The sequence below is a fragment of the Melanerpes formicivorus genome, unplaced genomic scaffold (genome assembly GCF_026170545.1).
Source record: "Melanerpes formicivorus ecotype bairdi unplaced genomic scaffold, bMelFor1.0.p_v2 SCAF_52, whole genome shotgun sequence".
NCBI lineage: Eukaryota > Metazoa > Chordata > Aves > Piciformes > Picidae > Melanerpes > Melanerpes formicivorus.
In genome coordinates this window covers 2,669,272-2,740,346 of record NW_027142404.1, presented here as the reverse complement: position 1 = coordinate 2,740,346, position 71,075 = coordinate 2,669,272, and positions in this window count along the sequence as shown.

The following is a 71,075-nucleotide window of genomic DNA, read 5'->3' as shown; positions in this document are numbered from 1 at the left end:
AGAGCAGGGTGGCAGGATCCCCTCTCTGCATCTGCTACCCAAGTTCTTTTTCACAGTCTCACAGTATCACCAAGAGAAGAGACCTCAAAGATCATCAAGTCCAGTCTGTCACCACAGACCTCATGACTAGACCATGGCACCAAGTGCCACATCCAATCCCCTCTTGAACACCTCCAGGGATGGGGACTCCACCACCTCCCTGGGCAGCACATCCCAAAGGTGAATGACTCTCTCAGTGAAGAACTTTCTCCTCACCTCCAGCCTAAACTTCCCCTGGCACAGCTTGAGACTGTGTCCTCTTGTTCTGGTGCTGCTTGCCTGGGAGAAGAGACCAACCCCTTCCCAGCTACAACCTCCCTTCAGGGAGTTGTAGAGAGCAATGAGGTCTCCCCTGAGCCTCCTCTTCTCCAGGCTAAGCAACCCCAGCTCCCTCAGCCTCTCCTCACAGGGCTGTGCTCCAGACCCCTCCCCAGCTTTGTTGCCGTTCTCTGGACACCTTCAAGTCTCTCAATGTCCTTCTTAAACTGAGGGGCCCAGAACTGGACACAGGACTCAAGGTGTGGACTAACCAGTGCAGAGTACAGGGCACAATGACTTCCCTGCTCCTGCTGGCCACACTGTTCCTGATGCAGGCCAGGATGCCATTGGCCTTCTTGGCCCCCTGGGCACACTGCTGGCTCATGTTTAGTCAGCTGTCAATCAGCACCCCCAGGTCCCTCTCTGTTTGGCTGCTCTCAACCACTCTGACCCCAGCCTGTAGCTCTGCATGGGGTTGCTGTGGCCAAAGTGCAGCCCCTGGCACTTGGACTTGTAGAATGCCATCCTGTTGGACTCTGCCCATCTGTCCAGTGGGTCGAGGTCCCTCTGCAGAGCCCTTCTGTCCTCTAACTGACCAACATCTGCTCCCAGTTTGGTGTCATCTGCAAATTTGCTGATGATGGACTCAATGCCCTCATCCAGATCATCAATGAAGATGTTAAAGAGCACAGGGCCCAGCACTGATCCCTGGGGCACACCACTGGTGCCTGGCTGCCAGCTGGCTGTGGCACCATTCACCACCACTCTCTGGGCTCAGCCTCCAGCCAGTTCCTAACCCAGCTCAGAGAGCTGCTGTCCAAGCCAGGGGCTGACAGCTTGACCAGCAGTTTGCTGTGGGGGACAATGTCAAAGGCCTTGCTGGAGTCCAGGCAGACCACATCCACAGCCTGCAGGCATTCACCTGCACCTTTTAATGCAGCCCAAGATGCCACTGGCCTTCTGGCCAGCAAGAGCACAGCTTTGTCTCATATCCAGCTTCTCATTCACCAGTTCTCCCAACTCCTTTTCTACAGGGCTCTTCTCAATCTCCTCAGCCCCCAGCCTGTTTTGATAATGAAGATTGTCCCCTCCAGGTGCAGGACCTTGATTTGGCCTTGCTGGACTGCATAAGGTTCACCTGGGCCCACCATTTCCACCTTATCTGGGTGCCTCTGGAGCACTTTTCGCTGCACAAGCTTCCACCCTGCATCCTCTCCTAATGAAAGAGCCAATAAGGCAGCAAATAATTCAGGCTGGCTTATTTTTAGAGACTTATGATGGAAGCTTGTGCTTCTGCTGGTGATGTAGCCTCTGTAGATAGAGACATCAATTTCTAAGGGCTGTCAACACTTTTCTTGAGTGCCAAATCCATTTTTAGAGTACTGGTGAATTATGAAATAGTCATTTTAAAAGGAAATCTGCTTCCTGTGTTGGGGATAATTATTGTCACTGCCCTCTTTATTTTTTCTCTCTCTTTTTTTTTTCCACCTAGACCAGCAGGAATAAAAGTGGCTCTAAGCTTCTGATAAGGGGTGAGGCTCCAGGAAATTGATGCATTGTCCAGGAGTAATTAGGTAGTTTATCATAGAACTGTCAGGGTTGGAAGGGACCTCAAGGCTCAGCCAGTTCCAACCCCCCTGCCATGCCCAGGGACACCTCACACCACAGCAGGTTGCTCACAGCCACATCCAGCCTGGCTGCAAACACCTCCAGGCAGGAGGCTGCCACCACCTCCCTGGGCAACCTGTGCCAGGCTCTCACCACCCTCCTGGACAACAACTTCTTCCTCACAGCCAATCTCAATCTCCCCACTTCTAGTTTTGCTCCATCCCCCCCAGTCCTATCCCTCCCTGACACCCTCAAAAGTCCCTCCCCAGCTTTCTTGGAGCCTCCTGCAGATCCTGCAAGGCCACAATTAGGTCTCCTGGGAGCCTTCTCCTCTCCAGCCTGCACAACCCCAACTCCCTCAGTCTGTCCTCACAGCAGAGCAGCTCCAGCCCTCTGCTCCTCCTCGTGGCCCTTCTCTGGACACCTTCCAGCACCTCCAGATCCTTCCTGGCACAGAGGCTCCAGAACTGGCCCCAGAGCTGCAGCTGTGGTCTCAGCAGAGTGGAGCAGAGGGGGAGTACCCTGGGAAGGGAGGATGGTGAGGCAATGGATCCACCACCTGGGCCCTGATTTCCTGGGGGACAATACTTGGACACATTGCTAAGGACTGAAATCTGTATAAAAGACTTGAGCAACTACTGGCTCAGGAGAAGAAAAACACAGAAGGAAAATACAGCTGAAGAAAAACACAGGAGCAGAACAATGCTGCTGAGAAGGAAAACAGGAGAGAAGGACAAGCCTGGGGCAATGCTGCTCTGGAGAAAAACTAGGAGAGGAAAAATGACAGAGACATCCCCATGGAGCCTGGAAGAAGCAGAACCCTCTCTCCATGCCCTAAGTCCCACCTGCTGCAGCTCATGGAGCTGAAGAGGCTGCCCAGAGGAGCACAGCTCTGCTACAGCCCAAGCCTCAGCAGCCTTGCTCTCCAGCCCCAACATCTCCTGCAGCACCTCTCCTCCACAGACTCAAACTGGCTTGGGGGGGTGAGGGGTGTGGCAGAATAACTCATTTCCTCTTCTCTCTCTCTCTTCTCTCTCTCTCTCTCTCTTTTCTCTCTCTCCCCTTCTGATCCACTTGATTTGTGTAATCAATAGCCAAGCTGTTGATATTTTGGCCTCCTTTGTGCCTCTCATTTCACAACAGGGGGGAGATTCAAAACAACTGAGGCTCTTTCCCTCTCTGGACTGAGACACCGCCCCCCAGTGTTTCCTCTACAGCAATCAAACCTCACTCCTAAATGCTGACCTTTCCATAGGTCCATTCAATGCCAAATAATTGCTCAATATCACAGCTGCATTTAGGAATTGAATTTACATCACTGAGTTCAATAATAGTTATTCTTCCATTGACTTTACTGCTATTGGCTCAGCATGACTGGATTGGGGCTTTTTATCTTCATTGATGATCTGGATGAGGGGATTGAGTCAGTCATCAGCAAATTTGCAGATGACACCAAGTTAGGAGCAGATGTTGGTCAGTTAGAGGGCAGAAAGGCTCTGCAGAGGGACCTCGACCGACTGGACAGATGGGCAGAGTCCAACAGGATGGCATTCAACAAGTCCAAGTGCCAGGGGCTGCACTTTGGCCACAACAACCCCAGGCAGAGTTACAGGCTGCTCCACTGTGGCAATTCAGGCTGGGTGCCTCCTGTTCCTGCCACATAAGCTACACCTCCAACCTGGTGAAGTGGACACAGGAAGCAGCCTGTTTCGTACCCATAATATCCTGCCCCCTATAAATGCCTCTGCAAAGTCCTTCCCTTCCTCTTCCTTCCCTCTCTGCCCCCGTGGGAGATGCTCCCTACTGGGTAACGCTGGGGGAGTATCTCAAGGCTCTTAGGCCTGGCCAGGTCTAATGCCAGGAGGAGAAGGGGGAGGGACAGGCTCAGAGCTGGCCAGACCAAGAGCAGCCTAGCAGTGTGGAGGGGGCAAGAAAGAGCCCTGTGGGGTTTTGGTAGCCCCTCAGGTGGGGAGAAGGGAAGTGCTTTGAGGTCTGTGGTGGCAGGCTGGACTTGATGATCTTTGAGGTCTCTTCCAACCTTGGTGATTCTGTGAGTGATTCTGCTGAGAGGTCTTTGGGTGTGCTGGAAGGGGCTCTGTAGGCTTTGGGGATTCCTGTGTCACTGTGCTTTGTAGCTTCTGTAAAGCACTCACTGCTTTCCCATTTAAACCTTCCATCACTTCTGCAATCCATTTGTGTGATGGGAGTCATTCTTGTGACCTCTCAGGGGCAGGAGAGGATCTGTCCAGCCTCAAACCAGGACATCCAGTGTTGCACCACCCTCATGGGCAACAACTTCTTCCTCACAGCCAATCTCAATCTCCCCATTTCTAGCTTTGCTCCATCCCCCCCAGTCCTATCACTCCCTGACACCCTCAGAAGTCCCTCCCTTCTCTGGACACCTTCCAGCACCTCCAGAGCCTTCCTGGCACAGAGGCTCCAGCACTGGCCCCAGAGCTGCAGCTGTGGTCTCAGCAGAGTGGAGCAGAGGGGCAGAATCCCCTCCCTGGCCCTGCTGGCCACACTTCTCTTGCTGCAGCCCAGGCTCTGCTTGGCTCTCTGGGCTGCAAGTGCTCCCTGCTGGCTCCTCTTCAGCTTCTCCTCCCCCAGCACCCCCAAGGCCTTTTCTTCAGGGCTGCTCTCCAGCCAGTCCCTGCCCAGCCTCTAGCAGTGCCTGGGATTGCCCTGAGCCAGCTGCAGGACCTTGCTCTTGGTCTTGTTGAACCTCCTGAGGTTGTGCTGGGCCCAGCTCTGCAGCCTGTCCAGGTCCCTCTGGATGGATCCTTCCCTCCAGCTGTCTGCTGCAGCACACAGCTTGGTGTCATCAGCAACCCTGCTGAGGCTGCACTCAATGCCACTCAGTAGTACAAAACAGTATCACAGTCTCACAGTATCACTAAGGTTGGAAGAGACCTCAAGGATCATCGAGTCCAACCTGTCACCACAGACCTCATGACTAGACCATGGCACCAAGTGCCACATCCAATCCCCTCTTGAACACCTCCAGGGATGGGGACTCTACCACCTCCCTGGGCAGCACATCCCAATGGTGAACGACTCTCTCTGGGAAGAACTTTCTCCTCACCTCCAGCCTAAAAAAGCAAATCATAAAATCATGAAGGCTGGAGAAATGCTCCAAGATCATCAAGTCCAACTTTCTACCCAGCACCACTAGACCATGCCCAAGTACCACATCTTCTTTGAACACCTCCAGGGGTGGTGCCTCCCTCGGTTGCCTGGGCAGCCCATGCCAAAGCCTGATCCCTCTCTGCAGAGTAATAATGAAGCCATGAGCTCCTATTGCATTGCTGTTAAGATGCAGAAAGTGCCATCAAATTATGACAGATTTGCTGTGCTAATTTGCTGGAAGCAGTAGAAAGAGCAGTCAGAAAAGAGGGGAATTTAGTTCTTAAAAGAAATATATATAATTAGAATAATTAAGCAGTTTCATAGCCATAATGAAAATGATTTCTGAAATGTCTCAGCTCTGCTGTTACATAACAGCCAGGAAGGTTAAAAATCACATCACATGAGTCATGTAGTTGTTGATATTGCAGCTGAGCTGTCGAAGAGCAGGGATGCCATGTGAGAGAGCAAGGAGGAAGAACCAGCCACTGGGCATTGTTCTGCCCCTTGCACACCTCCACGTTCACACAACCACAGAAAGGCTCAGGTTGGAATACAGCCTCAGGATCACTAAGTCCAACCATGAAGCCTACTCTGCAAGGGTCAACCCCTAAACCACAGCCCCAAGCACCACAGCCAAACCACCTGGAAACACAGCCAGCCTTGGGGACTCCAACACTTCCCTGGGCAGCACATTTCAATCCCTGACCATCTTGATAGGAAAAAATTCTTCCTGCTGTCCAGTCTAAACCTCCCCAGTCACAGCTTGAGGCCACTCCCTCTTGTTCTGCCACTGATTTTGTGTCCAGTTCTGGGATCCTCAAGTTAAGAAGGACATTGAGAGACTTGCAGGTGTCCAGAGAAGGGCAACAAGGCTGGGGAGGGGTCTGGAGCACAGCCCTGTGAGGAGAGGCTGAGGGAGCTGGGGTTGCTTAGCCTGGAGAAGAGGAGGCTCAGGGGAGACTTCATTGCTCTCAGCAACTCCCTGAAGGGAGGTTGTAGCCAGGTGGGGGTTGAGTTCTTCTCCCAGGCAAACAGCACTAGAACAAGAGGACACAGTCTCAAGCTGTGCCAGGGGAGGTTTAGGCTGGAGGTGAGGAGAAAGTTCTTCACTGAGAGAGAGATTGCCCATTGGAATGTGCTGCCCATGGAGATGGTGGAGTCACCAACCCTGGAGGTGCTCAGAAAAGGCTTGGATGTGGCACTTGGAGCCATGGTTTAGTTGTCAGGAGGTGTTGGATATTAGGTACTAGGTGGGACTTGATGATCTCTGAGGTCTTTTCCAACCTGGTTGATTCTGTGATTCTGTGATTCTATGACCACCTCTGTTTCTGTGAAACACCTCCAGGGATGGGGATTCAGTCACTTCCCTGTGCCAGTGTTTGAGAACCCTTCCAGTGAAAAAGTTTCTTCTAATGTCCAACCCAAACCTCTCCAGGCAGACCATTTGTTCTCATGTTATCACTTGAGAGTAGGGAGAAAAAAACAACCCTCAGCTGCCTCCAGTCTTGTCTCAGCAGGTTGCAGAGGGGCAGGAAGTGTCCCCTCAGGCCTCTCATCCCTCCACTGAACAACCCCAGTTCCCTCAGCCATTCCTCACCAGACCTGTTATCTGGATTCTTCACCAGCTTTGTTGCCCTTCTTTGGACCTGCTTTACCACCTCAATATCACAGAATCACAGAATGCCAGAGGCTGGAAGGGACCTCCAGAGCTCATCCACTCCAACCCCCTTGCCAGAGCAGGAGCACCCAGAGCAGCTCACACAGCAACACAGCCAGGCAGGTCTTGAATAGCTCCACAGAGGGAGACTCCACAACCCCCCTGGGCAGCCTGCTCCAGGCTTCTCTCACCCTCACAGGGAAAAAATTCTTCCTCCTCTTTCCATGGCACTTCCTCTGCCTCAGCTTCCACCACTGCCCCTTGTGCTGGCATTGGGCATCCCCCAGCAGAGCCTGGCTCCAGCCTCTGGGCACTGCCCCTGCACAGCTTTAGCACCAGCAAGGAGCTCACCCTCAGGCTGCTCCTCTGCAAGCTCCAGAGCCCTCAGCTGCCTCAGGCTCTCCTCATATCTTCTTAGAGTGAGGGATCCAAAACTGAACCCAGCATTTGAGGAGCTCTCTCCTCAGTGCTGAGGACAGGGGAGAATTCTGTCTGTTTGAAATACTCCTCCCACTTGTTTCCCCAAATTCTCCTCTTCACACAGCAGAGCACTCTGCCTTACTACTCCTTTCCTAAGCTGCTCTCAGCAGTGTTTACATGAGCAGGGTAAAGCCATTTCAGATGAAGTGCAGCATATGTGAATAATCCAGAAGACAAAGTGGCTCTGTCAGAGGAAGGTGCATATCTGCTTTGCCATGCCAAGAAGGCTGCAGCAACACCAGGCTCTGTGCCCTCTTAAATGCAGCAATTACAAGCCCCAGACAGAATCTGCTCCAAGGGAAGGGAGGACAAAATTCCCTTTTTCTCCTTTTTTCTCTCCTGTTTGTGTAGCACAACCACAGCTCCACCTCACCAGCTTGCCTCCCCTAGAAGAGTTTTCAGTGTGATCAAGAGCCTGGATGATCACCCACCTACAAGTTCCTCCTACCAGAACATCCAGGAGAGGGTTTTAGCTGGCAGCTGATGCAGGAGAAGTCTCTAATGTATATTTATTATAGATTCATAGGCTGCATTGGGTTGGAAGGGACCTGATTGCAATTGCATCCTGGGAGGCACTAAGAAGGCCAACAGGTCAACAAAGGTTCTCATATCCCTCTTCTACGCCCTGGTGAGACCACATCTGCAGACAACCTCAGGAAGTTCAACAAGACCAAGGGCAAGGTCCTGCAGCTGGCTCAGGGCAATCCCAGGCACTGCTAGAGGCTGGGCAGGGACTGGCTGGAGAGCAGCCCTGAAGAAAAGGCCTTGGGGTTGCTGAGAGAAGCTCAGGAGCCAGCAGGGAGCACTTGCAGCCCAGAGAGCCAAGCAGAGCCTGGGCTGCAGCAAGAGAAGTGTGGCCAGCAGGGCCAGGGAGGGGATTCTGCCGCTCTGCTCCACTCTGCTGAGACCACAGCTGCAGCTCTGGGGCCAGTTCTGGAGCCTCTGTGCCAGGAAGGCTCTGGAGGTGCTGGAAGGTGTCCAGAGAAGGGCCAGGAGGAGGAGCAGAGGGCTGGAGCTGCTCTGCTGTGAGGACAGACTGAGGGAGTTGGGGTTGTGCAGGCTGGAGAGGAGAAGGCTCTGAGGAGACCTCATTGTGGCCTTCCAGGATCTGCAGGGGGCTCCAAGAGAGGTGGGGAGGGACTTTTGAGGGTGTCAGGGAGGGATAGGACTGGGGGGGATGGAGCAAAACTAGAAATGGGGAGATTGAGATTGGCTGTGAGGAGAAGTTGTTGGCCATGAGGGTGGTGAGAGCCTGGCACAGGCTGCCCAGGGAGGTGGTGGAAGCCTCCTGCCTGGAGGTGTTTGCAGCCAGGCTGGATGTGGCTGTGAGCAACCTGCTGTGGTGTGAGGTGTCCCTGGCCATGGCAGGAGGGTTGGGACTGGCTGAGCCTTGAGGCCCCTTCCAACCCTGACAGTTCTGTGATTCTATGATACCATTGTGTGCAGTTCTGGGCTCACCAGTTAAGGAGGGACGGAGATATACCAGACAGTGTCCCATGGAGGCTACAAGGATGATGAGGGGGCTGTGACATCTGTCTGCTGAGACCTTTTTAGTCTGGAGAAGAGTGAGAAGAGATCTTATTAATGCCTATAAATATCTGAGGGGTGGATGTTGGAAGGAAAGGGCCAGTGGTGCTCTGTGATAGGAGAAGTGGCAATGGATACAATCTGAATCTCAGGAGATTCCACCTAAACATGAGGAAAAGCTTTTTTCCCTGTGAGAGTGATGCAGCACTAGAGTCTTTCCAGAAATGGTGGAGTGACCTTCTCTGCAGGCATTCATGGCCTCTCTGGCTGTGTTCCTCTTTGGCCTGCCTAGCAATCCTGCTTGGCAGGGGAGGTTGGACTCACTGATCTCTGGAGGTCCCTTCCAACACCTACCTTGCAGTGACTCTAGATGTCACAGAATCACACTTACAGAATCAACCAGGTTGGAAAAGACCTCAGAGGTCATCAAGTCCAACCTAGTACCTAATGCCTAACACCTCCTGACAACTAAACCGTGGCTCCAAGTGCCACATCCAAGCCTTTTCTGAACACCTCCAGGGATGGGGACTCCACCACCTCCCTGGGCAGCACATCCCAATGGACAATCTCTCTTGCTGAGAATAACTTTCTCCTCACCTCCAGCCTAAACCTCCCCTGGAACAGCTTGAGACTGTGTCCTCTTCTTCTGGTGCTGGGTGCCTGCCAGAAGAGACCAACCCCCACCTGGCTACAACCTCCTTTCAGGGAGTTGTAGAGAGCAATGAGGTCTCCCCTGAGCCTCCTCTTCTCCAGGCTAAGCAACCCCAGCTCCCTCAGCCTCTCCTCACAGGGCTGTGCTCCAGACCCCTCCCCACCTTTCTTGCCCTTCTCTGGACACCTTCCAGCATCTCAACATCTTTCCTAAACTGAGGGGCCCAGAACTGGACACAGGACTCAAGGTGTGGCCTAAGAAGTGCAGTGTCCAGGGGCAGAATGACCTCCCTGCTCCTGCTGGCCACACTATTCCTAATGCAGGCCAGGATGCCATTGGCCTTCTTGGCCCCCTGGGCACACTGCAGGCTCATGTTCAGCCTACCATTGACCAGCACCCCCAGGTCCCTCTCTGCCTGGCTGCTCTCAGCCACTCTGACCCCAGCCTGTAGCACTGCCTGGGGTTGCTGTGGCCAATGTGCAGAGCCTGGCACTTGGCTGTGTTCAGTCTCATGCCCTTGGACTCTGCCCATCTGTCCAGCCTGTCGAGGTCCCTCTGCAGAGCCTCTCCATCCTCTAACAGACCAACTCCTGCCCCCAGCTTGGTGTCATCTGCACATTTACTGCTGATGGACTCAATGCCCTCCTCCAGATCATCAATAAGGTACTGAACAGGATGGGGCCCAGCACCTTGCAGTGAGAAGGGCTTTTTTAATGAGTTTTGGGTCCAGCCCCGCAGTCTGTTGCTTGTGTGTGGGCTGGTGTCCTTCTCAGCTTGTTTGGTTCTAGTTTTGACACCACAAAGCCAAAACAGCAGCTCCACAAGCCTGGCAGTCAATTCCCACTGATGCTGGGGAACAGGAATGCTGGACCCCAATCACATCCATTCAGCATGAGCACCTTATTACTGCTTATTAGAGTCATTCCTTCCCTCAGCTTGCCTTACAAGCCTCATGAATTTTTAAAGCACCCTGTGTTGATCCTGTGGATTGATGCCTCTTTGGGATGAAGATGTTTCCCAACCCCCTCCAGGGATATGCAGTCATTACCCCTTGTGTCTACAGCCACTCTGGTGGAGCATTCAAAGCTCATGGACTCAAGGGCATTGGGATCTATTCAGCTCTCAGATTTGTGACCTAAGTGCTCATTCCCTTGGCTGCTGAGAGAAATTGGCCCAGGGAGGGTGGAGAAGTCACTGTCCCTGGAGGTGTATGAAGACAGACTGAAGGAGTTGGGGCTGTTCAGTCTGGAGAAGAGAAGGCTCCCAGGTGACCTCATTGTGGCCTTCCAGTATCTGAAGGGGGCTACAGGAAGGCTGGGGAGGGACTGCTCAGGATCTGAGGGAGTGCTAGGACTAGGGGGAATGGAATGAAGCTGGAGGTGGGGAGATTGAGGCTGGAGGTGAGGAGGAAGTTCTTCCCCATGAGAGTGGTGAAGCCCTGGGATGGGTGTCCAGGATGGTGGTTGGGGCCCTGTCCCTGGAGGTGTTTAAGGCCAGGCTGGCTGAGGCTGTGGCCAGGCTGATGTAGTGTGGGGTGTCCCTGCCCATGGCAGGGGGGTTGGAACTGGATGATCCTTGTGGTCCCTTCCAACCCTGACTGATACTATGATACTATGAAACATCTGGACATGGCACTCCAGGATGCAGTCCAATGGCCAAGGTCGTCTTAAGTTGGACAGGTGGACATAATGGCCTTTGAGGTCTTTTCCAACAGGAGCCATTCCATGATTCTATAATATCATGTGCTCTGGTGACCAAGAGGGCCAACACCATTCTGGGATGGACTAGAAGGGCTGTGGTGAGTAGGTGGAGAGAGGTTCTCCTGCCCCTCTGCTCTGCCCTGCTGAGGCCACATCTGGAAGACTGTGTCCAGTTCTGGGCCCCTCAGGTCAGGAAGGACCTCAGGGCACTGCTTGAGAGAGTCCAGCACAGAGCCCCAAGGATGCTGCAGGCAGTGGAAGATCTTCCTTAGGAGCAGAGCCTGAGGCAGCTGAGGGCTCTGGAGCTTGCAGAGGAGGAGCCTGAGGGTGAGCTCCTTGCTGGTGCTAAAGCTGTGCAGGGGGAGTGCCCAGAGGCTGGAGCCAGGCTCTGCTGGGGGATGCCCAATGGCAGCACAAGGGGCAGTGGTGGAAGCTGAGGCAGAGGAAGTGCCATGGAAAGAGAAGGAAGAATTTATTCCCTGTGAGGGTGAGAGAAGCCTGGAGCAGGCTGCCCAGGGGGGTTGTGGAGTCTCCCTCTGTGGAGCTATTCAAGACCTGCCTGGCTGTGTTGCTGTGTGACCTGCTCTGGGTGCTCCTGCTCTGGCAAGGGGGTTGGCCTGGATGAGCTCTGGAGTTCCCTCCCAGCCCCTCACATTCTGTGATTGTGTGATATGTGCATTAGTCTGAATAATTAATATCTTGGTAAAAAAATAAAAGAGGCAAGAGAGGAGGTTTTAATGAGTCAAAGCTGAAAATATGAATCTCTGAGTTTAACAAGGAGAGTTAAGAATATCAACCTAGTCACCAAAAAACCTCAGTGCAGATATTACAGTTGCCAGAGACATAGCCAGAGAAAATGATTCACAAATAATCTCTCTGCAGTTAGTGCTTTCAGCTTTGTGCAAGAATATGTGTTGAAGGCTCTGTGCAATAGGAGATGGAATAACGACATTTTTGCCACAGAAGCAGAGAGTTGTCAGGGTTGGAAGGGACCTCAAGGCTCAGCCAGTTCCAACCCCCCTGCCATGGCCAGGGACACCTCACACTACAGCAGGTTGCTCACAGCCACATCCAGCCTGGCTGCAAACACCTCCAGGCAGGAGGCTTCCACCACCTCCCTGGGCAGCCTGTGCCAGGCTCTCACCACCCTCATGGCCAACAACTTCTTCCTCACAGCCAATCTCAATCTCCCCATTTCTAGTTTTGCTCCATCCCCCCCAGTCCTATCCCTCCCTGACACCCTCAAAAGTCCCTCCCCAGCTTTCTTGGAGCCCCCTGCAGATCCTGGAAGGCCACAATGAGGTCTCCTGGGAGCCTTCTCCTCTCCAGACTGCACAACCCCAGCTCGCTCAGTCTGTCCTCATAGTGGTGCAGATCTGAGCTGTAGCTCTGTGGCAGGCCTGTCATAGACTACAATTCCATACATAATATGCAAGCACAGCCTGGCAGTAGAAAAAACACCAGTAAGGAAAAGCTACAACGGTGATGTCTGCCCACTAAGTGTGATTTAATGAGAGCACAGCTACTTCAGGAAAGATTTATTGCATCCACAAACATTTCTCACTTCCTGCCTGATTCTTCTTCAGAGTCCAAGGGCAGGAGATTGAACACATCCAAGTGCCAGGTCCTGCACATTGGCCACAGCAACCCCAGGCAGTGCTACAGGCTGGGGTCAGAGTGGCTGAGAGCAGCCAGGCAGAGAGGGACCTGGGGGTGCTGGTCGATGGCAGGCTGAACATGAGACAGCAGTGTGCCCAGGCAGCCAGGAGGGCCAATGGCATCCTGGCCTGCATTAGGAACAGTGTGGCCAGCAGGAGCAGGGAGGTCATTCTGCCCCTGTACACTGCACTGGTTAGGCCACACCTTGAGTCCTGTGTCCAGTTCTGGGATCCTCAGTTTAGGAAGGAGGTTGACTTGCTGGAAGGTGTCCAGAGAAGGGCAACAAAGCTGGGGAGGGGTCTGGAGCACAGCCCTGTGAGGAGAGGCTGAGGGAGCTGGGGTTGCTTAGCCTGGAGAAGAGGAGACTCAGGGGTGACCTTATTGCTCTCTACAACTTCCTGAAGGAAGGGAGGTTGTAGCCAGGTGGGGGTTGGTCTCTTCTCCCAGGCAACCAGCACCAGAACAAGAGGACACAGTCTCAGGCTGTGCCAGGGGAGGTTTAGGCTGGAGGTGAGGAGGAAGTTCTACACAGAGTGATTGCCCATTGGGATGGGCTGCCCAGGGAGGTGGTGGAGTCACCATCACTGGAGGTGTTCAAGGAGGAGACTTGATAGGGTGCTTGGTGCCATGGGTTAGTTGATTAGGTGGTGTTGGATGATAGGTTGGATTCAATGATCTTGAAGGTCTCTTCCAACTTGGTCTGGTCTATTCTATTCTATTCTATTCTATTCTATTCTATTCTATTCTATTCTATTCTATTCTATTCTATTCTATTCTGTTCTGTTCTATTCTATTCCATTCCATTCCATTCCATTCCATTCCATTCCATTCCATTCCATTCCATTCCATTCCATTCTTTTCTATCCTATCCTTACAATTTCTGCCTTCATCAAGTCTCCTTCCTCCATTCACTGCCCCTATATTTATCTCCCCAATAAGTCTTTTCCAAGGCTTTTGCAACAGGAGTTCTGGCGAAAACTTTATTACATTGTAGGAGCCAAGTTCTTCTTCCTTAGAAACCTGGTAGTTTGGCCTTTATTCCTCCATGACTCTTCATTTCCTTTGACTCATAGTCGAACTTCAATACCTTAAGGGTTGCTGATTCAAGGCAAGCACTCACACCAAGGTCCAGTGCCTGAAGGGGGCTACAGGAAAGCTGCAGAGAGACTGTTTGCAAAGTCCTGCAGGGACAGGAGCAGGGACAATGGCTTCAAAGTAGAGCAGAGCAGATTGAGATTGGATATGAGGAACAAGTTCTGCACCAGGAGCTGGCTCCATCCCTGGAGATCTTCAAGGTGAGGCTGGACAGAGTTCTGGGCAACCTGATCTAGTTAGGGATGTCCCTGCTGAGTGCAGAGAGGTTGGACTGGATGAGCTTTGGAGGTCCCTTCCAAGGCAGAACTTCTGTGATTCTGTGCAATGACAACACTGAGGTTAATCTTCATGGATGGTGATACAGAAAGAAGAGTTCTTCACGGCTGATTATCACAGAATCATAGAATGGTCCAGGCCAAAAGGCACCTCCAGGCCAGGCTGGATGTGGCTGTGAGCAAGCTGCTGTAGTGTGAGGTGTCCCTGGCCATGGCAGGGGGGTTGGAACTGGCTGAGCCTTGAGGTCCCTTCCAGCCCTGACAACTCTGTGATTCTATGATTCAAAACCCACCTGGACGTGTTCCTGTGTAACCTCCCCTAGATGACCCTGCCTTGGCAGGAGGGTTGAGCTCAATCTCTAGAGGCCCCTTCCAAGATTTCCCATTCTGTGAGCCACTGGAAACTCACCAGCTGAATCACCCAGCAGCAAGCAAGGATCTCCTTTCCTGGGGACTCACACTTCCACTCTGGAGCTGACCTTTGTCTGTGCTGCTGTGTTAGGCAAACACCATTATATGGATTTAGTCACAGCTTTCTTGCTTTGTCCAAGCAAATCTTGATTACTTGCCTTCCTGTAAAGCTGCAACACAGTTTAATAATTCATGCCTCCCTGCTTATCAGCCTGAGAAACCCAAACAGTGCATCCTGCTATAAATCATGCCTGCTGCATTGCATTGTAATGCACGGCAGCAGAACACCGACGTAATTGGTGCAATCTGTTACTCCCAGATATGCAGCCAGGCAGGGTGGCAACCTAACTTTTGTCTTGTGTTGGGAGGGAAAAGAGGGCCTGATGTGTCCAGCAGGAGCAAGGAAAGGGATTGTCCCCTGGCACTCAGCTCTGGGGAGGCCACACCTCGAGTGCTGGGTCCGGTTCTGGGCACCTCAATGCAAGAGAGATGTGGAGGTGCTGGAGCCAGGGCAGAGGAGGGCAAGGAAGCTGGGAAGGGCCTGGAGAAGGAATCTGATGGAGAGAGACTGAAGGAGCTGGGGCTGCTTAGTGTGAAAGAGAGGAGGCTGAGGGGAGACCTCCTGGCTCTCTACAGCTCCCTGCAAGGAGGTTGTGGAGAGGTTGGTGCTGGTCTCTTCTCCCAGGTCCTTAGTGACAGACCAAGAGGGAATGGCCTCAAGCTGTGACTGGGGAGGTTCAGACTGGAGAGTAGGAAGAATGGAATGGAATGGAATGGAATGGAACGGAACAGAACACAACAGAATAGAATAGAATAGAATAGAATAGAATAGAATAGAATAGAATAGAATAGAATAGAATAGAATAGAATAGAATAGAATAGAATAGAATAGAATAGAATAGAATAGAATAGAATAGAATAGAATAGACCAGACCAGGTTAGAAGAGACCTTCAAGATCATGGAGTTCAACCTATCATCCAACACCACCTAATCAACTAACCCATGGCACCAAGCACCCTATCAATTCTTCTCCTGAACACCTCCAGTGATGGTGACTCCACCACCTCCCTGGGCAGCCCATTCCAAAGGGCAATCACTCTCTCTGTGTAGAATTTCCCCCTAACCTCCACCCTGAACCTCCCCTGGTGCAGCCTGAGACTGTGTCCTCTTGTTCTGGTGCTGGCTGCCTGGGAGAAGAGACAAAATTTTTCCTGTCAAGAGTGGTCAGGGCTTGGAATGTGCTGCCCAGGGAGGTGGTGGAGTCCCCAAGCCTGGCTGTGTTTCACGGTGTTTTGGATGTGGTGCTTGGGGCTCTGGTTTAGGGGTGACCCTTGTAGAGTAGGGTTCTGGGTTGGCCTTGGTGATCCTTGGGGTCTCTTCCAACCTGAGCCTTTCTGTGATTCTGTGATTCACAGCCTGAGTGATGTTCTAGATGTTATAGTGATGGTAGGAGAGGATTTGTTTACCCTCAGCTCACAGCACACTTGGATTCTGTTATAATGACTCAGTTTTTCCTTGTGAATTCTCAGCTGGGACCCTGGCTCCATTTATACCTGACTTAGAATGAAGGAGCACCACAATAAAACAGTAAGAGAAATGCCTTTTAAACAGCCAGGAGTTCCATAGTTTTCTCATTTGCAGAGTAACTCTCTGTAGCCAATTTCCTCTGCTTACAAATGACCTGATAAGGAATTTCTGGGGTTTTATTAGCAGCAGAAGTGCTGCGGAGCCATACAGGAAATCAATGGGAGACTCTTATTCCCAATTGCATTAGTAATGAGGGAATCTGAAATACAATCACAAGCACTCATCCCTCCCTGGCTGCTCAATCTCACTTCTCTGAAGGGCAGTGCCACCGACACCGCTGCTCAGAGCTTGGTGCTTAATGATAAGCACAGAAATGATTGGAGGCTGGAAAGGCAGACCGCAGCCTGAAGGCGTTTCAGCAGTGCCTCTCTCTTGGACCACATTTGGTAACCAATGTGCAGCCAACTGATTGTGTACCAATAGCTCTGACCCCTCACCCACCGGCCTCAACCCACCAGCATCAACCTACTCCTCACCCACCAGCCTCAACCCCATCCCTCACCCATCAGCCTCAACCCACCAGCCTCAACCCACCAGCCTCAATCCCACCCCTCACCCACCAGCTTTGACCCACCAGCCTCAACCCCACCCCTCACCCACCAGCTTCGACCCACCAGCCTCAACCTACCCCTCACCCACCAGCCCTCACCCACCAGCCTCAACCTACCCCTCACCCACCAGCCCTCACCCACCAGCCTCGACCCACCAGACTCAACCCCACCCCTCACCCACCAGCCTCAACCCCACCCCTCACCCACCAGCTTTGACCCACCAGCCTCAACCCCACCCCTCACCCACCAGCTTCGACCCACCAGCCTCAACCTACCCCTCACCCACCAGCCCTCACCCACCAGCCTCAACCCCACCCCTCACCCACCAGCTTTGACCCACCAGCCTCAACCCCACCCCTCACCCACCAGCTTCGACCCACCAGCCTCAACCTACCCCTCACCCACCAGCCCTCACCCACCAGCCTCAACCCCATCCCTCACCCACCAGCCCTCACCCACTAGCCTAAATCCCATCCCTCACCCACCAGCCTCAACCCCATCCCTCACCCACCAGCCCTCACCCACTAGCCTAAATCCCATCCCTCACCCACCAGCCTCAACCCCATCCCTCACCCACCAGCCCTCACCCACTAGCCTAAACCCCATCCCTCACCCACCAGCCCTCACCCACCAGCCTAAACCCCATCCCTCACCCACCAGCCCTCACCCACCAGCCTCAAACCCACCCCTCACCCACCAGCCTGAACCCACCAGCCTCAACCCCATCCCTCACCCACCAGCCCTCACCCACCAGCCTCAAACCCACCCCTCACCCACCAGCCTGAACCCACCAGCCTCAACCCCATCCCTCACCCACCAGCTTCAACCCACCAGCCTCAACCCCATCCCTCACCCACCAGCTTCAACCCACCAGCCTCAACCCCATCCCTCACCCACCAGCCCTGACCCACCAGCCTTGGCCCCACCCCTCACCCACCAGCCTCAAGCCAAGCCGTAATCCAGCAGCCTCAACTCCTCCTTGACCAAAGAACTTTAAGATCATGCAGGGTGGGATGGACTGCCCAGGGGAGTGGTGGAATCTCCATCTCTGGAGGGGTTTAAGGCAAGACTGGCTGTGGCACTCAGTGCCATGGTCTGGTGGAAGTGGTGGTGTTGGGTCACAGGCTGGAACTGATGATCTCAGAGGTCTCTTCCAGCCTCCATGATTCTGTCCAATCCACCCATGACAAAAGCAACCACTGGATAAACAAAGATGACAGGGAAGGGGAGTTTCCTTTTTGACCACTCTTCTGGGTTCAAGTTTCTTGCTGTCCCCCCTGGTTGCACACTTCCAGCACAAGCACTTTGGTTGCTCCCCATGGAGATTTCTTTCTTCCTCGGGGACTGAACTCCTGGCTTGCAATGGAACCGATGCTTTACACCACCATACCTTGCTGCTTTGAGCACTGCTGGTAAACTGCAGAAGAGCCAGTGGTCACTGCAAGCAGCACAGGCAAACTCCCTTAGCTCATTCTGGCTCCTTTATTAATGTTGTTATGAAGAACAGCCCCTGTGGAATGCTACAGCAGGTTGTCCAGGGAGGTTGTGGAGGCCACATACAAGGTCAGGCTTGGTGGTGCTCTGAGGAATCAGATCTAGTTGTGGATGGCTCTACTTACTGTGGTGGGGTTGGACTTAGAATCAGAGAATCACAGAGCTGTCAGGGTTGGAAGGGACCTCAAGGCTCAGCCAGTCCCAACCCCCTGCCATGGGCAGGGACACCTCACACCACAGCAGGTTGCTCACAGCCACATCCAGCCTGGCTGCAAACACCTCCAGGCAGGAGGCTTCCACCTCCTCCCTGGGCAACCTGTGCCAGGCTCTCACCACCCTCATGGCCAACAACTTCTTCCTCACAGCCAATCTCAATCTCCCCACTTCTAGTTTTGCTCCATCCCCCCCAGTCCTATCCCTCCCTGACACCCTCAAAAGTCCCTCCCCAGCTTTCTTGGAGCCCCCTGCAGATCTTGCAAGGCCACAATGAGGTCTCCTGGGAGCCTTCTCCTCTCCAGCCTGCACAACCCCAACTCCCTCAGTCTGTCCTCACAGCAGAGCAGCTCCAGCCCTCTGCTCCTCCTCCTGGCCCTTCTCTGGACACCTTCCAGCACCTCCAGAGCCTTCCTGGCACAGAGGCTCCAGCGCTGGCCCCAGAGCTGCAGCTGTGGTCTCAGCAGAGTGGAGCAGAGGGGCAGAATCCCCTCCCTGGCCCTGCTTCTCCTGCTGCAGCTGTTTCACCTGGGACATTTTATGTGGCTTGGGGAAAAAGAGTGGAATAGTTTCTTGGATTACAAAGCAAGCACTGAGCATTTCACACTTATTTTCATCCTGAATGTGTGGCTTTGCACTGTTCTGCTTTAGTAATTTCATTTACTGTGCTTGATCTGTATAGGAGAATGTGTGGGCTCCATTCACAAGGCAGTGCTGCAGCAGGGACCTGCATAGCAGCACTCAACAGGGATTTGAAGCAAGGCAGGAGGAAAAATAAAGCTTTCATCCTCCTTCCCTCCTTATTTTAAGTAAGGACTTCCAGGGTGAGAAATTGAAGTGGAATTAAATCAGAGCAGAAGAACCTCCCTCACAGCAGAAAGGCAGCAGCCTGTTGGCTTTGTGACACAGTGAGAGGGGGACTGCCCTAAAAAATACCTCCCCTGCTCCTGCTGAGGCACCTGCTGCTGACCTGGCTGCTCCCACCACGTCCTCTGCTGCTGCTGCTGCTGATTCATGCCTTGGTACAGAGGGCCAAGGGAACACATTCTAGGTTGTCTTGTGCCAAGAGATGGGATTAAGCCACCTGGGAGACCAAATGATGTAACTAGCAGCTGAGAAGACCCAGAAAGCTTGCCAATTCCTCTTTGGCACCGAGGCTTGAGGAGAAGAAGAATCCAAACAACTAGAAAGCATAAGGGCAGAAATTGGGAACAAGTTTGGAGCTTGAGGAGAGCCAGGGGAAAATCAAAAGGTATCACACCCAGGGACTTGGAGCAGGGCTCCAGGCACAGCTTGGGTGAACAAGAAGTATGGAATGGATTGGAATGGAATGGAATGGAATGGGATGGAATGGAATGGAATGGAATGGAATGGAATGGAATGGAATGGAATGGAATGGGATGGGATGGGATGGGATGGGATGGAATGGGATGGGATGGGATGGGATGGGATGGGATGGAATGGAATGGAATAGAATAGAATAGAATAGAATAGAATAGAATAGAATAGAATAGACCAGGTAGGAAGAGACTTTCAAGATCATCGAGTCCAACCTATCACCCAGCACCACCTAATCAACTGAACCATGGCACCAAGCACCCTGTCAAGTCTCCCCCTGAGCACCTCCAGTGATGATGACTCCACCACCCCCCAGGGCAGCCCATTCCAATGGGCAATCACTCTTGCTGGGAAGAACAGGACTCAAGGTGTGGCCTAAGCAGTGCTGAGCACAGGGCACAATGACCTCCCTGCTCCTGCTGGCCACACTATTCCTGATGCAGGCCAGGATGCCATTGGCCTTCTTGGCCACCTGGGCACACTGCTGGCTCATGTTCAGACAGCTGTCCAGCAGTACCCCCAGGTCCCTCTCTGCCTGGCTGCTCTCAGCCACTCTGACCCCAGTCTGTAGCTCTGCATGGGGTTGCTGTGGCCAAAGGCAGCCCCTGGCACTTGGATTTGTTGAATGCCATCCTGTTGGACTCTGCCCATCTGTCCAGTCGGTTGAGGTCCCTCTGCAGAGCCCTTCTGCCCTCTGACTGACCAACATCTGCTCCCAGCTTGGTGTCATCTGCAAATTTGCTGATGACTGACTCAATCCCCTCATCCAGATCATCAATGAAGATGCTAAAGAGCAGGGGGCCCAGCACTGATCCCTGGGGCACACCACTGGTGCCTGGCTGCCAGCTGGCTGTGGCACCATTCACCACCACTCTCTGGGCTCAGCCTCCAGCCAGTTCCTAACCCAGCTCAGAGTGCTGCTGTCCAAGCCAGGGGCTGACAGCTTGGCCAGCAGTTTGCTGTGGGGGACAGTGTCAAAGGCCTTGCTGCAGTCCAGGAAGACCACATCCACAGCCTGCCCCACATCCACCAGGCAGTCACCTGGGCATGGAAGGAGATCAGATCTGAGAGGCAGGACCTGCCCTTCCTAAATCCCTGTTGGCTGGACCTGAGCCCTTGGCCATCCTTCAGGTGCACACGTGGTGGAAGCCTCCTGCCAGGAGGTGTTTGCAGCCAGGCTGGATGTGGCTGTGAGCAACCTGCTGTAGTGTGAGGTGTCCCTGGCCATGGCAGGGGGGTTGGGACTGGCTGAGCCTTGAGGTCCTTTCCAACCCTGACCATTCTGTGACTCTATGATGAGAATGGAGTCCTGGCAGAGAAGTCCTCATCTTCTCAGCATCCACCTCGACCCAGACTGCACTGCAGAGATCCAGGGGCAGATGCAGCTCTGTCCCAGAGTGTCACTCCCATACTAGAAACCCAAGATGCTTTCGTTTTCTTGTCGATGCTGATGATGATAATGATGCCAGACTCAGCAGGCTGTGAAATGTAATATCCTGTAGCTTTATCTCCTCCTTGTCTGGCCTATCATCTGTAGCGCTTTCTCCAATACCTTCACAAAGTCAAACAGAAGTCATCACATTCCTTGAACTCGCTGCAAAACAAACCACCCAGCAGCACAGAGGGTCAATGATGACTCAGCTCATGGCAGTCAACATGTTACACACTGAAGCAGCAGCTGCTACGCTGCACATAAACTGCACTGTTCAGCTGTTAGGCTCAGGTCACTGTCGTGGTTTAACCTCAGCTGGCAGCTCAGCCCCACCCAGCCACTCACTCACTGGTCTGTGGTGGGGTGAGGAGAACTGGGAAGGCAAAGTGAGGAAACTCGTGGGCTGAGATAAAAGCAGCTTAATAAGCAAAGCAAACAAGGAATTCATTCCCTGTTTCCATTCAGCAGGCAGAGCTTCAGCCACCTCCAGGGAGGCAGAGCTCCATCACATGCAATGGTTACTCGTGAAGGCAGCTGGCAGATGTCCCTCTGCCTTCTGCTCTTACCTTTATAAGCGGAGCTTGACACCACATGCTCTGCAGGATTGTCAAGGTGGGAAGGGACCTCAAGGATCAGCCAGTTCCAACCACCCTGCTGCCTCCAATCCCCTCTTCAACACCCCCAGGGATGGGGACTCCACCACCTCCCTGAGTAACGCATTCCAATGGTGAACGACTCTCTCAGGGAAGAACTTTCTCCTCACCTCCAGCCTAAACCTCCCCTGGCACAGCTTGAGACTGTGTCCTCTTGTTCTGGTGCTGGGTGCCTGGGAGAAGAGACCAACCCCCATCTGGCTACAACCTCCCTTCAGGGAGTTGGAGAGAGCAATGAGGTCTCCCCTGAGCCTCCTCTTCTCCAGGCTAAGCAACCCCAGCTCCCTCAGCCTCTCTTCACAGGGCTGTGCTCCAGACCCCTCCTGAGCCTCCTTGCCCTTCTCTGGACACCTTCAAGTCTCTCAATGTCCTTCTGAAACTGAGGGGCCCAGAACTGGACACAGGACTCAAGGTGTGGCCTAAGCAGTGCTGAGCACAGGGCACAAGGACTTCCCTGCTCCTGCTGGCCACACTGTTCCTGATGCAGGCCAGGATGCCATTGGTCTTCTTGAACCCCTGGGCACACTGCTGGCTCATGTTTAGGCAGCTGTCAATCAGCACCCCCAGGTCCCTCTCTGTTTGGCAGCTCTCAGCCACTCTGATCCCAGCCTCATATGTAGTGAGGGTCCCAAAACTGAGCTCAAGCTGTAGCCTCACCTGTGCTGAGTACAAGAGTACAAGAGGACAATCTCTTCCCTGGTCCTCCCAGTCACACTGCTCCTGGTCCAGGTCAGGATGGCTATCAGAAAATTACTATGGAGTGACTAAAGATTAGCAGATTGAGTAAGAGTCTATACTCAGAAGCCACCAGGTGTAAACCTTTCCTAAGAGCCTTCTCTACCCCTCTTCCTCAGCTCCATCAGCAGTGATAGCAGCTCAGCACAGGAATATTGTTTCACTGATTAACCAGCCAATGACTGTCCTGTTGTGGTGGTCCTTCAGAGAGCAGCACTGACTGCCTGATGGCCATTGCCTCTGAGGTGAAGAGGTTAATTTTGACCTTGGCATGAGAATGTGCTTCAAAGCAGCACAACAGCGCCTGCCTGTATGCACACTAGCAAGACCATATGCTCCCTAACCAAAAGCACTCCTGGCTAAATGAGGAAGCTGTAGGAAAGCTGTTTATCAGGAAGGCCAGAGCATAGGATCATAGAATCAATGAGGCTGGAAAAGACATCAGAGATCATCAAGTCCAACCTATCACCCAACACCTCATGACTAACTAAACCATGGCTCCAAGTGCCACATCCAATCCCCTCTTGAACACCTCCAGGGATGGGGACTCCACCACCTCCCTGGGCAGCACATTCTGATGACAAATATCTCTGTATGGGAAGAATTTCTTCCTCACCTCCAGCCTAAACCTCCCCTGGCACAGCTTGAGACTGTGTCCTCTTGTTCTGGTGCTGATTGCCTGGGAGAAGAGACCAACTCCCTCCTGGCTACAACCTCCCTTCAGGGAGTTGTAGACAGCAATAAGGTCTCCCCTGAGCCTCCTCTCCTCCAGGCTAAGCAACCCCAGCTCCCTCAGCCTCTCCTCACAGGGCTGTGCTCCAGACCCCTCCCCACCTTTGTTGCCCTTCTCTAGACACCTTCCAGCAATTTAACATCTTTCCTAACCTGAAGGGCCCAGAACTGGACACAGGACTCAAGGTGTGGCCTCACCAGTGCAGTGTACAGGTGTACAATGACCTCCCTGCTCCTGCTGGCCACACTGTTCCTGATGTAGGCCAGGATGTCATTGGCCTTCCTGCCCCCCTGGGCACACTGCTGGCTCTTTTTCAGATGTTACACTTTGGTTCCCTTTACCTACATCTCACAGTTTCAATCTCTAGGTCTTGCCATGCTTCAGAACACAGAGGAGTGTTTAGACATCCCACCCAGATACACCTCCAAGGACAGCTCACAGCTGCAGCAGCACCAAAGACAAAACCATTCTCTCTATATTTTCTGGAGGCTTCAGTTTTTATTGCTGTGTTAAATCCTGCCTTTGACTCACCTGCTTCAGCCCTGGCTGCACTGCTCTAACCTCACTTGTGCAACACAGTATTCACTCCAGGCAAGCTTTTCAGTTCCAAAACACAAGCCAGAGCCCTTTAGCCTCACTGCTGTCTAATGCAAAGAGCTCTCAAAGTTCTCAGCATGTGATATGGCCTGGAAATCGAATTCTGCAGTCCTCCTTGGGTGTTTTCCAATCTTATCACAGAATCATGGAACTGTTGAGGTTGGAAGGGACACTTGAAATCATCAAGACCAACCACTCGCCTAGAGCTCCCATACCATCCTTGTGAGCAAGCTCAGGAGGTGTGGGACAGAAGAGCAGACAGTGAGATGGATCAGGAACTGGTGACACAATAGAATCTAAAGAGCAGTGGTCAGTGGTGCCAGGTCCAGCTGGAGAGCTGTGACCAGGGGAGTCCCACAAGGGCGAGTAATGGGTCCAGCCCTGTTCCACATCTTCCTCAATGACATGGATGAGGGGACAGACAGACAGACAGAGGCTGCTCAGCAAGTTTTCTGAGGAGACCAAGCTGGGAGGCTTGGCTGAGACACCTGAAGGCTATGAGGCCATCCAGAGACTTGGACAGACTGACAGCTGGGCAGAAAGGAAGCTAATGAGGGTCAACAAGGATGAGTGCGGAGTCCTGCACCTGGGAAGCATTAATAGACTGCAGCAGGACAGGCTGGGAGGGGATCTGCTGGAGAGCAGCCCCAAGGAGAAGGACCTGGGAGTGCTGATGGGCAGCAAGTCCTGCCTGGGACAGCAATGTGCCCTGGGGGCCAGGAAGGCCAAGGGGGTCCTGGGGGGCATTCAGAGGAGTGTGTCCAGCAGAGCCAGGGAGGTTCTCCTCCCCCTCTGCTCTGCCCTGATGAGACCTCACCTGCAATATTGCATCCAGCTCTGGGCTCCCCAGCTCAGGAGGGACAGGGATCTGCTGCAGAGAGTCCAAGGGAGGGCTGCAAGGCTGCTGAAGGGACTGCAGCAGTGCCTGGTGAGGAGAGGCTGAGAGCCCTGGGGCTGTTGAGTCTGGAGAGGAGAAGGCTGAGAGGGATCTGATCAATGTCTCTCAAGAGCTGAGGGCTGGGGGTCAGGAAGGAAGGGACAGGGACAGCCTCTGCTCACTGTGCCCTGGGATAGGCCAAGGGGCAATGGATGGAAACTGCAGCACAGGAGGTTCCAGCTCAACATGAGGAGGAACTTCTTGACTGTGAGGGTGCCAGAGGCCTGGAGCAGGCTGCCCAGAGAGGTTGTGGAGTCTCCTTCTGTGGAGCCTTTCCATCCCTGTCAGGAGGTGTCAGGGACCAGGTAATAGGTTGGTCTTGATGATCTCTGAGGTCTCTTCCAACCTGGCTGATTCTATGTTTCTATGACACCAAAGCTTCCAGGCCTGCACACCATTTCCTCTCTCTCAGCTATTAATTAAAAACTTAATTCAGAAGGTTTTTACACTTCCCAAGGAGCTATCACCAGGAGAGAGAGGAGAAAAAACAATATAAACAAAACATGACAGCCATAACCTTGTTCAAACAAATTAATGACCCTGTCTGAATTTGTTTTAATTATCAGGAAAAGCTTCTTCAAATATGATTTGTTGATCATTCACACTGTAAGTCAACAGGCAAGGAACAGGGCCCTGCCATCAAGGAATAATTAAAGACTTGGGAACAAGGTCTTGTGAAAATTCATTAACTTAAAATAAAAACCAAAAGGAGTAAAAATCCCTCTGATTCAGTAATAAAAACAGCCTCAGCTTTGGAAGCATGGAAGGCTCTATAAAAAAATCAGCTTTTTATTAGACAAAATGAAAAGCTGCTTCAAAAATGGCACCAGGAGGATTGACTTCTTTATTAGCTTGCAGTCAGGCTACTGAACATAGAGTCACAGAACTGTCAGGGTTGGAAGGGACCTCAAGGCTCAGCCAGTTCCAAGCCCCCTGCCATGGCCAGGGACACCTCACACTGCAGCAGGTTGCTCACAGCCACATCCAGCCTGGCTGCAAACACCTCCAGGCAGGAGGCTGCCACCACCTCCCTGGGCAACCTGTGCCAGGCTCTCACCACCCTCATGGCCAACAACTTCTTCCTCACAGCCAATCTCAATCTCCCCACTTCCAGTTTTGCTCCATCTCCCCCAGGCCTATCCCTCCCTGACACCCTCAAAAGTCCCTCCCCAGCTTTCCTGTAGCCCCCTGCAGATCCTGCAAGGCCACAAGAAGGTCTCCTGGGAGCCTTCTCTTCTCCAGACTGCACAACCCCAACTCCCTCAGTCTGTCCTCACAGCAGAGCAGCTCCAGACCTCTGCTCCTCCTCGTGGCCCTTCTCTGGACACCTTCCAGTACCTCCAGATCCTTCCTGGCACAGAGGCTCCAGAGCTGGCCCCAGAGCTGCAGCTGTGGTCTGAGCAGAGTGGAGCAGAGGGGCAGAATCCCCTCCCTGGCCCTGCTGGCCATACTTCTCTTGCTGCAGCCCAGGGTAAGATGTAAGCCTCACCCTGCAAGGCTTTTCTTGAATCTGTCCCCCTTCCCTAAAACCCCAGCTTCTGTAGATCACAGAGAAGAGACTGGATGGGGTTTTGTTTTGCATTCCAGAAGATAAAATTATCCCCTTATTAAAAGGTTCCAGGAATATTAACTCTTAACGGGGAAGTATCCCCAACACTGTCCAGTGCAAGGCATGTCAAGTATATGGAATGGAATGGAATGGAATGGAATGGAATGGAATGGAATGGAATGGAATGGAATGGAATGGAATAGAATGGAATGGAATGGGATGGAATGGGATGGGATGGGATAGAATAGAATAGAATAGAATAGAATAGAATAGAATAGAATAGAATAGAATAGAATAGAATAGAATTCTGAGGTTGGAAAAGACCTCAGAGATCATCCAGTCCAACCTATCACCTAACACCATCTAATCAACTAAACCATGGCACCAAGTGCCTCATCCAGGCTCTTCCTAAACACTTCCAGGGATGGTGACTCCACCACCTCCCTGGGCAGCACATCCCAATGGCAAATCTCTCTCTGTGGGAAGAATTTCTTCCTCACCTCCAACCCAAACCTCTCCTGGCACAGCTTGAGACTGTGTCCTCTTGTTCTGGTGCTGGGTGCCTGGGAGAAGAGACCAACCCCCACCTGGCTACAACCTCCCTTCAGGGAGTTGGAGAGAGCAATGAGGTCTCCCCTGAGCCTCCTCTTCTCCAGGCTAAGCAACCCCAGCTCCCTCAGCCTCTTCTCACAGGGCTGTGCTCCAAACCCCTCCCCAGGGGTTGTTGCCCTTCTCTGAACACCATCCAGCATCTCAACATCTTAATATGACCCAGCAGGTGTCACAAAAAAAGTCACAGCCTTCATCAGTGAGGATGAGGAGGGACGCTGGTCCAGCAGCACGCCCCAGCTGCTGTCATTCATCCGAGCCCTAGTCCTGCAGTAAGCAGTTTCGGGTACAGGATGGACTGGGTCTGTGGAGCCTCTCCTCGGTGGCTTGCACAGCAGCAGAGAGAGGCTTCTTTGTGTTTTCCTTACCTTGAAATAAGCTGCTTACCAGGATGACTTTTCCTCTGCCAAGTGCTCTGCTGCCATGGCTATGCTGCTTTTGATGTGCTACCTGCTTGCTTTGAAGCTAAATTGGCACTCCGTGCACAGAGCTGCAACTGGCAGTGTTGGGGGAGCAATAATATGGCTTAAAACTAAGCCACTTTTCAGCTTCAGCTCTTCCAGGTGTAAACTTTCCTCAGATGAGGACTGAGCCTGCTGTTGTCAAAGGCAGCTCTGAGCAGATGCAGAACTGAGTTGGGCTTACCAAGGCTTTATCCCCTGAATCTGGGTTGTGTTTTCTGCAGGCTGGGAAAGCTCTCAGCCTGCTACCTATTTGTTCCTGGGTTTGTGATGTGATTGTGCTGATATATGCAGAACCCAGCTGAAGTCTTCCACACTTCTGCAGAAGGTATTTAAAGCTCTTCTCAGTATAGCTGGGGGGGGGGAGGGCAGCAATTATCCTTCTGTCAGTTTGGGAAAGTGAGACCCCATCAGAAAAAAACTCAGCCCTTGCTGGTTCCCTCTTTCCCTTCAAATCCCTCAGGTTGACACCACTCCAGAGAATAGAATAGAATAGAATAGAATAGAATAGAATAGAATAGAATAGAATAGAATAGAATAGAATAGAATAGAATTAACCAGGTTGGAAGAGACCTTCAAGATCATCACATCCAACCTATCATCCAACACCACCTAATCAACTAACCCATGGCACCAAGCACCCTATCAAGTCTCCTTCTGAATACCTCCAGTGATGATGACTCCACCACCTCCCTGGGCAGCACATTCCAATGGGCAGTCACTCTCTCTGTGTAGAACTTCCTCCTAGCCTCCAGCCTAAACCTCCCCTGGCACAGCCTGAGACTGTGTCCTCTTGTTCTGGTGCTGGGTGCCTGGGAGAAGAGACCAACCCCCACCTGGCTACAACCTCCCTTCAGGGAGTTGTAGAGAGGAATAAGGTCACCCCTGAGTCTCCTCTGAGAGCCCTGGGGCTGTTCAGTCTGGAGATGAGAAGGGTGAGAGGGGATCTTGTAGTGTTTAGAAATATCTGAAGGGCAAGAAGAGGAGGCCAGGCTCTTTTCAGTGGTGTCCTGTGATGGACCTCACATTGCACACAAACTGGAACCTAGGAAGTTCCACCTCAGTGTGTGGAAACATTTCTTTGTTGTCATGGTGCTGGAGCCCTGGAGCAGGCTGCTCAGAGAGGTTGTGGACTCTCCTTGTGTGGAGCCTTTCAGGACACACCTGGATGCCTTCCTGTGTGACCAGCCCTGGGGAACCCAGGCAGGGGGGGTTGCACTCAATCATCTCTGGAGGTCCCATGGAACCCCAGCCATTCTGTGAGTTGATGATTCTCCTTCCCCCAGCTAGTGTAAGTCAGGGTGGTTCCTTCCCAATCAACACAATCAATGTATGCAACCTAGAGATTTGGTTCAACACCTGAAGCTTTCATAGTCCTTAGTAAGGGCAAGGCACTTCCCATGGCTGGTAGTGTGAGAGGCCAAAGCTTGTCTCTCCTGGTGTGACTCAACAAAGACAAAATCACCTTTGCTGCTTGCCCAGGCAATAGCTGATGTGTGCTGGGCAGAGCCACTGGAAGGACTCTTGGAAGGTGCAAGGATAACCTTGCTCACTGGACCACAGCTGGCCTGGCAACAATGCACCCAGGCCAGCCTCGGGAATATGCATCAGAGAAGATCCATCAGGTACCCCAGGAAGGGAGGATGGTGAGGCAATGGATTCACCACCTGGGCCCTGATTTCCTGGGGGACAATACTTGGACACATTGCTAAGGACTAAAAACTGTAGCAAAGACTTGAGCAACTACTGGCTCAGGAGAAGAAAAACACAGAAGGAAAACACAGCCTGTAGCTCTGCCTGGGGTTGCTGTGGCCAATGTGCAGCACCTGGCACCTGGATGTGTTGAGTGACATCCTGTTGGACTCTGCCCATCTGTCCAGTCAGTCAAGGTCCCTCTGCAGAGCCCTTCTGCCCTCTAACTGACCAACATCTGCTCCCAGCTTGGTGTCATCTGCAAATTTGCTGATGACTGACTCAATCCCCTCATCCAGATCATCAATGAAGATATTGAACAGGATGGGGACCAGCACTGATTCCTGGAGCACGCCACTAGTGCCTGGCTGCCAGCTGGATGTCATTCACACAGCTGAAGAAAAACACAGGAGCAGGACAATGCTGCTGAGAAGGAAAACAGGAGAGAAGGACAAGCCTGGGGCAATGCTGCTCCGGAGAAAAACCAGGAGAGGAAAAATGACAGAGACATCCCCATGGAGCCTGGAAGAAGCAGAACCCTCTCTCCATGCCCTAAGTCCCACCTGCTGCAGCTCATGGAGCTGAAGAGGCTGCCCAGAGGAGCACAGCTCTGCTACAGCCCAAGCCTCAGCAGCCTTGCTCTGCAGACCCAACATCTCCTGCAGCACCTTTCCTCCAGAGACTCAAATTGGCTTGTGGGGTGAGGGGGGTGGTAGAATAATTCCTTTCCTCTTCTCTCTCTCTCTTCTCTCTCTCACTCTCTATTTTCTCTTCTTTCCCCTTCTGATCCATCCACTTGATTTGTGTAATTAATAGCCAAGGTGTTGATATTTTGGCCTCCTTTGTGCCTCTCATTTCACAACAGGGGAGGGTTCAAAACAGCTGAGGCTCTTTCCCTCTCTGGCCCAAGACAGGTAGGTAATTTTTTCCTGCTCTATCAATGTTCAAATCTTGTTGAGGCAGGCAGCCTGACACCTTGGTTTTTGCCATGTGTCTCTGAAACTGGATTTTCTCCCCGTGTTTACATGGGAATTAGTCCATCACTCTTGCCTTTCCAAGGCAAAAGCTTGCAGTTTTATGGCAGCAAAAGTGTTGTTTTCACTCAGAGAGACAGGATGCTTAAACATAAACAGAGACTGCATGATCACTGCAATGCAATTTTGAAGAGGATAAGTTAGTTTAATGTCCAGCTCCTGCAAGCAGTAACCTGATCAATTGGCTGCTGAGGGACATAGAGAATGGTCAGATCCATCTCATCTCTCCTGCAGCCCTGCATCAGGCTTGTCCTTTCTATGGGGAGAGGATGATGCTGAGAGAAGAAAAGCTGTCAAATGTAGGCTCCCAGAATGGTAGGGGTTGTGTGGGAGGTTGGAATGAGCCCCCAACAAATGGTGGAATTACCCCCAAAATAAATCACCAGACCAGCCCAGAAGGCTTGGAAACAGAATTATAGAATTACAGAACTGTCAGGGTTGGAAGGGACCTCAAGGATGAGCCAGTTCCCACCCCCCTGCCATAGAATCATAGAATCACAGAATCAACCAGGCTGGAAAAGACCTCAGAGATCATCAAATCCAACTTAGTACCTAATACCCAACATCTCCTGACAACCCCACCTAGAGTACCACCTCCAGTTCTGGAGCCTCTGTTCCTGGAAGGATCTGGAGGTGCTGGAAGGTGTCCAGAGAAGGGCCAGGAGGATGAGCAGAGGGCTGGAGCACCTCTCCTGTGAGGACAGACTGAAGGAGTTGGGGCTGTTCAGTCTGGAGAAGAGAAGGCTCCCAGGTGACCTCATTGTGGCCTTCCAGGATCTGCAGGGGGCTACAGGAAGGCTGGGGAGGGACTGCTCAGGATCTCAGGGAGTGCTAGGACTAGGGGGAATGGAATGAAGCTGGAGGTGGGGAGATTGAGGCTGGAGGTGGGGAGGAAGTTCTTCCCCATGAGAGTGGTGAAGCCCTGGAATGGGTTGTCCAGGGAGGTGGTTGGGGCCCTGTCCCTGGAGGTGTTTAAGGCCAGGCTGGCTGAGGCTGTGGCCAGGCTGATGTAGTGTGGGGTGTCCCTGCCCATGGCAGGGGGATTGGAACTAGATGATCCTTGTGGTCCCTTCCAACCCTGACTATGATACTATGATAACTAAACCATGGCTCCAAGTGCCACATCCAATCCCCTCTTGAACACCTCCGGGGACAGCAACTCCACCACCTCCCTGGGCAGCACATCCCAATGGCCAGTCACTCATTCTGGGAAGAACTTTCTCTTCACCTCCAGCCTAAACTTTCCCTGGTGCAGCTTGAGACTGTGTCCTCTTGTTCTGGTGCTGGGTGCCTGGGAGAAGAGACCAACCCCCACCTGGCTACACCCTCCCTTCAGGGACTTGTAGAGGTCCTTTCTCAGTCTGCCCTCCTCCTCCATCCTACACAGCGCCAGGTGTCTCAGCCTTTCCTCATCAGAGCTGTTCCAGCCTCCTCAGTGGCGTTCTGCTGGCATCACAGCAGTGGATCCTTGTCAGAAAAAGGCAGGAAATGTGGGAATCCTTTATGGCCTTTGTACATTTTTTTCATTTAATGCTTTCTTCCATCTTCCTGTCAGGGCTGTTTGGTGACTGGTGCTGAGATAGATCAAGGGCAGAGGGAGAGACACCTATTGCTATTTCACAATCTAGAAAGGCTTGTGATTTGCAATTGCAATACCATGCCTTCTGTGGCAGAATATATTCAAGAGCCTCCTGAAGAGTGGCTGGAGAGCAGCCAGGCAGAGAGGGACCTGGGGGAGCTGGTTGATGGTAGGCTGAACATGAGCCTGCAGTGTGCCCAGGCAGCCAAGAGGGCCAATGGCATCCTGGCCTGCATTAAGAACAGTGTGGCCAGCAGGAGCAGGGAGGTCATTCTGCCCCTGTACACTGCACTGGTTAGGTCACACCTTGAGTCCTGTGTCCGGTTGTGGGCCCCTCAGTTGAGGAAAGATGTTGAGTTGCTGGAAGGTGTCCAGAGAAGGGCAACAAAGTTGGTGAGGGGCTTGGGACACAGCCCTGTGAGGAGAGGCTGAGGGAGCTGGGGTTGCTTAGCCTGGAGAAGAGGAGGCTCAGGGGAGACCTCATTGCTCTCTACAACTGCCTGAAGGGAGGTTGTAGCCGGGTGGGGGTTGGTCTCTTCTCCCAGGCATCTGTGGTGGTTTAGGCTGGGTGCCAGCCCTGATGCCACTGCATAACCTACGACAGCAATCAGCACCAGAACAAGAGGACACAGTCTCAGATTGTGCCAGGGGAGGTTTAGGCTGGAGGATAGGAAGAAGTTCTACACAGAGAGAGTGACTGCCCATTGGAATGGGCTGCCCAAGGAGGTGGTGGAGTCACCATCACTGGAAGTGTTCAGGAGACTTGATAGGGTGCTTGGTGCCATGGGTTAGTTGATTAGGTGGTGTTGGATGATAGGTTGGACACAATGATCTTGAAGGTCTCTTCCAACCTGGTTTATTCTCTCCTCTCCTCTCCTCTCCTCTCCTCTCCTCTCCTCTCCTCTCCTCTCCTCTCCTCTCCTCTCCTCTCCTCTCCTCTCCTCTCCTCTCCTCTCCTCTCCTCTCCTCTCCTCTCCTCTCCTCTCCCTCTCCTCTCCTCTCCTCTCCTCTCCTCTCCTCTCCTCTCCTCTCCTCTCCTCTCCTCTCCTCTCCTCTCCTCCTCCTCTCCTCTCCTCTCCTCTCCTCTCCTCTCCTCTCCTCTCCTCTCCTCTCCTCTCCTCTCCTCTCCTCTCTCTCCTCCCCTCTCCTCCCCTCTCCTCTCTCTTCTCTCTCTCCTCTCCTCTCCTCTCCTCTCCTCTCCTCTCCTCTCCTCTCCTCTCCTCTCCTCTCCTCTCTCCTCTCCTCTCCTCTCCTCTCCTCTCCTCTCCTCTCCTCTCCTCTCCTCTCCTCTCCTCTCCTCTCCTCTCCCTCTCCTCTCCTCTCCTCTCCTCTCCTCTCCTCTCCTCTCCTCTCCTCTCCTCTCCTCTCCTCTCCTCTCCTCTCCTCTCCTCTCCTCTCCTCTCCTCTCCTCTCCTCTCCTCTCCTCTCCTCTCCTCTCCTCTCCTCTCCTCTCCTCTCCTCCCCTCTCCTCTCCTCTCCTCCCCTCTCCTCTCTCTTCTCTCCTCTCCTCTCCTCTCCTCTCCTCTCCTCTCCTCTCCTCTCCTCTCCTCTCCTCTCCTCTCCTCTCCTCTCCTCTCCTCTCCTCTCCTCTCCTCTCCTCTCCTCTCCTCTCCTCTCCTCTCCTCTCCTCTCCTCTCCTCTCCTCTCCTCTCCTCTCCTCTCCTCTCCTCTCCTCTCCCTCTCCTCTCCTCCTCCTCTCCTCTCCTCTCCTCTCCTCTCCTCTCCTCTCCTCTCCTCTCCTCTCCTCTCCTCTCCTCTCCTCTCCTCTCCTCTCCTCTTCTCTTCTCTTCTCTTCTCTTCTCTTCTCTTCACCTTCTGTTCTATTCTATTCTATTCTATTCTATTCTATTCTATTCTATTCTATTCTATTCTATTCTATTCTATTCTATTCTATTCGGTGCCCAAACTTCCACAGCTGCTCAGAGAAGCTGCTCACCTTCTCCAAAAGTCCAGGTTTGCTAAAGAAAGGTATTGACCTCCTCCTAAGGAAGAAGCAAGCAGCACCATCTGCTTCCAGGCTTTGAAATTAGGAATCAATTCCACGTCACCATCCCTGGAGTCCCCATCCCTGGAGGTGTTCAAGAGGGGATTGGATGTGGCACTTGGTGCCATGGGCTAGTCATGAGGTCTGTGGTGACAGGTTGGACTTGATGATCTTTGAGGTCTCTTCCAACCTTGGTGCTACTGTGAGACTGTCCTGAACTTGGTAAAAACTGGAGGGAAGGGCATCAACCATTTTCAATTCCTCATTTCCCTGCACGCTTGGAGAATCAATAAATAGGAGGCAGAGGCTGATGAATTATTTAAGGTATAATAAAGGAAGCAATAAGCACTGCCTTTATCCACCTGTGCATTGGATATGATGCTTTTCATTTGAGACTAAGCTGCACTTTTCCCCACATGAAATGATTCCTCTTCCTCTTTTATTGCTGTCATTTTTTAATAGCATTATCCCCGCTGAAAATGAAAACAAAGTCATGGAGAATCTGTGCTCTGCATGGAATTACTTCTAGAGAGTGCTGCTCCCAGGGGCACAAGGGGCATCTACTCCTGTCTTTTGAAATGGTAATGAACTGACAGCACACAGGTAGGAGAGAGCAGATACCGCCCCAGGGAAGAGAGGCTGCAAGGAGAGAGGCTCAGCCATCGACAACCCTGGCTCACCACGTCCCTCTCCCATGGCACTGGGGTCCTCCCTGTAAGAATGCAGTTCTCAGAGCACTAACAATTCTTCCAACTGCAAAGGTAAACAGGATTGGGAATCACAGATCCCAGGATGCTAGGGATTGGAAGGGACCCCTGGAGAACGGAATGGAATGGAATCATGGAATGGAATGGAATGGAATGGAATGGAATGGAATGGAATAGAATAGAATAGACCAGGTTGGAAGAGACCTTCAAGATCATCGAGTCCAACCTATCATCCAACACCACCTAATCAACTAACCCATGGCACCAAGCACCCTGTCAAGTCTCCTCCTGAACACCTCCAGCGATGGTGACTCCACCACCTCCCTGGGCAGCACATTCCAATGGGCAATCACTCTCTCTGTGTAGAACTTCTTCCTAACCTCCAGCCTAAACCTCCTCTGGCACAGCTTGAGACTGTGTCCTCTTGTTCTGGTGCTAGCTGCCTGGGAGAAGAGACCAACCCCCACCTGGCTACAACCTCCCTTCAGGTAGTTGTAGATAGCAAGGTCTCCCCTGAGTCTCTTCTTCTCCAGCTCCTTCAGCCTCTCCTCACAGGGCTGTGTTCCAAACCTCTCCCCAGCCTCCTTGCCCTTCTCTGGACACCTTCCAGCAAGTCAACCTCCTTCCTAAACTGAGGAGCCCAGAACTGGACACAGGACTCAAGGTGTGGCCTAAGAAGTGCAGTGTCCAGGGGCAGAATGACCTCCCTGCTCCTGCTGGCCACACTGCTCCTGATGCAGGCCAGGATGCCATTGGCCTTCTTGGCCCCCCTGGGCACACTGCAGGCTCCTGTTCAGCCTACCATCAACCAGCACCCCCAGGTCCCTCTCTGCCTGGCTGCTCTCAGCCACTCTGACCCCAGCCTGCAGCACTGCCTGGGGTTGCTGTGGCCAATGTGCAGAACCTGGCACTTGGATGTGTTCTATCTCCTGCCCTTGGACTCTGCCCATCTGTCCAGCCTGTCCAGGTCCCTCTGCAGAGCCTCTCCACCCTCCAGCAGATCAACTCCTGCCCCCAGCTTGGTGTCATCTGCAAATTTACTGAGGATGGACTCAATGCCCTCATCCAGATCATCAATAAAGATGTTAAAGAGCATGGGGCAACTTCCAGTCCAAGCCCCCTGCCAGAGCAGGAGCATAGAATCCATCACAGGTCACACAGGAACACAGCCAGACAGGGATGGAAAGGCTCCAGAGAAGGAGACTCCACAACCTCTCTGGGCAGCCTGCTCCTGGGCTCTGTGAAGAAGTTTTTCCTCATGTTGAGGTGGAACTTCCTGTGCAGCACCACCTCCTGTGCTGAGTCACCATCCTTGGAGTTGCTCCAGCAGCTGTGGAGCTGGAGCTTAGGGACATGGTTTGGTGTTGAGCCTGCAGTGCTGGGTGGAGGGTTGGACTGGGTGACCTTTGCAGGGCCCTTCCCCCCCCAAGCCCTGTTATGATTCTATGATTCCAATTTTCCTTTTGAAAACACCTTTTGTTTCTAAATTATACGTTATCTTACAGCCTTAAAGGTCAATGCAAGATACATTAAACCAACACATCAAAGAAACAATGAAGTAGTCTTAAATGCCTTTGTAGGCTTTTTTGTAGGGGCTTGCTGTTCACATCTCTAGAACTCTTCACTTCTAAGCTTCCTTTTGGTCTGCCTTTAATGCTGTCCCACACAGGCAAATGTCCCCCCAGGGGACATTTCATTCTCTTGTTCATAGGTTTGCTCTTGCATAAGATACTTTGGCTCATTTTCTTCTTCCTTCTACAAGGCTAAAGGCAAATTCTGTATTAAAATGTAAGGGAAGGCATTCCCAAAGATGCTCTCCTTAAATATTTGTGCCATGCCAATGAGTCTGAAACTGCAGAGGACAAGTTGTTGCTTCCTACCAAGGCAAGGTGTCTAAAGTAACTCTTCCTTCACACAATCAGAGAAGGTATGTGGTTGGGAGAGGCCTCCAAGCTCCTCCAGTCCAACCCTTCACCCAGCACTGCAGGCTCAACACCAAACACCTCCAGGGATGGGGACTCCACCACCTCCCTGGGCAGCACATCCCAATGGTGAATGACTCTCTCTGTGAAGAACTTTCTCCTCACCTCCAGACTAAATCTCCCCCGGCACAGCTTGAGACTGTGTCCTCTTGTTTTGGTGCTGGGTGCTAGAGAGAAGAGACCAACCCCCACCTGGCTACAACCTCCCTTCAGGGAGCTGTAGAGAGCAATGAGGTCTCCCCTGAGCCTCCTCTTCTCCAGGCTAAGCAACCCCAGCTCCCTCAGCCTCTCCTCACAGGGCTGTGCTCCAGACCCTTCCCCAGCCTCGTTGCTCTTCTTGGGATGTTCCTCACAGCCCAGAGGCTCCAGGCCCTTCTGCAGCCTCACTGCCCTTATCTGGATACTCTCCAGCTCCTCAGTGTCCTTCCTACCTGTAACTTCAGTTTTCCTTCTGCATTGCACTGCTAAAAACATTCCAAAGAGCACCCAGGCAGGTATCAAGACCATCAATCCAAATCCCAGCTCCTAGTGCCGGAACCTCGCTGCAGAACTACACATTCTGTGTTTATTCCCTTCCCTCCCCACCAGAGATAGAGCATTGGACTTGGTGCATTTAAGATTGTTGTTCACTTAATTACCCAGATATCACCAGCACGACAGTCTCTCAGCACAGCCTGCAATTTGCAGCAATTATGAGAGCACTCTGAATGCTTTCCTGCTATCCCAGCATAAAGGACAACAGCAACAACAGAAAGGCTGGAGCAGGCAAGTCATTTAAAAAGATAAATAAATCAATTCAGGAGGGAGGAAGAAATTTGCTTTGCAATGTTTTTAACCCTCCAGTTTCTTTGGCTCAGGAGAGGATCCCCCTCCCCCCCGTAGCTCTAAGTGAAGAGAATTTGAATCTCTCCCTTGAACTTCTCTTCCACATTTGATCCCAGGCTCACAGGATGTCAGGGGCTGGAAGGGACCTCTGGAGATCCTCCAGTCCAAGCCCCTGCCAGAGCAGGAGCAGAGAATCCAGCACAGGTCACACAGGAACACATCCAGACAGGGATGGAAAGGCTCCACAGAAGGAGACTCCACAACCTCTCTGGGCAGCCTGCTCCAGGCCTCTGGCACCCTCACAGTCAAGAAGTTCCTCCTCATGTTGAGCTGGAACCTCCTGTGCTGCAGTTTCCATCCATTGCCCCTTGGCCTATCCCAGGGCACAGTGAGCAGAGGCTGTCCCTGTCCCTTCCTTCCTGACCCCCAGCCCTCAGCTCTTGAGAGACATTGATCAGATCCCTCTCAGTCTTCTCCTCTCCAGACTCAACAGCCCCAGGGCTCTCAGCCTCTCCTCCCCAGGCAGTGCTGCAGTCCCTTCAGCAGCCTTGCAGCCCTCCCTTGGACTCTCTTCAGCAGATCCCTGTCCCTTCTGACCTGGGGAGCCCAGAGCTGGATGCAATACTCTAGGTGAGGCCTAGGTCAGTAGATGCCTTTCCCTTGCACTGAAAGTTCTGCACAACTCTGCATGGCATACCCAGATCATGAGATGGGAACATCTAGTCACTAATAAACCAAAACATACATGAATATACACACACAGATTGTGCAGGGTCTGCTTCAAAGATAAAGTGCAGTCAATCCTTGAAGATCAACTGCTTTAACCACTCTGGGCTTCTTGTAGCTTCCTCAGCCATGCTGCTAACATTTCAGGTGTTAAGCACCGGATCCCAGCATGGTGGGAGCTCAGGATTCCACCCTCCCTGAGAAAGCAGGCTCAGCCACAGCAGCTTGCCCAGCAGCACAATGGCCAGGTGGGTTTGGAATCTCTCCAGAGGAGACTCCACAACCTCTCTGGGCAGCCTGCTCCAGGGCTCCAGCAGCCTCACACCAAAGAAGTTCACAGTCTCACAGTATCACCAAGGTTGGAAGAGACCTCAAAGATCATCAATTCCAACCTGTCGCCACAGACCTCATGACTAGACCATGGCACCAAGTGCCACATCCAATCCCCTCTTGAACACCTCCAGGGATGGGGACTCCATCACCTCCCTGGGCAGCACATCCCAAGGGCCAATCTCTCTCTCTCTGTGAAGAACTTTCTCCTCACCTCCAGCCTAAACTTCCCCTGGTGCAGCCTGAGACTGTGTCCTCTTGTTCTGCTGCTGGGTGCCTGGGAGAAGAGACCAACCCCCACCTGGCTACAACCTCCCTTCAGGCAGTTGGAGAGAGCAAGAAGGACTCCCCTGAGCCTCTTCCAGGCTAAGCAACCCCAGCTCCCTCAGCCTCTCCTCACAGGGCTGTGCTCCAGACCCCTCCCCAGCTTTGTTGCCCTTCTCAGGACACCTTCCAGCATCTCAACATCTTTCCTCAACTGAGGGGCCCAGAACTGGACACAGGACTCAAGGAGTGGATCTCTAGCCCTCTGCTCATCCTCATGGCCCTTCCCTGCCCATGGCAGGGGGGTTGGAACTGGCTGATCCTTGAGGTCCCTTCCAACCCTGACAATTCTATGATTCTAAGATTCTGTGTACAGGAGAGACATGATTGAGCCTCTTACAGGAGAGGTGGTGGAAGCCTCCTGCCTGGAGGTGTTTGCAGCCAGGCTGGATGTGGCTGTGAGCAACCTGCTGTAGTGTGAGGTGTCCCTGGCCATGGCAGGGGGCTTGGAACTGTCTGAGCCTTGAAGTCCCTTCCAACCCTGACAGTTCTGTGATTCTATGATTGCAATTGATAAGTATCCACATGGAGACATGCCCTCTAGCTTCTCTGCACCATATGAAACAGACATGATGGAACATTAATTTGATACAGGAGCAGAGCAGGTTGTGGGGATGAAAGCTACAGTGAGAGTAGAACAATATTAGTACAAACACCTTCTGCTAATCAAATTACATGCAGAGCCTGAAATCTCTTCAATCAGCTCTTAATTCCTGGCCTTTCATTACTGATAGACCTTCATCTCGGGAAGGGCAGCAGTTCAAGGCTTAACATGGAAGTAACACAGATCAATGGATTACCTCTTCAGGAAAGGGACTAATTATTGTAATGAGAACATTCTAATTAGGCAGGAATGAACTGATGATTAGAGAATCTTGCACACGTGGAATTTTAACAGGGTTGCCACCTGAGTAAACACAACAATGCATGAGGAAGGCCTGGTGTCTCTGCTAGGGAGCTGAGAAAGAGGAGGTTGGAGTGAGGCTGGTGATCACAGGATCTCAGGGGTTGGAAGGGACCCAAAGAAATCATCTCATCCAAGCCCCCTGCTAGAGAAGGAGCAGAGAATCCAGCACTGGTCACACAGGAACACAGCCAGACAGGGATGGAAAGGCTCCACAGAAGGAGACTCCACAACCTCTCTGGGCAGCCTGCTCCAGGGCTCTGGGATCCTCACAGGCAAGAAGTTCCTCCTCATGTTGAGCTGGAACCTCCTGTGCTGCAGTTTCCATCCATTACTCCTATCCTGACTGAACAGCCCCAGGGCTCTCAGCCTCTCCTCCCCAGGCAGTGCTGCAGTCCCTTCAGCAGCCTTGCAGCCCTCCCTTGGACTCTCTCCAGCAGATCCCTGTCCCTGCTGACCTGGGGAGCCCAGAGTTGGACACAATATTCCAGGTTAGGTCTCAGCAGGGCAGAGGAGAGGGAGAGGAGAACCTCCCTGGCTCTGCTGGACACATTCCTCTGAATGCCCCCCAGGACCCCCTTGGCCTTCTTGGCCCCCAGGGCACATTGCTGTCCCATGCAGAGCTTGCTGCCCATCAGCACTCCCAGGTCCTTCTCCTTGGGGCTGCTCTCCAGCAGATCCCCTCCCCACCTGGAAACTGGAACAGGTTGCCCAGGAAGACTTTGGATGTCTCCTCCCTGGAGGTGTTCAAGGCCAAGTGGTCTGGGGCTTTGATCAGCCTGCTGTAGTGTGAGGTGTCCTGCCCATGGCAGGGAGGTTGGAACTGGATGATCTTTGAGGTCCCTTCCAACCCCTACCATTGCATGATTGCCCATTCAAGTTTAAGTACCCCCCAGTCACACATGTTCGCAGTGACAAATATGTTCAGGCCATGATATGTATTGATGCAGCACTGGCTGAATAAAGGAAGCAACCTTTAATAGCCTCAAAAAGGTTTTGTGGTCAGAAAATTGGCCAGGGATTGGCACAGGCTGCCCAGGGAGGTGGTGGAGTCACCATCCCTGGAGATGTTAAAGAAATCTGTGGACATAACACCTGGGGACATGGTTTAATGGCCATGGTAGTGTGGGGTTGGTGGTTGGTCTCCATAGTGTCATAGTATCAGTGAGGGTTGGAAGGGACCACAAGGATCAGCTAGTTCCAACCCCCCTGGCATGGGCAGGGACACCCCACACTAGATCATGGAGGTGCAAGACCTTTCCTACCAAAATGATGCTGTGATTCTATTATTCTAACAGCTGCCTTTAAAAGGTTTCATCCTCTTTAGAGGATGCAGTTCCAGTTCTGGCAGAGTGCAGTGCAGGGAGTAATAGAAGAGGGAAAAACATCAATATGAGACCTAACATTGAGACATATAAAGTTCAAGATATTTCTGGGATTCCTGCACTGTCTCTAACCAGAGAGAATCACAGAATCAATAAGGTTGGAAAAGACCTCAGAGATCATCAAGTCCAACCTATTGCCTAATACTTAACACCTCCTGACAACTAAACCATGGCACCAAGTGCCACATCCAATCCCCTCCTGAACACCTCCAGGGATGGGGACTCCACCACCTCCCTGGGCAGCACATTCCAAATGCCAATCTCTCTGTCTGGGAAGAACTTTCTCCTCACCTCCAGCCTAAACCTCCCCTGGCACAGCTTGAGACTGTGTCCTCCTCTTCTGGTGCTGGCTGCCTGGGAGAAGAGACCAACCCCCACCTGGCTAAAACCTCCCTCCAGGGAGTTGTAGAGAGCAATGAGGTCTCCCCTGAGCCTCCTCTTCTCCAGGCCTCACAGCCTGTGCTCCAGACCCCTCCCCAGCTTTGTTGCCCTTCTCTGGACACCTTCCAGCATCTCAACCTCCTTCCTAAACTGAGGAGCCCAGAACTGGACACAGGACTCAAGGTGTGGCCTAACCAGTGCAGTGTACAGGGGCACAATGACCTCCCTGCTCCTGCTGGCCACACTCTTCCTGATGCAGGCCAGGATGCCATTGGCCCTCCTGGCTGCCTGGGCACACTGCAGGCTCATGTTCAGCCTACCATCAACCAGCACCCCCAGGTCCCTCTCTGCCTGGCTGCTCTCAGCCACTCTGACCCCAGCCTGTAGCACTGCCTGGGGTTGTTGTGGCCAATGTGCAGAACCTGGCACTTGGATGTGTTCAGTCTCCTGCCCTTGGCCTCTGCCCATCTGTCCAGCCTGTTGAGGTCCCTCTGCAGAGCCTCTCAACCCTCCAGCAGATCAACTCCTGCCCCCAGCTTGGTGTCATCTGCACATTTACTGATGATGGACTCAATGCCCTCATCCAGGTCATCAATAAAGATGTTAAAGAGCACAGGGCCCAGCACTGATCCCTGGGGCACACCACTGGTGCCTGGCTGCCAGCTGGCTGTGGCACCATTCACCACCACTCTCTGGGCTCAGCCTCCAGCCAGTTCCTAACCCAGCTCAGAGTGCTGCTGTCCCAGCCAGGGGCTGACAGCTCAGCCAGCAGTTTGCTTTGGGGGACAGTGTCAAAGGCCTTGCTGAAGTCCAGGCAGACCACATCCACAGCCTGCCCCAGAGCCACCAGGGCATAGAATGAGATCAAGTTGGTCAGGCAGGACCTGCCCTTCCTAAATCCATGCTGGCTGGACCTGATCCCTGTAAGTGCTGTGTGATTGCACTCAGGATGATCTGTTCCATAATCTTGCCTGGCCCTGAGGTCAGGCTGACAGGTCTGGATTTCCCTGGCTCTTCCATCTGACCCTTCTTGTGGATGGACTTCACTTTGGCAGCTTCCAGTCATCTGGGACCTCTCTAGTCAGCCAGGACTGATGAACAGAGATGGAGTAACACAGAGGCTTGTGAGAAAGGGTGCAGATGAGGGCTACAGAGGTTGTGAGGGGAGAGGAACAGCTCCCTGATGAGGAAGGAGTGTGAGAATTGGGAGTTTTTAGTGTGGAAACTGAGGGAGGTCCCATTGATACGTAGAGAGTGGATGGAACCAGTCAGTGACAGCCAGTAACAGGACAAGGCACAGCCCTGAACACAGGAAGTGCCATTTAAACCTGAGGAGAAGCCTCTTCAACGTTAGGGTGTCAGAGGACTGGGACAGGCTGCCCAGAGGGGTGCTGGAGTCTCCATTTCTGGAGATACACAAAACCTACCTGGAGGCCACCCTGTGAGCTGCCCTGGGTGATGCTGCTTTGGCAGGGATGGGTTGGACTCCATCTCCAGAGGTCCCTTGCAACCCCTAACACTCTGTGATTCTGTATTACAGAAAGCTTCTGAATGAAGTACAAGTCACAGAATCACAAAATCACAGAATCACAGACTGTGAGGGGCTGGAAGGGAGCTCCAGAGCTCATCCACTCCAACCCCCCTGCCACAGCAGGAGCACCCAGAGCAGCTCACACAGCAACACATCCAGGCAGGTCTTGAATAGCTCCACAGAGGGAGACTCCACAACCCCCCTGGGCAGCCTGCTCCAGGCTTCTCTCACCCTCACAGGGAAAAAATTCTTCCTCCTCTTTCCATGGCACTTCCTCTGCCTCAGCTTCCACCACTGCCCCTTGTGCTGGCATTGGGCAGCCCCCAGCAGAGCCTGGCTCCAGCCTCTGGGCTCTGCCCCTGCACAGCTTTAGCAACAGCAAGGAGCTCACCCTCAGGCTCCTCCTCTGCAAGCTCCAGAGCCCTCAGCTGCCTCAGGCTCTGCTCCTGAGGAAGATCTTCCACTGCCTGCAGCATATTTGTGGCTCTGTGCTGGACTCTCTCCAGCAGTTCCCTGAGGTCCTTCTTGACCTGAGGGGCCCAGAACTGGACACAATCTTCCAGACATGGCCTCAGCAGGGCAGAGTAGAGTGGGAGGAGAACCTCTCTTGACCTACTCACCACAGCCCTTCTAACCCACCCCAGGATGCCCTTGGCCTTCTTGGCCACCAGAGCACATTGCTGGCTCATGGTCAACCTCCCATCCAGCAGCACCCCCAGGTCCCTTTCCCCTTTCCTGCTCTCCAGCAGCTCAGTCCCCAACCTCTCCTGCTCCCTGGGGTTGTTCTTTCCCAGGTGCAAGACTCTCCCCTTGCCCTTGTTGAATTCCATTCCATTTCTCCCTGCCCAGCCCTCAGCCTGTCTCAGCCTCCATGAATGGCAGCACAACCTCCCAGTGTGTTATATTTGCTTTCTTCTGCAAAACCATTCCATTTTTCCTTCCAAACGCTCAGTGTGGTGAATTTTCTCTCTGGGGCAGGTTCTAAAGCAGTTGTTGGGGAGGGGATCTACTCCAACCCATGACACAACTGAAAGGAAAAGGAACCCCCCAAAAAAATCAGCGTATTCCTTCCCCAGTTACAAGAAGAAGAAGAAGAAGAAGAAGAAGAAAAAGCCACTGCCCGTGAGCAGAGGGCACAAAATGCTCTTTGAAGTTCCCCTGAATGAAACCAGAATTCTCCTTGCAGTTCTAAATTGGCTGCTGGGGTTACAAAGTGTGTTTACCCAGAGACAGAAGTGTTCTGTGGGTGTGAACAGAGCAGCAAATAATGCCCTGTAGGAAACACAGCATCTCCTCAGAAGGGAAGAAAGATCAGCAGCACGTTGGGCACGTCATTATCCTGCATCTCTGAGGACTGCTACCAATTTAACTCCTAGAGCTGCAGCAGAAATTTGCTCCACAGGATGATGCATTCAGAGCTGAAAACTGAAGAAAGTCTGCAGCTCAACTGTATCTGAACTGACATTCCCAGGAGAATCAGAGAATGGTAGGGGATGAGCCAGCAGGGAGCACTTGCAGCCCAGAGAGGCAAGCAGAGCCTGGGCTGCAGCCAGAGAAGTGTGGCCAGCAGGGCCAGGGAGGGGATTCTGCCCCTCTGCTCCACTCTGCTGAGACCACAGCTGCAGCTCTGGGGCCAGTTCTGGAGCCTCTGTGCCAGGAAGGATCTGGAGGTGCTGGAAGGTGTCCAGAGAAGGGCCAGGAGGAGGAGCAGAGGGCTGGAGCTGCTCTGCTGTGAGGACAGACTGAGGGAGTTGGGGTTGTGCAGGCTGGAGAGGAGAAGGCTCCCAGGAGACCTCATTGTGGCCTTGCAGGATCTGCAGGGGGCTCCAAGAAAGCTGGGAAGGGACTTCTGAGGGTGTCAGGGAGTGATAGTACTGGGGGGTATGGAGCAAAACTAGAAGTGGGGAGATTGAGATTGGCTGTGAGGAAGAAGTTGTTGGCCATGAGGGTGGTGAGAGCCTGGCACAGGTTGCCCAGGGAGGTGGTGGAAGCCTCCTGCCTGGAGGTGTTTGCAGCCAGGCTGGATGTGGCTGTGAGCAACCTGCTGTAGTGTGAGGTGTCCCTGGCCATGGCAGGGGGGTTGGAGCTGGCTGAGCCTTGAGGTCCCTTCCAAGCCTGACAATTCTGTGATTCTATGATGGAAGGGACCTCCAGAGATCGCTGAGTCCCATCCTCCTTCCAGAGCAGGATCACCCCAGGCAGGTCACACAGGAATGCATCCAGGTGGGTCTTGAAAGTCGCCAGAGAAGGGAACTCCACAGCCTCTCTGGGCAGCCTGCTCCAGTGCTCCCACATCCTCACAGTAAAGACGTTTTTCCTCACGTTGCAGTGGAGCTTCCTGTGTTCCAGTTTGTATCCATTGCCCCTCACCCTACCACAGGACACCACTGAAAAGGTCTTAGCCTCCTCTTCTTGACTCCCACCCTTCAGATATTTGTAAGCATCAGTAATATGTCTTCTCAGGCGTTTCTTCTCCACACTAACCAGCCCCAGGGCTCTCACCAGACAGGTGTTCCAGTCCCTTAATCACCCTCACAGCCTCCATTGAGGACTATCTTTTATTTCCCTGTTCCTCTTGACCTGGGAATCCCAAAACTAGACTTAATACTCCAGAGGTGGTCTCACTGGGGCAGAGTACAGGGGGAAGAGAACCTCCTTTGGCCTGATCAATCATAGAACCCCAGGATGGAGGGGATCTCAAGGATCATCAGGTCCAAGTGTTTGAATAAGAAAACTCCTAATGTGTGCACAGGGCTCTGTCAAGAGCTATGAACCAGTTAACACCACTGAAGGTTCATGTTTAATCTCACATAAAACATGCACCCAGAGTCTCCTGTGCTCTAGGGAGAAAACCCCACTCACAACCTGAAGCCCTCAATCCTTCACAGGCTCACAGGATGTCAGGGGTTGGAAGGGACCTCTGGAGATCATCCAGTCCAAGCTCCCTGCCAGAGCAGGAGCAGAGAATCCAGCACAGGTCACACAGGAACACATCCAGACAGGGATGGAAAGGCTCCAGAGAAGGAGACTCCACAGCCTCTCTGGGCAGCCTGCTCCAGGCCTCTGGCACCCTCACAGGCAAGAAGTTCCTCCTCATGTTGAGCTGGAACCTCCTGTGCTGCACTTTCCATCCATTGCCCCTTGGCCTATCCCAGGGCACAGTGAGCAGAGGCTGTCCCTGTCCCTTCCTTCCTGACCCCCAGCCCTCAGCTCTTGAGAGACATTGATCAGATCCCTCTCAGCCTTCTCCTCTCCAGACTCAACAGCCCCAGGGCTCTCAGCCTCTCCTCCCCAGGCAGTGCTGCAGTCCCTTCAGCAGCCTTGCAGCCCTCCCTTGGACTCTCTCCAGCAGATCCCTGTCCCTCCTGACCTGGTGTAGTGGTTTGAACCTTAACTGAGAGTTAAAAGCTCAAATGGGGAAAAGGCTGAGAATTCCTTCCCCACTCCCCCCCCTCCTCCCTCCAAACAGGGAGAGGGGAAAAAAAAAAAAGGGTAAAGAGCAAATCCACTAAACAACAATCTGGAGTCGGCTTGGAAGTAGAGAGGCGAAGAATTTTTTCTTCAAATTATATATATATGACAATAACAGGGAAAAAAAAGGTTCACAAGGGCAAGGAACAAGAATGGATGGGAGGGGGACAGAGAAAAGAACAATACAAAACCAGTCTCTCTCTGAGGAGGTGCAGAGGCAGCAGGGAAAAGGATCAGGTCTGGCCACGTGGCTGAGGAGCAGGAGGGCAGCTGCAGTAGCTCTCATCCAGCAGAGGCAGAAGTCAAAAGGAGATCCAACTGCTATGATGTCCTGCTTTTTATACCCTAGCTGGGCAGGGAGGGGGAAGTGGAACAGACTCAGCTTCCCAGGGGAAACGCCCTGCAGGGAGTGTGAAGTACCCGCAAGCCCTCCACCCTGCTTTGTTCTTTTGTTTTCAGAAAAGGGCGTTAACACACCACAACTGGGCAGCCCAGAGCTGGATGCAATATTCCAGGTGAGCTCTCAGCAGGGCAGAGCAGAGGGGGAGGAGAACCTCCCTGGCTCTGCTGGACACACTCCTCTGAATGCAGCCCAGGACCCCATTGGCCTTCTTGGCCCCCAGGGCACATTGCTGTCCCATGCAGATCTTGCTGCCCCCCAGCACTCCCAGGTCCTTCTCCTTGGGGCTGCTCTCCAGCAGATCCCCTCCCAACCTGTCCTGCTGCAGTCTATTAATGCTTCCCAGGTGCAGGACTCTGCACTCATCCTTGCTGACCCACATTTGGTTCCTCCCTGCCCAGCTCTCAGTCTGTCCAAGGCTCTGAATGGCCTCACAGCATTCAGGTGTCTCAGCCAAGCCTCCCAGTTTGGTCTCCTCAGCAAACTTGCTGAGCAGCGTATGTCTGTCTGTCCCCTCATCCATGTCATTGAGGAAGATGTTGCAGAGGAATAGGCCCTGAATTTGACCAGGACTAACAAATAATTTTCACTTCCATTCGTGCTCAGCTTCCTCTCAGCTGAAATAAAAGCCTGGGAAAAGGTCCTGTGTGATCTTGAGACTCCATCTCCAGAGGTCCCTTCCAACCCCTTCCATTCTACCACACAGAATGCCCCAAATGCCAGAGAAACCCAGGACAGCTTCATTTTTGCTTCCACCCCTCTCTGAGCTAGTCTGACAATTCCTCCTGGGGGTAAATGAGGATGATAAGCTGCCAAGCCACTGTCCATCATTTTCCACCAGTCCTGGCTCACTGGAGAGCTCCCAGAAGACTGGAAGCTGCCAACGTGGTGCCCATCCACAAGCAGGGCCGGTTGAATGAGCCAGGGAATTATAGGCCTGTCAGCCTGACCTCAGTGCCAGGAAAGATCATGGAACAGGTCATCCTGAGTGCAATCACACAGCACTTACAGGATGGCCAAGGGATCAGGCCCAGCCAGCATGGATTGAGGAAGGGCAGGTCCTGCCTGACCAACCTGATCTCCTTCTATGATCAGGTGACCCGCCTGGTGGATGTGGGGCAGGCTGTGGATGTGGTTTACCTGGACTTCAGCAAGGCCTTTGACACCTTCCCCCACAGCAAACTGCTGGCCAAGCTGTCAGCCCCTGGCTTGGACAGCAGCACTCTGAGCTGGGTTAGGAACTGGCTGGATGGTCGAACCCAGAGAGTGGTGGTGAATGGTGCCACAGCCAGCTGGCAGCCAGGCACCAGTGGTGTGCCCCAGGGAGCAGTGCTGGGCCCCAGCCTGTTCAATATCTTTATTGATGATCTGGATGAGGGCATTGAGTCCATCCTCAGTAAATTTGCAGATGACACCAAGCTGGGGGCAGGAGTTGATCTGCTGGAGGGTGGAGAGGCTCTGCAGAGGGACCTGGACAGGCTGGACAGATGGGCAGAGTCCAAGGGCAGGAGATTGAACACATCCAAGTGCCAGGTTCTGCACATTGGCCACAGCAACCCCAGGCAGTGCTACAGGCTGGGGTCAGAGTGGCTGAGAGCAGCCAGGCAGAGAGGGACCTAGGGGTGCTGGTTGATGGTAGGCTGAACATGAGGCAGCAGTGTGCCCAGGCAGCCAGGAGGGCCAATGGCATCCTGGCCTGCATCAGGAAGAGTGTGGCCAGCAGGAGCAGGGAGGTCATTCTGCCCCTGGACACTGCACTGGTTAGGCCACACCTTGAGTCCTGTGTCCAGTTCTGGGCTCCCCAGTTTAGGAAAGAGGTTGAGATGCTGGAAGGTGTCCAGAGAAGGGCAACAAAGTTGGTGAGGGGTCTGGAGCACAGCCCTGTGAGGAGAGGCTGAGGGAGCTGGGGTTGCTTAGCCTGGAGAGGAGAAGACTCAGGGGAGACCTCATTGCTCTCTACAACTCCCTGAAGGGAGGTTGTAGACAGGCAGAGGTTGGTCTCTTCTGGCAGGCACCCAGCTCCAGAACAAGAGGACACAGTCTCAGGCTGTGCCAGGGGAGTTTTAGGCTGGAGGTGAGGAAGAAGTTCTACACAGAGAGAGTGATTGCCCATTGGGATGAGCTTCCCAGGGAGGTGGTGGAGTCAACATCCCTGGAGCTGTTCTGGAGGAGACTTGATAGGGTGCTTGGTGCCATGGGTTAGTTGATTAGGTGGTGTTGGATGATAGGTTGTACATGATGATCTTGAAGTTCTCTTTCAACCTGGATTATTCTATTCCAAATCTCCCATTTCAGGCTGGGGGCTGATTCCTCAACCCACCACAGCCCTATGCCTGAATGAGGAGTGAGTGAAATCAGAGGGAGGGGGAGAAAAATAAAGGGGGCAGAATGAATTGAAGCAAACTCTGTGGTGTTTTTATTGTGACAAACAGCCCCCCCAGGAACAGCTTGGATTTCCTAGCCTGAATATTTCCCCTGCTATCTAATCACCCTTGAATTTCATGGATTTTTTTAGCTGCAATTTCCCTCCATCCATTGAATAATTATCATGAAGCAGTAAGGTTTTTTTATTCAAGCAAGGCCTCCATTGAGAATTGACCTAATTAGCAGATATTACAACCTCCATTTGTTTTATTTTCTGTCAAATGGATGTGGCAAAGCAAATTGACATTTAAGGCAGATAAAAAAATAAAGCAGAGAATGAAAAGTCATTTCATGGGATAGCAGTGGCGATAAAGATGGAACAAGGACTTACATCATGCTCATGCCCTTAAAGCCTTGCCTCAGCCTGTCACCAAGCATCTATTTGCCAAGGGCAAATCCTGCCTGACCAACCTGGTGGCCTTCTATGAGCAGGTGACAAAATTAACAGCAGAGGGGAGAGCAACTGATGTCGTTTGCCTGGAGCTGAGCAAAGCCTTCGACCCTGTCCCGCACCACATCCTGGTCTCCAGGCTGGTGACACATGGGTGTGATGGGTGACCACTAGATGGATACAGAACTGGCTTGATGGCTGCACCCAAAGAGTGGCTGTCAATGGCTCCATGGCCCAGGGGAGGCCAGGGACAAGCAGAGTCCCTCAGGGATCAGTCCTGGCACCAGCCTTGTTCAACATCTTTGTGGGTGCCATGGACAGTGGCACTGAGTGCACCCTCAGCAGGGTTGCTGATGACACCAAGCTGTGTGGTGCAGCAGACAGGCTGGAGGGAAGGGAGGCCACCCAGAGGGACCTGGACAGGCTGGAGAGGTGGGCACAAGCCAACCTCAGGAGGTTCAACAAGACCAAGGGCAGGGTCCTGCAGCTGGGTCGAGGCAATGCCAGGCACAAATGCAGGCTGGGCAGGGACTGGCTGGAAAGCAGCCCTGAGGAGAGAGACTTGGGGGTGCTGGGGGAGGAGAAGCTCACCAGGAGCTCTCAGTGTGCACTTGCAGCCCAGAAAGCCAATCAGATCCTGGGCTGCATCAGGAGAAGTGTGGCCAGCAGGGCAAGGGAGGTGATTCTCCCCCTCTGCTCAGCTCTGCTGAGACCCCACCTGGAGTCCTGCCTCCAGTTCTGGAGCCCCTATTGCAAGAGGGATCTGGAGGTGCTGGAAGGTGTCCAGAGCAGGGCCAGGAGGATGATCAGAGGGCTGGAGCACCTCTCCTGTGAGGACAGACTGAAGGAGTTGGGGCTGTTCAGTCTGGAGAGGAAAAGACTCCCAGGTGACCTCATTGTGGCCTTCCAGGATCTGAAGGGGGCTCCAAGAAGGCTGGGGAGGGACTGCTCAGGATCTGAGGGAGTGCTAGGACTAGGGGGAATGGAATGAAGCTGGAGGTGGGGAGATTGAGGCTGGAGGGGAGGAGGAAGTTCTTCCCCATGAGAGTGGTGAAGCCCTGGAATGGGTTGTGCAGGGAGGTGGTTGGGGCCCTGTCCCTGGAGGTGTTTAAGGCCAGGCTGGCTGAGGCTGTGGCCAGGCTGATGTAGTGTGGGGTGTCCCTGCCCATGGCAGGGGGGTTGGAACTAGATGATCCTTGTGGTCCCTTCCAACCCTGACTGATTCTATTAGGTCTTTCAGGAGTGTTGGCATCTTTAAGTAGAGTACAAACACTCACTTGGAGGCATAGCAAGCAGGAGAGGAATGAGTAGGGGGTGGCTGACACCTGTCAGGCTGTTCTGCCATCCATCCAGAGCTGGACAGGCTGAAAGCTTGCTGCAGGCAAACCTCAGGGAGTTCCAGCAGGACAAGTGCAGGGGCCTGCATCTGGGGAGGAATAACAGCAGGCACCAGGACAGGTTAGAGGCTGCCCTGCTGGAGAGCAGCTCCATGGAGAAAGACCTTGGGGAGTGCTGGCGGACAGCTGTGAGCCATTCAGAGACTTGGACAGACTGAGAGCTGGGCAGGCAGGAACCTCATGAGGGTCAGCAAGGATGAGTGCAGAGTCCTGCACCTGGGGAGGAAGAATAAACTACAGCAGGACAGGCTGGGAGGGGATCTGCTGGAGAGCAGCCCCAAGGAGAAGGACCTGGGAGTGCTGGTGGGCAGCAAGCTCTGCATGGGACAGCAATGTGCCCTGGGGGCCAAGAGAGTCGATGGCATCCTGGGGTGCAGCAAGGAAAGTGTGTCTGCTTTTTGTGGAGTCTCCTTCTCTGGAGGCTTTCTAAACGCACCTGGATGCATTCCTGGATGGATTACCCTGGGTGATCCTGCTTTTGGCAGGGGGGGTGGGTTTCATGGTCTGTGGAGGTCCCTTCCAACCTCCAACATGCTGTGATTCTGTGAGGGGTGACAGGATAAGAGGAAACAAGCTCAAGTTGTGCCAAGGGAGGTTCAGGCTGGGCATTGATGGAATGGTGGTGGGGTTGGGATATTACTGCCCATGAAGACTACACAGAAACTAGCCATCATGAAGGAGTTCTGAAGGTTTTAGAGCACATGAAAATGAAGTACCCATGAAAAAATTTGATAAGCATTGAGGAGGTTCCCTCTTGGACTCTGCTCCAGACCAGACAGCAGCAGGTCTCTCAGCCTCTCCTCCTAAGAGAGCTGCTCTTGTCCAGTGATCCTGTCTGATAGAGGCTCTCTGTTGGATTCTCTTCAGTAGTTCCTGGTCCTTCCTGAATGGGGAGCCCCCAACTTGTCTTCATTTAAGCAGTGGTGGAAGACAGACTCTAAACCTACTCTCAAAGCACTGAAAGAAGACTCCACACATGGACTGGCTAGAAAGACAGAATATATTGGAAGATTAAATGGAAGTGCTCTTCATAACTACAACACTGTAGTGCTACAGCACAAAGGACATGAAAAACACACCAAAATCCATAGTCTGGGCTTCATCCTGGCCTGCATCAGCACTCCTGTGGCCAGCAGGAGCAGGGAAGTCATTCTGCCCTGTGCTCAGCACTGCTTAGGCCACACCTTGAGTCCTGTCTCCAGTTCTGGGCTCTTCAGCTTAAGAAGGACATTGAGACACTTGAAGGTATTCAGAGAAGGGCAACGAGGCTGGGGAGAGGTCTGGAGCACAGCCCTGTGAGGAGAGGCTGAGGGAGCTGGGGTTGCTTAGCCTGAAGGAGATGAGGCTCAGGGGAGACCTCATTGCTCTCCACAACTGCCTGAAGGGAGGTTGTAGCCAGGTGGGGGTTGGTCTCTTCTCCCAGGCAGCCAGCACCAGAACAAGAGGACACAGTCTCAAGCTGTGCCATGACATCTCTTCCAACCCTGACAATTCTGTTATTCTATGTTTTCCAACCTTATTGATTGTATGATTCTAGGATAGGATTAGGGGGGATGAAGCAAAACTAGAAGTGGGGAGATTGAGGTTGGCTGTGAGGAAGAAGTTTTTGGCCATGAGGGTGGTGAGAGCCTGGCACAGGTTGCCCAGGGAGGAGGTGGCAGCCTCCTGCCTGGAGGTGTTTGCAGCCAGGCTGGATGTGGCTGTGAGCAACCTGCTGTAGTGTGAGGTGTCCCTGGCCATGGCAGGGGGCTTGGAACTGGCTGAGCCTTGAGGTCACTTCCAGCCCTGACAATTCTGTGACTCTATGATCAGAATGGAGTCTTGGCAGAGAAGTCCTCATCTTCTCAGCGTCCACCTCAACCCAGACTGCACTGCAGAGATCCAGGGGTGGATGCAGCTGATCCTTGAGGTCCCTTCCAACCCTGACAAGTCTATGACCTGTCCACCACAATGCTTATGGATGTGGAGTTTCTAGGAGAACCATGCATCAAGGCTCCTCTAGTGAGTGTAAAGAACCAAAGGAAATCAAAACAACACAGAAACCCCCAAACAGGACCCCCCAGAGGAAGATGCTGCAAAGCTCCATGTGGAACATTTCCATGCAGATCAAAATGTGGAAGCTTTCTTTGCCCTTCCCCCAAGGTCCATAAATCTAAATGACCTATGAGTGCAATCCACTTATTAAGATTTATTTGCTAATAGGGACAGAAAAAAAAACCTCTTCTGCTAATTGGAAACCTACAGCCTGGATGAGATGGATGGTGGATGGCAATTGATGGTGCTGACTTGTTTAGGAGCTGATGACAACGTGCTTATCTAAGTGACAGATAAAGGAGGGCTGGGACATGAGTTATGAAGAGCAGCAGAGCACATGCAAATGCCTTCATTTTCATACAGCACAGATGAATAAAAATGTTTGAAGTATCAGCACTCCACACCCAAACAAATGATGCTGAGCACTTGGAGATGCCCATTTGGAGATGGAATTCACTTCCCAACCCATAAATATGACTTCCTCCTTTCTGTCACCAACTGTTTAGCAGCAACGTTGCTTATTGCTTAGCATAAATAACAAGGGGTTGCTAATAGCTTTTTAATGAGTAACAAATAATTGTGCCACTAATACAAAGTGCACTCATTTGTTCTGGGTCTTGGCCTCATAAAATCATAGAACTGTTGAGGCTCTAATATACTTTTGAGCTCATCAAGTCCGACCACTCTGCTGCAGCTCACAATCCCAAAGCTACTGCTGAGCTACCACCACCAAACCACATCCCACAGCACCACATCCACACAGCCTGCAGGATACAGAATGAGCCAGGCTGGAAAAGACCTCAGAGAGCATCAAGTCCAACCTCTCACCCAACACCATCTGATCAACTAAACCATGGCACCAAGTGCCTCATCCAGACTCCTGTTAAACACCTCCAGGGATGGGGACTCCACCACCTCCCCAGGCAGCACATCCCAATGGTGAACGACTCTCTCAGGGAAGAACTTTCTCCTCACCCCCAGCCTAAACCTCCCCTGGTGCAGCTTGAGACTGTGTCCTCTTGTTCTGGTGCTGGCTGCCTGGGAGGAAGAGACCAACCCCCACCTGGCTACAACCTCCCTTCAGGGAGTTGGAGAGAGCAATGAGGTCTCCCCTGAGCCTCCTCTTCTCCAGGCTAAGCAACCCCAGCTCCCTCAGCCTCTCCTCACAGGGCTGTGCTCCAGACCCCTCCCCAGCTTTGTTGCCCTTCTCTGGACACCTTCCAGCACCTCAACCTCCTTCCTAAACTGAGGAGCCCAGAACTGGACACAGGACTCCAGGTGTGGCCTAAGCAGTGCTGAGCACAGGGCACAAAGACCTCCCTGCTCCTGCTGGCCACACTGTTCCTGATGCATTGGCCTTCTTGGCCCCCTGGGCACACTGCTGGCTCCTGTTCAGCTGCTGTCCACCAGTACCCCCAGGTTCCTCTCTGCCTGGCTGCTCTCAGCCACTCTGCCCCCAGCCTGTAGCAGTGCCTGGGGTTGTTGTGGCCAATGTGCAGAAGGGCTACACCCTGCCTCTCCCCACAGTAGTTGTGCCTTTGCTAAATCCTTCAGTCCTAGGCTCACAGGTGCTCACGAGCAGGATCCTGAAGCCTGATAGTTCCTGCATATTATTTAAGGAGGAAACAATTAATTATGCCTTTGGCCTTCTTCTAACTGCCTGGCAGTTTGGGCATGTGTAGGGTGCAGCAGACTTTTAGGTTCAATTGTCTTTCTTTCCTAGGAGACTTCAGCCTGCATCTCCTGCCTCCCACAGGAGGACCATTACAACCAACCCGTATGCACCCCTCTTGTTGGAGCTCTCCCCTGGCAAAGGCAAGGAAAGCAGGATTAATTGGGCCCAGGGGAAGCACTGGGTTGTAGCTGGGCCTATCATGGAGAAGCATAAAAACTAACTGCAAAAACCTCAGTTGATTAACCTAAATGATAGGGCCCTGATTATGTGCTTACAGTGAAGAGTTATTGGGCAAAATCCATAGAACTGGGAACAGGAGCAGCACTCTCAAAAGGAGGAGCTCCAATCCAGTAAAAACTGCTGCTTCCAGGGGCATAGTCTCAGGATGCCTGCAGTCAGCTGTCCAGGAGCACAGCTTGAAAAGGAGGAATGGAAAACAGCCACAAGTAGCAGCACTGAATTCACTGGGCCACATTCAAGGGAAATGAGCAGAGAATGAGCAGAGGGCTGGAGCTACTCTGCTCTGAGGACAGAGTGAGGGAGCTGGGGCTGCTCAGTCTGCAGAAGAGAAGGCTCCCAGGAGACCTCATTGTGGCCTTCCAGGATCTGAAAGGGGCTCCAAGAAAGCTGGGGAGGGACTTTTGAGGGTGTCAGGGAGTGATAGGACTGGGGGGGATGGAGCAAAACTACAAGTGGGGAGATTGAGATTGGCTGTGAGGAAGAAGTTGTTGGCCATGAGGGTGGTGAGAGCCTGGCACAGGGTGCTCAGGGAGGTGGTGGCAGCCTCATGGCAGGGGGTTGGAACTGGATGATCCTTGAGATCCCACCACCCTCATGGGGAAGAACTTCCTCCTAACATCTAATCTAAATCTCCCCTCCTCCGGCGTGCTTCCATTCCCCTCCCGGTCCTATCACTCCCTGACACCCTCAAAAGTCCCTCCCCAGCTTTCCCCAGGTCCCTCTCTGTTTGGCAGCTCTCAGCCACTCTGACCCCAGCCTATAGCACTGCCTGGGGTTGTTGTGGCCAAAGTACAGCCCCTGGCACTTGGGTTTGTTGAATGCCATCCTGTTGGACTCTGCCCATCTGTCCAGTGGGTCGAGGTCCCTCTGCAGAGCCCTTCTACCATCTAACTGATCAACATCTGCTCCCAGCTTGGTGTCATCTGCAAATTTACTGAGGATGGACTCAATGCCCTCATCCAGAGCATCAATGAAGATGTTAAAGAGCACAGGGCCCAGCACTGATCCCTGGGGCACACCACTGGTGCCTGGCTGCCAGCTGGATGTGGCACCATTCACCACCACTCTCTGGGCTCAGCCTCCAGCCACTTCCTAACCCAGCTCAGAGTGCTGCTGTCCAAGCCAGGGGCTGACAGCTTGGCCAGGAGTTTGCTGTGGGGGATGGTGTCAAAGGCCTTTGAGATAAGATGGGGGGAGGGGGCGGGAAACAGGGAGGCATCAAAATGCTGTACATTCATGATTTCTGGTAGTGGGGAGGTTTGAAGGGGAAGGGGAAGGGTTTTGCACAAGCAGTCTTATGTTCGATATCTCTCCAATGGGATTGTTTAGGATGATCTCTATTTTCCTCTCCACACCCAATAGTGATTTATTTACATTTTGCTACTTTTCTGCTGTGAAAAAAAATTGTAAAGGCATAGCCTAAAGCCACCACTCATGCAGGAAGGACATTTTTACCCACTGTCGCAGTTTGGGCTGGGTGCCCTCTGCTACAGGGGTGTTTCCTGTGTCCAGAAGTCCAGCCCAGGGGGTGGACACAGGAAATTAGGTATTTCTACCATAATTCCTGCACTACTATAAACTCCAGTGTGGGGTCTGTCACTTCCTCTTTCCTTCCTCTCCGCCACCTGGTAACTGGGGGAGAGATCTCCCGGCCATGCCCCTGCCTAGGCCCAAGGCCACGGGGGGATGGGCAGTCTCAGATCTGGCCAGCTAAGACTAGCCTAGCAGTGGGGGGGAAGGAGGAGCCCTGGGGGTTTTGGGTGCACCCTCAGGTGGGGATGAGATTTCTCTGGGTCTGTTTTGGGGTTCTCCTTGTCACTGTGTTGCTAGCCTTCTGCACGCACTCACTGCTCTCTGTTTAAACTTTCCATCACTTTTGCAATCTGTTTGTCTGAGTCGTTATTCCTGCGCGTGGTGGGGAGGGCGTCTGCCCCAACCCATTATACCCATCATCCAACCCAAAGCTCCCCTAATCCAGTTTGAGGTCATTTGACTTGCTTAATCACTTGTTGCTTCCAAGAAGCGTGTTACAGGCTGGGGTCAGAGTGGCTGAGAGCAGCCAGGCAGAGAGGGACCTGGGGGTGCTGGTTGATGGTAGGCTGAACATGAGCCTGCAGTGTGCCCAGGCAGCTAAGAGGGCCAGTGGCATCCTGGCCTGCATCAGGAACAGTGTGGCCAGCAGGAGCAGGGAGATCTTTGTGCCCTGTGCTCAGCACTGCTTAGGCCACACCTGGAGTCCTGTGTCCAGTTCTGGGCCCCTCAGTTTAGGAAGGAGGTTGACTTGCTGGAAGGTGTCCAGAGAAGGGCAACAAAGCTGGGGAGGGGTCTGGAGCACAGCCCTGTGAGGAGAGGCTGAGGGAGCTGGGGTTGCTTAGCCTGGAGAAGAGGAGGCTCAGGGGAGACCTCATTGCTCTCTACAACTCCCTGAAGGGAGGTTGTAGCCAGCTGGGGGTTGGTCTCTTCTCCCAGGCAGCCAGCATCAGAACAAGAGGACACAGTCTCAAGCCGTACCAAGGGAGGTTTAGGCTGGATGTTAGGAAGAAGTTCTACACAGAGAGAGTGATTGGCCATTGGAATGTGCTGCCCAGGGAGGTGGTGGAGTCACCATCCCTGGAGGTGTTCAAGAGGAGACTTGATAGGGTGCTTGGTGCCATGGGTTAGTTGATTAGGTGGTGTTGGATGATAGGTTGGACATGTTGATCTCTGAGGTCTCTTCCAACCTTGTCTGGTCTATTCTATCCTATTCTATTCTATCCTATGAGAGCTTGACCCCCACTTGGCTCTGACCTCCGTTCAGGGAGGTGGAGAGAGAGAGAGAAGATCTCTCCTCAGCCTCCATTTCTCCAGGCTGGACAACTCCAGTTCCCTCAGCTGCCCCTCACCAGACCCAAGCACAAGCTTCAACTGAATTCTATTGACTTTTGCAAATGGAGATACACAAAATTCCTCCTCTCCAGGTTCCAAATGTGCCACATGATGCAATTGGGAAGGACAGCTCTGATGGCTGATCCTTGGCTTCCCTTCCCCCTGTGGCTGGCTGCTGCAGAATAGAGCATTTACAGCAGGCAGCAAGTGACAGAAATAAATACAGAAGCTACGTTGGCAAGCAAGTTCACACTTGGCCTTCACCAGTTGGTGCATCAAGCTGACAGCTGGCCAGAAATACATTGCAACAAAACAAAAGCATTCATCTCTACAAGAGGAACAAAGCGCCTCAGACATGCCCCCTCCACACATACATGAGAAAGGAGGAGGCACAAGCTCAGATGTGGAACTCAGACAGAAAGGAGCAATGCAAACAACACTAAAAGCTTTAGGGTCTTTTGCCTCCTGTCTTTGCACTTCCCAATCCTGCTTGCTCCAGGTTTTTCTCCCCCTCTACTCTGCCCTGCTGAGACCTCATGCTGAGTACTGTGTTCAGTTCAGGGCTCCCCAGTTCAAGAGGGACAGGGATCTGATAGAGAGGGTGCAGCTCAGGGCTATGAGCATGATTAGGGGAGTGGAGCACTGCCTGGGGAGGAGAGACTGAAGGACCTTGAGAGGCCTCAAGCACAAGCCCTATGAGGAGAGGCTGAGGGAGCTGGAGTTGTTTAGCCTGGAGAAGAGGAGGCTCAGGGGAGACCTCATTGCTTTCTACAACTCCCTGAAGGGAGGTTGTAGCCAGGTGGGGGTTGGTCTCTTCTGCCAGGCACCCAGCAGCAGAACAAGAGGACACAGTCTCAAGCTGTGCCAGGGGAGGTTTAGGCTGGAGGAGAGGAGAAAATTCTTCACTGAGAGAGTCATCAACTATTGGGATGTGCTGCCCAGGGAGGTGGTGGAGTCCCCATCCCTGGAGGTGTTCAAGAGGGGATTGGATGTGGCACTTGGAGCCATGGTCTAGTCCTGAGGTCTGTGGTGATAGGTTGGACCTGATGATCTTTGAGGTCTCTTCCAACCTTAGTGATACTGCGACCTGGGGCTGTTCAGTCTGGAGAGGAAAAGACTCAGAGGGGATTGAATAAATGTTTATCAATATCTGAGGGCTGGGGGTCAGGAAGGAAGGGACAGGGACAGCCTCTGCTCACTGTGCCCTGGGATAGGCCAAGGAGCAATGGATGGAAACTGCAGCACAGGAGGTTCCAGCTCAACATGAGGAGGAACTTCTTGCCTGTGAGGGTCCCAGAGGCCTGGAGCAGGCTGCCCAGAGAGGCTGTGGAGTCTCCTTCTGTGGAGCCTTTCAAGGCCCATCCTATGATCCTGTGATGCACTCCAGCCAGATCCAGCATTCCTCAATTAATACTGAGCTCATTTGCTCCCCTCAGAGGATTTTCTTTTCCACATCACCTCAGGCTCCAAGATTTTTCTTTGTTATAATACATTTTTCTCCCCCCCTGGAATGCTGCAGGAAGCTGCAGGGAGCAGCAGAAGACATATTAGTCACAGCTGTTTCTTATAGCTTGTGGGATGGAAAGCTTACCTTGGTTTTTTTCTCTGAAACAAAGCCATTAACAGAAGCTGGAGGGGGAAAAAAAAGAGAGGCAAATTGAAAGATGTGCAAGACCTTGCTCAGCAGCAGCAGTATTTCATTCCACAACTGTTTAAAGAAATTTCAATGATTTTTTAATTAGAGAAGTGGTCTCTTGACTTCTATTCCTGGCTCTAATCAGAGAGGCCTGAAATGCAGAAATTTAACAAGCAGCCCTCTTCACTCACATGTGTGGTAGAGTCACAGAATCACCAAGGCTGGAAGAGACCTCAGAGAGCATCCAGTCCAACCTGTCACCACAGACCTCATGACTAGACCATGGCACCAAGTGCCACATGCAATCCCCTCTTGAACACCTCCAGGCATGGGGACTCCACCACCTCCCCGGGCAGAACATCCCAATGGGCAATCACTGTCTGGGATGAATTTTCTCTTCACCTCCAGCCTAAACCTCCCCTGGCACAGCTTGAGACTGTGTCCTCTTGTTCTGGTGCTGCTTGCCTGGGAGAAGAGACCAACCCCCTCCTGGCTACAACCTCCCTGCAGGGAGTTGGAGAGAGCAATGAGGTCTCCCCTGAGCCTCCTCTTCTCCAGGCTGAGCAACCCCAGCTCCCTCAGCCTCTCCTCACAGGGCTGTGCTCCAGACCCCTCCCCAGCTTTGTTGCCCTTCTATGGACACCTTCCAGCAGCTCAACATCTTTCCTGAACTAAGGAGCCCAGAACTGGACACAGGACTCAAGGTGTGGCCTAACCAGTGCAGTGTCCAGGGGCACAATGACCTCCCTGCTCCTGCTGGCCACACTCTTCCTGATGCAGGCCAGGATGCCATTGGCATTCTTAGCCACCTGGGCACACTGCAGGCTCACAGTATCACAGTATCACTCAGGTTGGAAAGGACCTCGAGGATCATTGAGTCCAACCTATCAACACAGACCCCATGACTAGACCATGGCACCAAGTGCCACATCCAATCCCCTCTTGAACACCTCCAGGGATGGGGATTCCACCACCTCCCTGGGCAACCTGTTCCAATGACGAATGACTCTCTCAGTGAAGAACTTCCTCCTCACCTCGTGTCTAAACCTCCCCTGGCGCAGCTTGAGACTGTGTCCTCTTGTTCTGGTGCTGGTTGCCTGGGAGAAGAGGCCAACCCCTTCCTGGCTACAACCACCCTTCAGGGTGTTGTAGAGAGCAATGAGGTCTCCCCTGAGCCAGGCTAAGCAACCCCAGCTCCCTCAGCCTCTCCTCACAGGGCTGTGCTCAAGGCCTCTCCCCAGCTTTGTTGCCCTTCTCTGCACACGCTCAAGTGTTTCGATGTCCTTCATGTTTAGCTGCTCTCCACCAGCACCCCCAGGTCCCTCTCTGCCTGGCTGCTCTCAGCCACTCTGACCCCAGCCTGTAGCTCTGCCTGGGGTTGTTGTGGCCAAAGTGCAGGCCCTGGCACTTGGACTTGTTGAATGCCATTCTGATGGACTCTGCCCATCTGTCCAGCCTGGCAAGGTCCCTCTGCAGAGCTCTCCTACCCTCTAACAGATCGACACCTGCTCTCATCTTGGTGCCATCTGCAAACTTACAGATGATGGACTCAATGCCCTCATCCAGATTATCAATAAAGATATTGAACAGGATTGGACCCATCACTGATCCCTGGGGGACCCCACTGGTGCCTGCCCTCCATCTAGAGGTCAGGCCAGCCTTCATGCTGGACCCTCCAATGCACACACACTCAGGATTGAAGGTTACTGCAGCAACTACTCTGAAAAGAGATTGGGAGATCAAAAACTTTTCTAATGGGAGATGAATGTGATAACATAGATATTGATTGTAGCAATATATCTATTGATCAGCTCCAGCCCTTGACACTTGTGATTGAAGGGAAAAAAAACCAGCCTCCAAGAGTTGAAGAGAAAAACCTCCTGCCTGGCAGCCAGGAATTTCCAGCAGCCTAACAGATGTGGAGGTGACATCCATTATTTTCCACCAGTCCAGGCTCACTGGAGAGGTCCCAGAGGACTGGAAGCTGCCAACGTGGTGCCCATCCACAGGAAAGGCTGGTTGGATGAGCCAGGGAATTCCAAGCCTGTCAGCCTGACCTCACTGCCAGGCAGGATCATGGAACAGTCATCCTGAGTGCAATCACACAGCACTTACAGGATGGCCAAGGGACCAGGCCTAGCCAGCAGGGATTTAGGAAGGGCAGGTCCTGCCTGACCAACCTGATCTCCTTCCATGCCCAGGTGACTGCCTGGTGGATGTGGGGCAGGCTGTGGATGGAGTCTGTCTGGACTCCAGCAAGGCCTTTGACACTGTCCCCCACAGCAAACTCCTGACCAAGCTGTCAGCCCCTGGCTGGGACAGCAGCACTCTGAGCTGGGTTAGGAACTGGCTGGAGGCTGAGCACAGAGAGTGGTGGTGAATGGTGCCACAGCCAGCTGGCAGCCAGGCACCAGTGGTGTGCCCCAGGGAGCAGTGCTGGGCCCCATCCTCTTTAACATCTTTATTGATGACCTGGATGAGGGGATTTAGTCAGTCATCAGCAAATTTGGAGATGACAGCAAGCTGGGGGCAGGAGTTGATCTCCTGGAGGGTAGAGAGGCTCTGCAGAGCGACCTGGACAGGCTGGACAGATGGGCAGCATCCAAGGGCAGGAGATTGAACACATCCAGGTGCCAGGTTCTGCACATTGGCCACAGCAACCCCAGGCAGTGCTACAGGCTGGGGTCAGAGTGGCTGAGAGCAGCCAGGCAGAGAGGGACCTGGGGGTGCTGGTCGATGGTAGGCTGAACATGAGCCTGCAGTGTGCCCAGGTGGCCAAGAGGGCCAATGGCATCCTGGCCTGCATCAGGAACAGTGTGGCCAGCAGGAGCAGGGAGGTCATTCTGCCCCTGGACACTGCACTGGTTAGGCCACACCTTGAGTCCTGTGTCCAGTTCTGGGCCCCTCAGTTTCAGAAGGACATTGAGAGACTTGAAGGTATCCAGAGAAGGGCAACAAAGCTGGGGAGGGGTCTGGAGCACAGCCCTGTGAGGAGAGGCTGAGGGAGCTGGGGTTGCTTAGCCTGGAGAGGAGGAGGCTCAGGGGAGACCTCACTGCTGCCTACAACTCCCTGAAGGGAGGTTGTAGCCAGGTGGGGCTTGGTCTCTTCTCCCAGGCACCCAGCACCAGAACAAGAGGACACAGTCTCAAGCTGTGCCAGGGGAGGTTTAGGCTGGATGTTAGGAGGAAGTTCTACACAGAGAGAGTGATTGCCCATTGGGATGTGCTGCCCAGGGAGGTGGTGGAGTCACCATCACTGGAGGTGTTCAGGAGGAGACTTGATAGGGTGCTTGGTGCCATGGGTTAGTTGATTAGGTGGTGTTGGATGATAGGTTGGATGTGATGATCTTGAAGGTCTCTTCCAACCTGGTCTATTATATTCTATTCTATTTCATCAGGATGGAGAGATCTCACATTGCTCAAAAGCTGTCTACTCATGGGTATGTTTCATTTCTGGAACTCCACTTGATGGAATGGGATGAAGAGGGGTGAAAATACTCAGCTAACCAAGCAATGATCAGCCTGCAGCAGATGGGAATCAGGCACAAGAGACACATTTAGTTAAAAAGAAGAAAAATCAATAATTTATAAAATACAACAGAATCTATACAAACCCAGGACTCAAACCTAACTCCCCTGGTAGCAATTAGTCACAGAATCACAGAATGTGAGGGGCTGCCACCCCCCTGCCAGAGCAGGAGCACCCAGAGCAGCTCACACAGCAACACAGCCAGGCAGGTCTTGAATAGCTCCACAGAGGGAGACTCCACAACCCCCCTGGGCAGCCTGCTCCAGGCTTCTCTCATCCTCACAGGGAAAAATTCTTCCTCCCCTTTCCATGGCACTTCCTCTGCCTCAGCTTCCACCACTGCCCCTTGTGCTGGCATTGGGCATCCCCCAGCAGAGCCTGGCTCCAGCCTCTGGGCACTGCCCCTGCACAGCTTTAGCCACAGCAAGGAGCTCACCCTCAGGCTCCTCCTCTGCAAGCTCCAGAGCCCTCAGCTGCCTCAGGCTCTCCTCCTGAGGAAGATCTTCCACTGCCTGCAGCATCTTTGTGACTCTGTGCTGGACTCTCTCAAGTAGTTCCCTGAGGTCCTTCTTGACCTGAGGGACCCAGAACTGGACACAGTATTCCAGATATGGCCTCACCAGGGCAGAGCAGAGGGGGAGGAGAACCTCTCTTGACTTATCACAGACCTTCTAATCCACCCCAGAATGGTATTGGCCCTCTTGGTCACAAGAACACACTGATACTGTGGCAGAAGTCCCAGAATGGACTCAGAAGCAGATGGAAATGAGATTCAGGAGCTGGATTCAGAAACAGATGAGGAGTGAAGGGAATAGAATAAATAGAATAGAATAGACCTTCAAGATCATCACATCCAACCTATCATCCAACACCACTTAAACATCTAACCCATGGCACCAAGCACCCTACCAAGTCTCCTCCTGAACACCTCCAGTGATGGTGACTCCAACACCTCCCTAGGCAGCCCATTCCAATGGGCAATCACTCTCTCTGTTCTCAGAGGAGAACAGAGTCCTCCTTCAATGTCAGCCACTGAAGAAAATAGAGCGTGACCCTGATGAGCTCTCAGCTTCAGCCTGAAGATGACATGCCTGGGATAGAGCCCCTTGGGGTCAGTTTAGGGTCAACTCAACTGTCTGCTCCTACCTGCAGTTGTAGCCTTTGAATTTGCACCCCACAGTGAGGCACACAGGGTCCAGCAGTGACCCTGGTCTTCACCTTGGCCCTTGCCAGGAGCTCTCCCCATCGGCTTCTCCCTGACAGAAGCAGCCTGAGGCTGTGCAAACCTGCCCTGAGCTTCAGAGTGCCCTCAGTGAGCAGAGCCTGAGCTGGGAAGCCACAGCCCTGAGCAGCATCAGCCTTTACTCCAAGCAGGACACAAACCTGTCCTGATTGTCCTGGCATACATTCCCTGTGAGGAGCAGTGCTTCTGAGCACAACTCCTGGATAATGATGAATGAAGTCTCAGCACTTGTGCTGTGCCCATGATAAAAAATGCTCTCCTTGGGTGAGCAAGAAGGAGAGCACTGAGTAAGATGAAGGGGAAGACAGAGCCTCTCGTGTGGCATTTGTTGACTACCACTGCAACAAGGATGGCCATAAATCAAGAGTGAAGGGGGAAGGTGGGAGGAAAGCCTCATAAGACAAGAAGCTCAAGGAGCTGCTGGAGCAACTTGAAAAGAGCAGAACCTTGGAAATGAAGAGGAAGAGAGGACTCTGTGATCTGGCAGCCACCAAGCAGAAGGTTACTTTTTGCTCTCCAGTGGTTGTCACTGAATGTAGATGAGTGCAAGGCAGATCCCCTGTCTAACAAAGGGTCAAGGAGCTATTAGGAAAGGAAAGAAGAGCTGTTGCTGTGCTGCATTCTCTGTAGCTGTGCATTTTAGCCTCAAGATTGCTCGCTAAAATGAAAACAACAAACCCAAACCAAGCCAGTTCAAGCAGCAATCAATTCAGATTCACCAGAAAGCCCAGAAGTGAACTGCAAATCACAGGATCAGACAGCCACAGAATGTGAGGGGCTGGAAGGGAGCTCCAGAGCTCATCCAGGCCAACCCCCCTGCCACAGCAGGAGCACCCAGAGAAGGTCACACAGCAACACAGCCAGGCAGGTCTTGAATAGCTCCACAGAGGGAGACTCCACAGCCCCCCTGGGCAGCCTGCTCCAGGCTTCTCTCACCCTCACAGGGAAAAAATTCGTCCTCCTCTTTCCATGGCACTTCCTCTGCCTCAGCTTCCACCACTGCCCCTTGTGCTGGCATTGGGCATCCCCCAGCAGAGCCTGGCTCCAGCCTCTGGGCACTGCCCCTGCACAGCTTTAGCACCAGCAAGGAGCTCACCCTCAGGCTCCTCCTCTGCAAGCTCCAGAGCCCTCAGCTGCCTCAGGCTCTCCTCCTAAGGAAGATCTTCCACTGCCTGCAGCATCTTTGTGCCTCTGTTCTGGACTGTCTCAAGCACTTCCCTGAGGTCCTTCTTGACCTGAGGGGCCCAGAACTGGACACAATCTTCCATGTTTAAGTGAAATCTCCTGTGTCCTAGCTTGTATCTGGGCAGAGTCCAAGGGCAGGAGATTGAACACATCTTAGTGCGGTTTCCTACACATTGGCCACAGCAACCCCAGGCAGTGCTACAGGCTGGGGTCAGAGTGGCTGAGAGCTCCCAAACAGAGAGGGACCTGGGGGTGCTGATTGACAGCTGCCTAAACATGAGCCAGCAGTGTGCCCAGGCAGCCAAGAAGGCCAATGGCATCCTGGCCTGCATCAGCACCAGTGTGGCCAGCAGGAGCAGGGAGGTCATTCTGCCCCTGTGCTCAGCACTGGTTAGGCCACACCTTGAGTCCTGTGTCCAGTTCTGGGCTCCTCAGTTTAGGAAGGACATTGAGAGACTTGAAGGTGTCCAGGGAAGGGCAAGGAGGCTGGGGAGCACAGCCCTGTGAGGAGAGGCTGAGGGAGCTGGGGTTGCTTAGCCTGGAGAAGAGGAGGCTCAGGGGAGACCTCATTGCTCTCTCCAACTCCCTGAAGGGAGGTTGTAGCCAGGTGGGGGTTGGTCTCTTCTCCCAGGCACCCAGCACCGGAACAAGAGGACACAGTCTCAAGCTGTGCCAGGGGAGGTTCAGGCTGGAGGTGAAGAAGTTCTTCCCAGCAAGAGAAGTTGGCCATTGGGATGTGCTGCCCAGGGAGGTGGTGGAGTCACCATCACTGGAGGTGTTTAAAAAGTGCTTGGATGAGGCACTTGGTGCCATGGTTTAGTTGATCAGATGGTGTTGGGTGATAGGTTGGACTGGATGGTCTCTGAGATCTTTTCCAACCTGGTTAATTCTGTATTCTATTCTGTACCTGGCATTGGCCTTCTTGGCCACAAGAGCATCTTGCTCTTTGGCATAGCCTGCATGTCTGTTAACTAAAGGGATTAAAAAGCAAGACCAGCTCTAAAGCAGCACATATCTTTATTTACATGGCAGCAAAAATTGTTTCTGATCACCTGCTTTCCTCAGATGCCCTCATGCCCTGTGCAGACTTGACACTTAGGGGCACTGTTTAATGGCAGCAGTAGTGTTAGCTCAATGAATAGAATAAACGAGGTTGGAAGACACCTTCAAGATCATCCTGTTCAATCTACCATCCAACACCACCTAATCAAATAAACCATGGCACCAAGCACCCTAATAAGACTCTTCCTGAACACCTCCAGTGATGGTGACTCCATGACCTCCCTGGGCAGCACATTCCAAAGGGCAATCACTCTCTCTGTATAGAACTTCCTCCTAACCTCCAGCCTAAACCTCCCCTGGCACAGTTGGAGACTGTGTCCTCTTGTTCTGGTGCTGCTTGCCTGGGAGAAGAGACCAACCCCCACCTGGCTACAACCTCCCTTCAGGTAGTTGTAGAAAGCAATGAGGTCTCCCCTGAGCCTCCTCTTCTCCAGGCTAAGCAACCCCAGCTCCCTCAGCCTCTCCTCACAGGGCTGTGCTCCAGACCCCTCAATGATTGGACTCAATCTTAGAAGTATTTTTCCAACATGAATAATTCTGTAATTATAGGGTGGAAGGGCTGGAGCCTGTCCAGAGCAGGGCAGCCAGGCTGGAGAAGGGCCTGGAGCCCCTGGGTTAGAGGAGGGGCTGAGGGAGCTGGGGGTGTTCAGGCTGGAGAAGGGGAAGTTGAGGGAGACCTCCTTGCTCTCTACAGCTCCCTGAAGGGAGATTGGAGCCAGGAGGGGGCAGCCTCTGCTCCTTGGTGGCAAGGGACAGGAGCAGAGGCAATGGTCCCAAGGTGCAGCAGGGGAGGCTCAGGCTGGATGATAGGAACTATTTGTTGCCAGAGAGGGCTCTCAGCCATTGGAATGGTCTGCCCAGGGCAGTGCTGGAGTCCCCATCCCTGGGGGTGTTCCAGCAGCTGTGGAGCTGGAGCTTAGGGACAGGGTTTGGTGTTGAGCCTGCAGTGCTGGGTGGAGGGTTGGACTGGAGGAGCTTGGAGAACTCTCCTAAGTGGGTGTTTTTCTGTGATTATTCTCCTTTCCATATACCACTTAAGAGGACTGTTCATGCCCTTCAACCCCAGAGTGAGGAATCAATGAGAGAAGATGTGGCCAGGGCACTTTGGGACATGGTTTAGTGGCCATGGTGGTGTTGGGTTAAATGTTGGACTGGATGATCTAAATTCTGTGATTCCCCCATCTGATGGAAGCTAGACCAACTCCCACTGTCATTTAAAGTAGATAGTTATTCCATTCTTATGCAGGACACCATGAGATCTATCCTTTAGAGTTGGAATCAGAATTGTTTAGGTTGCAAGAGGCCTTTAAGACCACTGAGTCCAACCATTCCCTAGCTCTGCCAAGCAGCCTGGTGCTAAACCATGGCCCTCAGCACTACATCTCTGCCTATTTGAAAGGCCTCCAGGGATGGGGATTCAACCACCAGACCAGGCAACCAGTGCCAATGCATCACCACTCTCATGGGGAACAACTTCTAATCTAAATCTCCCCTGCTCTAGCTTGGATCCATCCCCTCCATTCCTATCACTACTCAACAGCCTTAAAAGTCCCTCCCCAGCTTTCTGGGAGCTCCCTTCAGATACTGCAAGGCCACAATCACAGTATCACAGAATCACCAAGGTTGGAAGAGACCTCAAAGATCATCAAATCCAGCCTGTCACCACAGACCTCATGACTAAACCATGGCACCAAGTGCCACATCCAATCCCCTCTTGAACACCTCCAGGGATGGGGACTCCACCACCTCCCTGGGCAGCACATCCCAATGGTCAATCTCTCTTTCTGGGAAGAACTTTCTCCTCACCTCCAGCCTAAACTTCCCCTGGCACAGCTTGAGACTGTGTCCTCTTGTTCTGGTGCTGCTTGCCTGGGAGAAGAGACCAACTCCCACCTGGCTACAACCTCCCTTCAGGGAGTTGGAGAGAGCAATGAGGTCTCCCCTGAGCCTCCTCTTCTCCAGGCTAAGCAACCCCAGCTCCCTCAGCCTCTCCTCACAGGGCTGTGCTCCAGACCCCTCCCCAGCCTCATTGCCCTTCTCTGGACACCTTCAAGTCTCTCAATGTCCTTCCTAAACTGAGGAGCCCTGAACTGGACAAAGGACTTAAGGTGTGGCCTAACCAGTGCAATGTACAGGGGCGGAATGACTTCCCTGCTCCTGCTGGCCACACTGTTCCTGATGCAGGCCAGGATGCCATTGGCCTTCTTGGCCACCTGGGCACACTGCTGGCTCATGTTTAGGCAGCTATCAATCAGCACCCCCATGTGCCTCTCTCTTTGGCAGCTCTCAGCCACTCTGACCCCAGCCTGTAGCTCTGCATGGGGTTGCTGTGGCCAAAGTACAGCCCCTGGCACTTGGATTTGTTGAATGCCATCCTGTTGGACTCTGCCCATCTGTCCAGTGGGTCGAGGTCCCTCTGCAGAGCCCTTCTGACCCTCTAACTGACCAACATCTGCTCCCAGTTTGCTGTCATCTCCAAATTTGCTGAGGATGGACTCAATGTCCTCATCCAGATCATCAATGAAGATGTTAAAGAGCACAGGGCCCAGCACTGCTCCCTGGGGCACACCACTGGTGCCTGGCTGCCAGCTGGCTGTGGCACCATTCACCACCACTCTCTGGGCTCAGCCTCCAGCCACTTCCTAACCCAGCTCAGAGTGCTGCTGTCCAAGCCAGGGGCTGACAGCTTGGCCAGCAGTTTGCTGTGGGGGACAGTGTCAAAGGCCTTGCTGAAAAAAATTAGGTCTCCTTGGAGTCTTTTCTCCAGACTGAACAGCCCCAGCTCTCTCAGGCTGTCCCCATAGGAGAGGAGCCCCAGCCCTCTGCTCATCCTCACAGTTTGGTATGTAATAACACAAGGTTAGAGTGAGGGAATAGAGAGCTCCTCTGGCATTGACTGAGCCTGTTGGCACGTGGCAGTGAGTCTGCAGCAGGCACAGCACTGCCTGATGAAGGCTAGGTTGCCAGAGCTGCAGCAGCCCTCCCATAAATTATTCTGCCCCCACGTCGACGTAAATAGCAGAGACAGATGCACAATGCTAGTGCCAGCTCTACAAAACATTATCCCAGTCAGCAAGATGCTGCAATAAATAGGTTAATGGTTATTAATGTCTTTGATATTCATCTTAGCGCCATTCATCAAGATTAATTCATCCCCAGCTCGTGTGACTGCAATGTCAATTGCCCATGGCCTTCCCTTGCCGATTCAGCTCTGCAGGACAGGCTCAGGCTCCTCCACTCTCCAAACCAACCTTGGTTTTCTACACCCTTCCACGTGAGCTATGCATGTCCCTGTGCCATGTCCCTGTGCCATGGGTTCAATTAGATCCCCTCCAACCATTCACCTGTCAGTGAATAGAATAAACCAGGTTGGAAGAGACCATCAAGATCATCGAGTCCAACCTATCATCCAACACCACCTAGTCAACTAACCCATGGCACCAAGCACCCTATCAAGTCTCCTCCTGAACACCTCCAGGGATGGTGACTCCACCACCTCCCCAGGCAGTACATTCCAATGGGCAATCACTCTCTCTGTGTAGAACTTCCTCCTAACCTCTAGCTAAACCTTCCCTGCTGCAGCCTGAGACTGTGTCCTCTTGTTCTGGTGCTGCTTGCCTGGGGGAGGAGACCAACCTCTGCCTGTCTACAACCTCCCTTTAGCTAGTTGTAGAGAGCAAGAAGGTCTCCCCTGAGCCTCCTCTTCTCCAGGCTAAGCAACCCCAGTTCCCTCAGTCTTTCCTCATAGGGCTTGTGCCATGGTAGGGCCAAAGGGTCCCAGCACAAACCCAGACAGACCCTGATGTGTCTGGACAGGGTCCCCCTCTCCTTCCTGCAGATGTCAGGGTGACATGGGAAGAGGAAGAAAGGGGACAGGACCATGGGTGTCTGGTAAATCCCCCTATGTGTGGGATAAGGGTAGTGTGCTGGCACTGCTCCTCCCTGTGTTCAGCTCTGGGCTCCCCAGCTCAGGAGGGACAGGGATCTGCTGGAGAGAGTCCAAGGGAGGGCTGCAAGGCTGCTGAAGGGACTGCAGCACTGCCTGGGGAGGAGAGGCTGAGAGCCCTGGGGCTGTGCAGTCTGGAGAGGAGAAGGCTGAGAGGGATCTGATCAATGTCTCTCAAGAGCTGAGGGCTGGGGGTCAGGAAGGAAGGGACAGGGACAGCCTCTGCTCACTGTGCCCTGGGATAGGCCAAGGGGCAATGGATGGAAAGTGCAGCACAGGAGGTTCCAGCTCAACATGAGGAGGAACTTCTTGACTGTGAGGGTCCCAGAGGCCTGGAGCAGGCTGCCCAGAGAGGCTGTGGAGTCTCCTTCTGTGGAGCCTTTCCATCCCTGTCTGGATGTGTTCCTGGGTGACCTGTGCTGGATTCTCTGCTCCTGCTCTGGCAGGGGGGTTTGGCCTGGAGGATCTCCAGAGTTTCTTTCCAGCCCCTAACATCTTGTTAGCCTGTAATCATTTCTGCTCAGCAACCTTGCACATGCTATCAGAGCAAGGTGGTCTGCATCATTCCCAGCCAGTTCAGGACCCTGCTATCCATTCCCCCCTAGTTTTCTTCTGACCAATGCCATCAGCCTTTAAACCAAGACAAGTGTCTGAATTTGCATCAACATGGCAACATGTCTCAAGCACCTTTGTGGATCAGGCACAGGGCTGTGGAGCTGTGCTCTGCCACACTGGCTGCTCCATTCAGGTTCTGCTTGCAACCTTCATGGTTCTGCTCTGGCAGGGGGGTTGGTGTAAATGATCTCTTTGGGT